Here is a 55,963-nt window from a genome sequence, read left to right as displayed (position 1 = left end):
CTTCCCTGCAGTAGCTTCCCACTTTTGCACAACATGTGTTCATTTGTGATGTTTCTCGCTCACATTTCGTGTTACGTCCATTGGTAGAAGGAAGCCCTTTATAATGTTCATTCTGTAACCATACAACAACATTTTATTTCCTGCGTATTTGTTGTACAGATATAGAGAATTGAAAACTAGCATGTCAATGACATGAAGGAATAGTTTTTTCGGCCAGCTGATGGTCTTTCATTCACATAAATAATATGGTAACATCTGATCTTGTTTATCAGTCCCAGATATACACGCATTGTACCTAATAATAGGCAAAGGTTTCGTGACTATTTGCTGGAGTGCATGCGTCACTTGCTCCATAACGTTTAGGTGTCCTGTGGAAATGCAGGAAACCTCTCGTTGATCCTCCCATTTTCCAATCATAGCTCCATTAGAATACCGCGCAATTCTCTCTCCTCTCCGAAGTTTTGTCTATACAGCGTCTTTGGGGGTATATTTCCTATTTAATTTCAGAGTACCTGTAGAAAGTGTTTTTAGGTTCAACAGAGTTGTAGCTAAATGAAAACTGTTACAATAATTGTCCAAGTAAATGTGATGACCAACGTGCAGCTTTTCTGCCATCAATTGCAAAACGACCTTTTCAGCGTGACCTTTTCCACCCGTATCTCCACTACTTCCTGTGTACACAGTGCACTTGTTTATGAAACCGTCTGGATTGTTGAGCATGTATACCTTAATGCCGTATTTATTACGTTTACTTTTTATGTATTGTGTAAATGACAATCCTCCCCTCCAAAGAATCATTGATTCGTCTATTGATAAATCTCTTCCCGGGTAATACACTTGAGACATTCTCATATTAAAATAATCCAATATAGGTCGTATCTTATATAAATGATCGTCTGGTTTCGGGTTTTCTAGAAGTGGATTTTTTCCAAAATGCAGAGAGCGTAATATGATCAAATACCGGTCTCTGATTATACTCATCGCTATTCCTCTATTCTCAAACAGCGGTTCTTTCTTCCAGTAGTCTTGTAATCGCGGATATTTAATGTTTCTCATATGTAACGAAACACCCAGGAAAACTAGTAATTCGCCTATACTTAGAGATTTCCATTTACAGATCCTAGATCCCTCTTTTGTATTTTCGCTCATCAATATGTTGACTGCGTTATTGTTGGTTTCGTCAACCACAAGTTGCAACAATTTGTCTGTTACCAATAATCTGAAGAAATCCATAGGAGAATTGCCAGTAGGATGATTTTGCAAAACGTCTTCCTTCGTAAGTGGGTGATACTGTATATTATGTGGTTCTTTATGCCAGGACTCACCTTGATTATCTCTGTGTGACAGGTCGGGATCTTTTTCGTCGTCGATTTCCACACAATTGTCGTGATCCGTATCGTCAGATTCGTAACTGTCATGAAACAGATTCGAAAGCTGTTCTTCCACGCTATCATCACTCTGCAATTCTTCTGCAGCCTCTAAATGACAGTCTCTGTGGTATGCCTCGTCCTCACTACACAGAAAATCACTGTCGTCTAGTACACTAAGTAACTGTTCCTCTGTCAATTTAACACCTTTCCTGATCCTTTTCACATTGGAAGGTCCAGGTGTCTGTTCATTAGCCACCATTGCGAACAATGTATGTTCGATAACTGACTACACAAAAAAAAGTTTACACGCTTTGATGCTAGCTTCGACGCTGCAACTAGACTGAGTTATCCGACAGTGAGCGCGGACGCTTATAAGCGTCAGCTTCACTATCCCGTGGCTTGTTTTGACACTTATAAGCGTTAGCCGCAGCAAAAGTGTTAAGTTAAGGCCTTCAGCCACCGTGTTGTCCATGGTGAGAGGTAACATATGAAAATTGGTATTCTCAGCACACTCTGGACACTGTGGATCGTGTAATATTGAAATCCTTCATGATTTCTGAAATGGAATGCCCCATTTGTCTAGCTCCAACCACCATTCCGCATTCAGAGTCTGTTAATTCCCATCGTGCGACCGTAGTCACACCGGAGACACTTTCTCATGAACCACTTGAGTACAAATGACAGCTTTACATTGTCCTTTTATAGCTATGTATGTGGTACCATTGCCACCTTTATGTATGCATATCATTATCGCATGACTTTTCTCACTTTAGCATCCTAGGCACTGTGGAAGACCATCCGTCTCAGTAAACAGAAATGTATCCTCCACCTGAGGCACAGGGCTTTGCGTGACTATCCATAGCTGTCAGTGAACACAGATTGTTGCACCAGTTATGGCTAGGTGGCAATGAGTTCACTGTCTCCCACCACATGGGACTCAGAGCCACTGCAGTGAGGATGCTGAAGTGCTCCACTTCTATGGGGTACTTTTGGAACAACCTGAGGTAGAGTAAGACAAAGTCGTACCAGAAGTACACTTTGCCACACACAGTAAAAGTGTTTGCAGAAAATAGACGTGGATATAATCTGTAAACTTGTTCATCAAAATTTAAAAAAATCTAAATATATATTAAGAACATGACACTGGATTGCATTTAGCTTGTAATGCAATAGTACTGAGCTGGAAAAGAATGAAAAATGAAATTAATGCAGTGATAAACTGATAAAGAAATTCAGTTTGACATGTTTTCTACTCACATTTATACTGTGTAGCCAAAAATATCCAAAGATACATTGTTGTATAAATGAGAATAATCAGTTTTTGAAAATATATAATTGGATGGATAAAAAATATACTCACCAAGCCATGGCAGAAGTAAACACATCAGCACAATACTGGCCTAACCCACATTTTTGGAAAAATGAGATATTTGCACAGGACATCACTTTACCCCCTACCATCATGTCCTACAATCACCAGACAAGTATTTGGACACCATGGACAATGTGGCAGTGTCAGATGTTGTTTGTGCGCCATGCAGTGCCATACGAAATGGGGCGCAATAGTGGCCAATGCCACATAGGCCACTATCGCGCCATGTATGCATAGCGAGTAGGCTGGTGGGACAGTGTACCATACGTCATACATCATGTAATCGCCAGCGGAGGACACAGCTGCAGTATATACTCACAGTATTGTGATCGACACACCACTGAACTGTCATTAGTGTTTGCATACTACAGAACGACATGTGCAGTAGCCCTGGTGATGATGTCGAAGCCGCATTGCGAGGTAAGGATGGTGTTATGTTCCCTCATTGGACTCATATGATGTGATATGGACACTGGTGCAGGTAAGGAACATTTCCATTTCAGACCTAATTGGATCGGACACTACTACCGATGCCTCAGACATGGAATGTGCACCTGGCCGATTCAGCCAGCATGCACGTGGTACAGCGGATGAGTTATGTGCCATATTATCAGAGCCCAATCTACACAGAGCATTGAAGGATACCACACCCACAATGTCAACCGTGGATGTATCGAAGGGGGATTGTAGTACTGGTACAGTAATTGCACCGCAACGAGGAAGAAAACTGGTGCAGAATGCACACCTATGGGCACGGAACATTTGAAAAGAAAAGTGATTGAAAGGGGAAGAATACATTAACGTGAAGGGAAATGTAGTGCCAAAGAAATGTCCCACCCTCGGAGCATGCACGTGTCAGGGGGAATGTGATCGACATTTTTCACCTGAACATCAGCAACATCTATTTGACCCATTCTATGCATTAAGTAGTTTTAACTTGCAGCCGGCATACATTTTTGCCATGGTGAAAGTAGTCTCTACAGCACACGTGTATTCTTCTGGTGCTACAAAGTCGTGACAAGTAACAACAAGGCAATGCCATTTCCAGAATGAAGAGGAAGTGGAGGTGAAGGTGTGTAAAACGTTCTTTAAGAACATTTCGCAGATATCAGACAGTAGGATTACACGGGTTCTTTCACACAAAGTGCAGCACCAGACCACACCCATCAATAAGCAAGACACATGCCCTGCTAAAAACAAAACACCAATAGCAAAGACAGTTGTGGTAGAAAACTTCATAAAACAGTTTCCAGCATATCAGAGCCATTATGCACGAATGAATGAAACAGTCGATCGGAAGTATTTGTCACCAGACCTGAGCATGGGGAAGTTATACCATTTATATAAAGCCGTGCATGATCTGGTCACGTACTACATGTTTGGTCAGATATTTAATACAAGATTTAATCTGTCTTTCATTCCCCTGTAACTGATTCCTGCCATAAATGCGACCTCAATAACATAAACATGCTGTAGCCGACACTGCGGCAGAGAAGGGTAAATGGGAATGTGAAAGAGAGTTGCATCAACGAAAGGCCGAGAGCGTGCGGACGAGAATATATCGCGATGCAGCAGAAGGGAGGCATCAGGACAACAATACGACCGTGATCGGCTTTGATTTGATGAGGACTCTACCAACATCGTTACTCAAAACAGGTATCTGTTACTACAAGTGGCAATTGTGGACATACTGCCTTGGAATACACGACCTGTGTACCAAGAAAGCTACCATGTATGTATGGAGTGAGGGCGAAGCATCCCAAGGACCACAAGAAATTGGATTGTATTTCGTGCATTACATTAAACATAACGTCGAAACAAAGCGACTGATTATGTACTCAGATCAATGTGGCAGGCAAAATCGGAATATAAAGATGGTGTTACTATGTCAATTCCTGGTGCTGCATGCAGATTTCACACCAGAAGTAATCCACCATAAATTCCTAGTCAGTGGGCATTCATACCTACCACATGACCAGGACCTCGGTATCATCACGAAGAACAGGAAATTTCACCCAAACATATACACACCCTCTCACTGGATGAATGTCATTATCACTGCTTGAAAATAAAGTGTCAACACAAAATAACAGGGTGCAATGGTTGCATATTCAGTGGCTTCAGCATAAAGCATCCTCTCCCCATATCATGTTTTATAAGTACTCCAATGAGCCAGATGTCCCATTTGACGTTGTCAGTTTTTCTAAGCAAGGATTGAAAGTAATTGAGACTCTGGACGTACTATATCCCAATGGACATGCTATTAGTGCATTGAAAAAGACCAATTTAATGACCTTGTTGCAATTCGTACTCCCTCCTGGTGTACCATGGTTATTACTGTTCTTTGAAGATATCTGCACAGCCGTGTGGCAACACAGTCCCTAAAAATGATGATAAGGATGATGAACATTAACACCTGATGTGTATCTTGTCCAGTGTTTGACTTCAGTGTGTAAAGCAGTAATGGTCTATCCCACATGTTCAGTGTATTATGGTCAAATGCACCAAAACAATAGTGGCCTTACCCACACAAAAAAATGGTCTAAAAACACTATTACAGTTAACTCCACATATAGCCAATTACCGGACACCATACCACATTATATATGCCACAATCATTGCTATATGCACAATCACTACGTTACACATCAATTCTGCAAACATCAACATCTTCCAGTGGCCATTCCCACAAACCAGTGTGCTGTGGGTTAGGCCACTATAGCGCTGATAGCCTCATATATGTTTAGGAAATGTGCAAGCTTTGGGAGTCAGTGGCTCCTTCTTCTGGCTGAAGGGAAGGAAGAGGGATAAAAGAAAAGGGCTGGCAGGGTTTAGGGAATGGAGAGAAAAGTTGCTCAGAACTACAGGTCAGGGTACACTTACTGGGTGGGATGAGGAGGACAGATTTTCCTTCTTAGGACTTGACATCTTTCAATATGAAGTTTCATTTATTTTCTGACCATTGATATGTGTTTCAAGAGCTTATTATTTGCTGTGAGAAACAAATAAATTTGTTTTTGAGAGGTTTAGCGACAGGCTAATTGCTGTGAACTATTGGTATATATCCTGTGTGCTTGTTTCAGTTGTACACTGCACTGAAAATTTCACAGCCTTTGATCAAGGTACTAGTGTCATCAGCAAACATTACTGTATTTGCAATGTTACTTACTGACGCTGGTAGGTCATTAACATACAGTAAGAAAATCAGCGGTGCTAGGACTGAGCCATGGAAAACATCATACTTAATAATTCCCCAATCTTATTTTATTGTTTCGCCTGCACCTGTTGGGACAACTCTTTTTCATGTTATGTAAGTAGGAGTCTGGCCAAGCTACTGGTTGGTTTTTGATGCCATTGTATTGTAGTTTTTTTTACTAATATGTTGTGTTTTACACAGCTGAAAGCCTTAGCTAGAGCACATAAAATTCCTATAAGGGTATCTTCTATGGTTCAGTTCATCCTTTTTGTTAGACTGAATATTGCTTCCTCTGTGGAGATCCCTTCATGAAAGCCAAACTGGGAGGTGGTCAGTGAACCATTTTGAGTTGTACACTACGCCCTCAAATATTTCTGAAAGAAATTGCAACAGAGGGGTTGCTCAGTAGTTAGATATTACATGTCTCTCACCAACTTTATGTATTGGCATCACTGTAGCATGTTTTAATTTATTAGGGAATACCTCAATTTTCACAGACTGGTTACATAAGTAGCACATTATATTGCTGATTAAGCCACCACACAATTTTAGTGCCATGGTTGATAGTCCATCGTACCTTGAACAGATGGTGCTTTTTTTTAGGGAAGTGACGATTCTTATAATTTCATTGGGTGCTGTGGATTTGAAGTGCACTGTCAATGTTGATGTACATTGGATAAGATTAAACAATGGAAAATCCAGGGTGGAATGTAATAATATTATGAGAAGGAAAGTTGCTACTCACCGTATAGCAGAGATGCTGAGTCGCAGATAGGCACAACAAAAAGATTCTCATAATTAAAGCTTATAAAGGCCCATGGCCGAAAGCTTTAATTGTGAGAGTCTTTTTGTTGTGCCTATCTGCGGCTCAGCATCTCTGCTATATGGTGAGTAGCAACTTTCCTTCTCATAATATTGTTGGATAAGATTAAGCAGTTTTGTGGCTTCTGAGGGAGGCTGAGTGTTGTATGTTCATTTATCTTCGGCTACACAAAGGAAAAATTTATTTGATTCCGGTCTTCCCTTTTCAGATTACTGAGATCTGTCCCATTTTCTATTAACTGTGCTACCCCTGATTCTTCTGATATTTTGTTTCTGCTTGTTTCCAATTTTATGATTTACCATATGGATTTTGTTTTATTTTTTGAGCTCTTAATTTGATGTGCATGTTGAATGTGTTTAGCCTTCCTAATTACGCAGTTTAAGATTTTACAATATCTCTTCCAGTGTATTTTCACTGCTTTGTGTCTACTATTCGTCTGTTCTATGTAAAGTTTCTTTTTTCTGACACATGATAGTCTAATCCCAGATTTTAGCCAGTCTTCCTGCTTGCTTACATTTGATTTAGATTTTGTTTGTCTTTGTGGGGAGCTGACTTCAACGTGTTTCAGAAGTAGCTTTAAAAATGAGTGAAATTTCATATCCATAGTGTCTTCATAGTAGACTTCTTCCCGTAGTTCCTGTTGCAGAGTATTTTTAAACATGTTGGTGGCATCATTGTTTAGTATTCTGACATGCCTAACTTGGATGTGTACATTAACTATTGTTATGTCGCTGAGTTATAGGACTGCTATTTGATCATCATGATCGGATAGGCTATTTACTACAGCCTGTATTTTTACATTGTATTAATGTGTGCGAGTCCAGGAAAACATTGTCAACTGCATCTTGCTGTAGTCATCTACCATTGTTGCGAAAGAGATCACTGGGGTATAAGTCAAAGAAAGACATTAATGGTTCTAACTGTCTAGGGTTTCTGTTTGGTCAATGTTAAAATCCCCACACAAAATAATTTTACTGTTTCTCTTGTAAAGTTTTATAAGGATAGTTTCTAACTGAGCAAGGCATTTTGAGATATTTCCTACTGGTGCCCTATAGATAGTTATAAATGTGATAGATTGCTTTTCTAGTTTGACAGCATACTCTTCAAAATCTTCTTCATTGCAGTATTGATATACACGTACCTGTAATCTAGGAGTGTTGTGAATAAAAATTTCAACACCTCCTTTTCTTAAGTTGGTTCTGCAATACTTAGATCAAATTTTGTAATTTTCTAAGTCTAATCTGCTCAGTTTCAGCAGCTCTTAGATGAGGCTCTGTTAAGCAAAGCACATGAACAGCTGTTTCATCTAAATCTGTTGTATTCTGAGTTGAAAGAAGCAGCTCTTTCTTTTTATTTACCAGGCGTCTTATATTCTGATGGAATATTTGTAAGCAGTGATGATCATAAGAGCCCTTACTTTCATTGTTGGTATCTGACAGGTTGTCATCAACTAGAACTACTTTTAGACTGTCTCTTTCATTTTTCCTAAAAAAGATCTATGTTGAATGTTAGAAAATATTGGCATCGGATGGATGCCGTCTTGATTTTATCTAATGCTATTGGTGGCGATATGTGTAATAATTTTTTTTTGCTCTATTTAGATGCAAGCTATGCTGTGTGTGATGGTGCTGGCTTATTGGTATTGCATCAGTCATTTCAATGTGTGATTGGCCTGGTTGTCACAAAGCTCTGCTGAGCTCCTCATTGACATGTTTCATGGAATGTTTCATCAATGGCTTATCAAAATGCTGGAAGAGCAAAACTACCTACACATTGGTGTATGTCGTTTCACCAGCCATGTTAGACATATCTTCCTCAACTCTGTAGTTGTAATTGTAGCCCAAACTGTTCCCAGCACCACCCAGGTCAACCAAGAGCACAGGAAGACAGTATTACCATCAAATTGAATGAAAACTTTATGAACAAAAAGTCAGAAGTTGAAAATATTTTTAATAATCATTTTCTAAATGTTGTGGATTTAGTAGGATCCACGTGTTCATTAGAAGATGCTAATGGAAGAGGCCATACCAATGTAATTTGATACAATTTAAATCTCACCCACTTCTCCCTCTGAAATTAGGAAAATAATAAACTTGCTTAAAAGCAAAAACTCACATGGAATTGATGGAATTTCCAGCAAAATACTAAAAGCTTGTTCTCAACAGATAAGTAAGATTCTCAGCCACATGTGTAATAGCTCTCTGGAACAGGGCATTTTCCCTGATACACTGAAATATGCTATTGTTATGCCTTTGCATAAAAAAGGGGATAGATCTGATGTCAACAATTACCGTCCAATCTCCCTTCTAACAGCTTTATCCAAAATTTTTGAGAAAGTAATGTATTCAAGAGTAGCTTCACATATCTGTAAAAATCAAGTACTAACAAAATTTCAGTTTGGTTTCCAGAAAGGTTTTTCAACAGAAAATGCCATATATGCTTTCACCAATCAAATTTTGAATGATATGAATAACCGAACACCACCCATTGGGTTTTTTTTGTGATCTCTCAAAGGCTTTTGATTGTGTAAATCATGAAATTCTGCTAGACAAGCTCAAGTATTGTGGCATGAGTGGGACAGTGCACAAATGGTTTAATTTGTACCTAACTGGAAGAGTGCGGAAAGTTGAAATATGCAGTTCTCATAATATGAAAAGATCAGCACACTCCTCAAACTGGGGAACTATCAAGAATGGGATTCCACAAGGGTCGGTCTTGGGTCCTTTGTTGTTCTTAATATATATTAATGACTTGCCATTCTATATTCATGTTCTGAATGACAACTCCTTCTACTCCATAGAGGAATTTTTAGATTAACTTAATTTATGTTGTTAAATTAACTTAATTATGTCATGTATTGGAAAATTTGACTCGTTCCACATCATTACAAAATATCGTATTCATGATCCATGTAAATAGTATTAATCTAATCTACTCTATCTATCATTATTGTTATATAGCCTTGTTAGTCAAGATCCTCCCTCAAGGAGCCTGCATCACTTGTAATATGACTGAGTCAAGCTTTTGACTTAGATCAGTAACTACCACGACTACTGCCAAGTGCAAGGACAGTTTTGGTTACATTGACTACTTGCTTGCCTTGCACTTTTGTTCACAAATTTATGAGGCAGCATCAGATCATCCTCAATATTCTGTGATTCTTCATGACGCTTCCTCTCAGTGCTAAGTTCCTGAAAGTAATTATTACCTTTGGACCACTTCACAACAATGTTGTTCATTTTATCACAATGTATATGAGGTACTGCCCTATTTGTTTCTGGTATAGTGGATGGTTTAGCTAACTGTTTAGTATGAGATAGTTTAGTTGGAGATTTGTACTTAAGATCATCACATTTCCATTTCAGAGCAAAGTTCTCATTATCCTTCACCTAGGGATCTGCCTTCCCACAGCAAAAATGAAGTCTTCTGTTGCACTGCCTACACCTAATTCCAGATTTTACAGCTTTCCAGTTTTTGTTACAAAGTCCAGTTCCCAAAACAATATTTCCAATCGGTGCACTGTCCACACTCTTCTTTTGTATGTGACACATGGCATCCAGTTTCTCTTCACTATCTTCTTATTGCCTAGGCATCACTTCATATTTATGCTTTAGATAGAAGACCTCATCAATTAATACAGCAATGATCTCGTTGATGCCATCTTTGTTTGGCTAAGTTGTAACATTTCATGCATACCAGGATACCAAGATTTTCTGCTTTGGGTCAGCCCTACTTTGGTATGTTATCTTACATTTGCCCTGATTAAGATAATGTTGCCTACCAAAGAACTGCTCCACCTTTAATATCGCTTCAGTGTCATCCTGAAAATACCCATCCCAAAGCTGGTATCTCATGCAAGAAAAGATGAAGAAGTCATTGGGTGCTAGGTCACGTGTATGAGGGCTATTCAAAAAGTAAGGTGACTTTTTAAATTGTGAGGGCAACATATATTCAATTATCAATCTTTTTGTTTTTGTTTTGTTATATTGATACACATATCCTGAACATATGTTCAGTTTCAAGTATACAGGTGCAGCATACTTTGTTAGACCTGTTTTAGTGTGCTCGGCAATTTTCAATTATTGTAATAAAAAGAGCAAAGCATCCACGTTAAATTTTGTATGAAAATGGAATGAATTGCTCTGAAACACTTGAGATGTTAACAATGGCATATGGTGAGTGCTCCAAGCAAAAAAAAAAAAAAAAAAAAAAAAAAAGTTTACAAGTAGTAGAAGCTCTTCCAAGATGGCCGAGAAGATGCCAAATTGGCAATGACAAGCCTCGCTCTGGATGCCCCAACACATCAACAACAGATGATAACATGGAAGTTGTGAAGAAAATTGTTTTGGGTAATCATTGAATTACCATAAAAGAAGTTGCTGAGGATGTTGGCATATTGGTCGGCTCGTGTCATGCAATTTTTTTGGATGTTTTGGGCATGAGACGTGTGCCAGCAAAATTTGTTCCAAAACTTCTCAATTTTGATCAGAAGAACCGTCGCAGGTGCATTGCCCAGGAGCTCTTGAATGATATCAGTGATGATCCTGATTTGCTCCAAAGGGTCATAACTGGTGACAACACTTGGGTTTACATTTATGACGTCAAAACCAAAGCTCAATCATTCCAATGGAAGCATCCCAGAGAGACAAGACTGAAAAAAGCATGCCAAGTTCAATTAAATGTCAAAGTTTTGCTCATTGCTTTTTTCAATTACCTTGGCGCAGTTCATCGTGAATTTTTTCCTCAAGATCGTACTGTCAACCTTGATGTTATGCGCCATTTGCAAGAAGCAATACCCTAAAAACGTCCGAAATTGTGGAAAAACAATTCATGGCTTTTGTATCATAACAATGCACCTGCTCATTCATTGTTGCTTGTTTTTGGCCAAAAACAACATGACAATCATGCTTCAGCCACCATATTCACTGGATTTGGCCCTCTATGACTTTTTCCTGTTCCCAAAACTGAAAAGACCTGTGAAAGGACAAAGATTTTCAACAATTGATGAAATAAAAACTGCATCACTGGAAGTACTCAAGGCTGTACCAAAAAGTGCTTCGATGTTTGGAAAAAGCTTTGGCACAAGTGTATTGTATCTGAGGGGGATTACTTTGAAGGGAACGACATGAATAGTGATGAATAAATATATATTTTTTCATAAAAATATAAAGTCACCTTGCTTTTTGAATGCACCTTCTATGTGAAGCATGGTACACTACAAATTTCGTTTCCCAAAGCATCTGTATGCAGCCACTGTTTATTGGAAATAACTTGCTGCAATGAATGTTTTCTGTTTAGGTTGTTAAAGACATTTTTATTTAGTACATACTATAATCAAACCTGATATCAATTCATCAGAGTTACTTTCTAAAAATGTTTGCAGAACACCAACAGACACAGGTACGTTTATGTTCTCCAAGGTCTCACCTAGTCATGTCCTAAGCATTGTAAAACGGATGAAATCTTCAGACAGTGTAGATATATACGACATATCCTGTAATTTACTAAAGAAAGTAATAGACTATATTGTGTACCTCTTAACATTCTGTATAAATAAATGCATATCTGAAGGATATTTTCCCGAAGAACTCAAAGTGGCTAGGGTAATTCCAATATATAAAAAGGGAGATATGGACTCACCTTGCAGTTACAGACCAATCTCCATAGTCCCAGCTTTTTCTAAAATACTGGAATGTGTAATTTACCAACAGCTATCTGTCTATTTTGAAAAATTAGGAATAATTAGTGAATCTCAATATGGTTTTAGGAAAAAGTTGTCTACTGTGGATGCTATAGACTTTGTAGTCAAATACTTACATCAAGTGTTTGAGGATAAGGGCTATGCTCAACTCACATTTTGTGATCTAAGCAAAGCTTTTGACTGTGTAAAGCATAAGCCACTCCTAGAAAAACTGGAATTCTATGGCATTAGACATAACAGCCTCAAATTAATAAAATCATATCTTCAGAATCGTAAGCAAGTTGTTTGTGTAGGGAGAGAAATGTCGAGTATAGAGCAAGTCAAGGTAGGTGTTCCGCAGGGATCTGTGCTGGGCCCCTTTTTGATCCTGATAACGATAAATGATCTGCCGTCATTTATCAAGTCCACCACTGTGTTGTATGCAGATGATACAACATTTCTTCATGCTAGTGAGGATTTCAATAGCCTTAAAACTTGTGCAGCAAAGATAATTGACCAAGCATCCTATTGGTTCAAGGCAAATGGATTCCTGCTGAATGAAAACAAAACACAGCAGATGGTCTGTAGTCTTAGAGACAAGCTTCTGTCAGACGATCCAAGTTATGTCAAATTTTTGGGGGTATACATTGATGATAAATTATCTTGGGGTCAACATGTACAATATATTAGTGGTAAATTGTCTAGAGTTATTTACCTGTTAAGGCGACTTATGGATTGTGTTCCTGAAAAATATGTTAGAACATCCTATTTTTCATTCTTTCAGAGTATAATAACATATGGAATTATTTTGTGGGGGGAACTCTAGCTGTGTACATGACGTATTAATACTGCAAAAAAAAGCTATTAGGATAATTACTGGTTCTGCATATAAGGCACACTGTAAACCATTGTTCTGTGAACAGAAAATCATGACTGTTATAAACTTGTACATATACTATGTTCTAATTTATACGAAGAAGAAATTACCAGAAACAAAAACCAGAGAAAATGTACACAGCCACAATACAAGAAGGAATAGGTGCCTCTATATTCCTTACCACAGGTTGTCAAAGTCACTCAACAGCTACGAAATCATGGGGTACAAATTATTTAATAAACTTCCTCAATCTGTTCAAGAATTACCTGAACAATTATTCAAACAAACAATTCATGACTGGCTAGTCCTCCACCCATTCTATGACATAAGAGAATTTATCAACTGTAATACAATACTATAATGTTAACAAGAAACCTGTTGTTTCTTTCAAACTATTAATTGTATTTTAGTATGTATATGACATTGTCTATTGCTGCAATGGCCGAATGACAATAAAATTATTATTATTATTATTATTATTATTGTTTTGGCATATCCATCTTCAGATACAGAACGTATAATGGTATCTGAAATAACTAAAAATCTTTTGAGTAGTCTAGACAGGAAGCATTCAGTGAAGTGCAGTATGAACCCAAACTTGTACCTGGAATCTTTATTAATAAAAAGTGTTCTGGCAAGTTCTCATGCAGCAGATGAACTCCCTTGAAGAGACTTCCTCCATGTTTTCTGCCTGATAGTCACTCGAAATCTTGTACAGAGACCCTAGTAACATCTTCCTATGCCACTTGAATTACTTTTGTGTCACTAACCTATCCCTGTAGTCCTACTGGGGAAAGGGGACCACAGTCTAAAGCGAAATCCAGACTACATGTGATTCCTTGCAAGAACTTTACATCATTATGTGGCAAAACCTAGGTTAAAGACAAATTGAGAAATATGGGTAGCCTATTCTTCAAAAAATTATCCCTAATGATTAGAAATAAAAACAGTACCTTTAGGATGGAGGAATTGCTAATGAAAGATTCTTTCTCTTCTGTTGACGAGCACCTGACAGCAAATTTATATTAAATGTAAGACCTCATTCTCTTCCCCAGATAATTTAAATCTTAAGAAGACCATGTACCATGTTTATATTATGTACACAGTTATCAGTAGTCCATATAATTTCTTTTTATTTTTGGATCTTGCTCTAAGCACACCGATTAATGCTCTAAGCATACTGGTAACATTCTAGTTGCCCCATATCTTGTACAACTATTTCACTATAAGATTCATAGACAAAATAAAGAAACAATATGCATGTATGTATATGTAACATTATATATCGATTTAAATAGATTGAGGTCTGTAATACTCAGCAGAATGTTTACAAATATCTGGAACATTATTAGATGCAAGATAAAGTAATATGGCCTGATTGGAAGGAAAAATCAGATGTTATAGCAGAAAAGGCAAAATTTTAAGCATCACACAAAAAGAAGGGACTAGAGAATATGCTGTCGCAATACAACCCACAACACGTAAATCAGCAGAAGAAAAATTACATAAAAGTACTACATCAGAATATTCAATGCACTGGTAACTAAACTAGAACTAAACTCCTAAATGAAACACAACCAGACATAGTACGAATCAGTGGAAATGGGCTAACTGAAAGTCAAATAGCTAACCTAACAATAAAGGTCAATATCTTATCCAGTTACATCCCTAAATATAAACATGGTGGGGTTTCTGCATACATTAAAAGAGGAAAGCCTTTAATGACTGTAAACAGTAAAGGTGTGAGAGTACCCATAGCTCTAGAGAAAAAGACTTTGAAGTTACTGGTGTAGTGACAAGTACTTTTAAAGTGTTTAGTGTGTATAGATCACCAGGTAACAACTTTAGCAGCTTTCTGAAAAAAATTGCAAACTTACTATGAATGAATATGAAGAAAAACGTTATTTGTGGAGACTTCAATATTGACATGTGAAAAGAATCAAAAACAAAACAAGATTTTGAAGTACTGTTAATGCAGTGTAACATGGAACCAACAACTATCTGCACCAACAACAGTGACTTCTCAAAGTCAGAGAGTTACAGACTACATAATTACTAACATTAGTAGGTGTAACTATCTACATCTACACTCTGCAAACCACTGTGAGATGTATGGTAGAGGGTACGTCCCGTTGCACCAATTATTGGGGTTTCTTCCTGTTCCATTCACATATGGAGTGCAGGAAGAATGATTGTTTGGATGCCTCTGTGCATGCAAAAATTATTTTAATCTTATCCTCACAATCCCTATCTGAGCGATACATGGGGGGCTGTAGTATATTCCTAGAGCCATCATTTAAAGCCAGTTCTTGAGACATCGTTAATAGATTTTCTTGGGATAGTTTATGTCTACCTTCAAGAGTCTTCCAGTTCAGTTCCTTCAGTATCTCTGTGACACTCTTCCCCAGATCAAACAAACCTGTGACTATTTGTGTTGCCCTTCTCTATATATGTTCAATACCCCCTGTTAGTCCTACCTGGTACGGGTTTCACGTACTTGGACAATATTCAGGAACCAGTCACACGAGTGGTTTGTAAGCAATCTCCTTTGTAGACTGATTGCACTTCCCCAGTATTCTACTAATAAACTGAAGTCTACCGTCCACTTTACACATGACTGAACATGTGTGGTCATCCCATTTCATATTCCTACAAAGTGTTACATCCAGGTATTTGTGTGAGTTGGCCAATTCCAATAGTGACTCATAGATATTATAGTAATAGGATACTACATTTTTTTGTTTTGTGAAGAGTAAAATTTTACATTTTTGAATATTCAGAGTAAGTTGCCAATATCTCCACCACGTTGAAATCTTATCAAGATCTGACTGAATATTTATGCAGCTTCTTTCAGATTGCACATCATTATAGATAACTGCATCATCTGCAAAAAGGCTGATTTTACTGTTAATATTGTCCGCAAGGTCATTAATATAAAAAACATTGAGGGCCTCAATGCACTTCCCTGAGGCACACCAAAAATTACTTCTACATCTGCCAATGACTCTCCATTAAAGATAACATGCTGTGTCTTCCCTACCAAAAAGTCCTCAATCCAGTCACAAATCTCACTATATACTCCCCTATGATCATACTTTCGAGAATAAGCATAGGTGCAGCACTTTTTGGAAATCAAGAAACTCTGCATCTACCTGGTTCCTTTGATCCAAATCTTTCAGCATGTCATGCAAAAAAAGTGTGAGTTGGTTTTTACATGATAGATGTTTTCAAAATCCATGCAGGTTGGCATTCTGTTCAGGATATTTCATTATATTTGAGCTCGGAATGTATTCTAAGATTCTACAACAAATTGATGTCAAGGATATTGGTCAGTAGTTTTGTGGATCACTTCTACTACCCTTCCTGTAGGTGGGTGTGACCTGTGCCTTTTTCCAAGAACTGGGTACAGATATTTGTTCGAGGAATCTACAATAGAATGTAGTTAGAAGAGGGGCTAACTCAGCCACGAATTCAGTATAGAATCTGACAGGGATTCCATCGGGGCGTGGAGTTTTGCCCAATTTTAATAGTTTCAGCTGTTTCTGAACATCACTGCCACTAATACTTATATCATTAACCTTTTCAGTGGTATGAGGATTAAATTGAGGCAATTCTCTGGGGTTTTCCTTTGTAAAGGAACATTTGAAAACAGAGTTAAGCATTTCAGCTTTTTCTTTGCTACCCTTGATTTCAATTCCTGTCTCTTTCACTAGGGACTGGACACTAACTTTGGTGCTGCTAATGGCCTTTATATACGACCAGAATTTGTTTGGGTTCTATGAGTTGCATGTAGTACAAACAGAAATGTTTCATTGTCATGGACGGCTGATCTGCTACTGCAGAAGTAATGGCATAACATCCGAATCAAAACCAACAAACAAAGAATTCGGGGTCATTAATGAGCAAAAATCAACATCTTTAGAACAGTATTAAGTAGAGAAATCTGGAATGAAACTCTACAGGTGCAGAATGTAAGTGAGAAGTATGGTTCATTTATTACAATAATTAACTACCATTTTAATGCATCATTCCCTAGAGTAAAGAGATAAGAAAACCTCCAGCATCAAACTCAGTGGATTAAGAGAGAAATAATAGAGCTGTGTAGGAAGCTCCAGACTCTGAGATGGATGGGTGAAGCTGAAAACTACAAAATATTACAAAACAAGTGCAGAAAAATAATAAAAGAGACAAAAGCAAGAGCAATTAACACCACCATAATGAACTAAAAAAGGCAATAATAAATGAAGGCCCCTTGGAATGCGGTTAATAGTGAAAGAAAGGAAAAAGATGGACCAAACAAAGAAATAGAAATCAGATCAATGAAAATAGACAATACAGTGATTGTTCAAAGAGATTTCAGAATTGCAGCTGGTCATCGTAAACTTCATTCCATGATGTTCTGGCTGGACAACTGCCAGCCATCTTCAGGTGAGCAGAATGAGGACTGATGAAGACGTTCTCTGCTCCGTATTATATAGTGCGCTGATGGTACTGCCACACATGTGTTGAAGTCATAGAGACAGAAGAGTGATGGCTTGGTGGGATATTCTGTTTATCGTAATCCCACTCACACTGATTTGTACTTGCATTCTTCAAGTTGCCACCACCCATCCCAAACCATGAGTGTTCTTAAAACCCTTGTTCACAGGACACATACAGTGTAGGATGCAGAGAATTTGCCTAAGGAACTTGCACATTTAAGGATGGTGCTCAGAGACAATGGATACTGAACCTGGCAAATTAATAGGGCCTTCTCAACTAAAGCCAGGAACTGGGAAGGGGATAAAGAAGAGAACACACCAACCAAGTCCCTAGCTTTTCTTCCCTTCGTTGGAAATGTCTCCTTCAAAATAGTGAGGATTCTTAATAATTTTCATGTGAAAGTGGTTTTTCATCCACCTTCTAAGATTTCAGATCTGTTCAGATTGGTGAAGGATGATTTGTTAGTGCAGGAGGCAGGAATTTGTAAAATACTGTGTCAATGTGGTATGGCCTATATAGGACAGACAACACTTACAGTGGAAGAGTGTTGTACAGAACATCAATGTTGCACTCGCCTACTTCAACCCAATAAGTCTGCAGTAGCAGAACATTGTATTTCCAACAGACATCCAGTGGAGTATGACAAATCTTCGATTTTTGCTACAGCAACAACCTTTTGGGACTCCATTATCAAAGAATCCATTGAAATACACATTGCGGAAAATCTAATGAACCGTGACACTGGTTACAAACTGAATAACACATGAACCCCGTCATCGTAATTTACTTGAGACGAAGACACCAGAAGACTTCAATAGCTGCGGCCACTGACAATACTAATGGCAGCTGAGTCTTGCAGATCCACCAGCGAGGGCACTGCTGCTGAGCGGTGTGGTCCTTCTGTCTCCGAGACTTCAACACATGCGTGGCAGTACCATCAGTGCACTATATAAGACAGAGCAGAGAACGTCTTCGTCAGTCCTCATTTGGCTCACCTAAAGATGGCTGGCAGTTATCCAGCCAAAACATCATGGAATGAATTTTACGACGACTGGCTGCAATCCCAAATTTTTTTTGAATAGTTGATTTGCTGTGAAAATTTTAAATTTTACAACATGGGAATTAGATATGTTAGAGAAATAGCAAACATACTCAATAATAACCATATAAATGTGGTAGAGAATTTAAAATTGGAAAGAAATAGTTCAGAAAAGAGGTTTACTAAGGTATCAAAAAATTGGGCAGAACCATGTTTTTGAAACCAGTCTTTGAACACAAACTGAGGACAAATGTACAGAAACTGCAGTCCTAGATATCAGCTCGTGGTGATGAAACACTGAATCACATATTAATGCTAGTAAGTGAGCAAATAATTACACCATTGCTAGATATAGTGAACAGCACTTGCAGAGATGGGATTTTTCCAGAAAAACTGATGATAGCAAGATAGCAGAGTGGAGTAGTGATCAATAAAGGGGATGAGGATGACTCCAAAAATTACAGGCCACCTTCACTGATATTAGGTTTCTCAGGAATCCTGTAAATGCTTGTGTATAATCCGTTAGTTGGTTGTGTGGACAAACATAACACTTTCTACCATTACAACATGGTTTTGGAAATGGTAAATCCACAGAAACAGCAACTCTGAGTCTGACAGAATATATTATACAGTTCTTAGATGGAAAAAAGTTGTATCTGAAACATTTCTGGATCTCTCCAAAACATTCAACACCAGTGACCATGAAATACTGATTTGAAAATTGGATAACTATGACATTTGAGGGCAAGCATGGGAGCGGATAGACTCATGCTCATTCAACAGGAAATAATCAGTTAGCACTGCTCCAGGAACCAGCATCGCTTTCATTTCATGAAATGTGTTGTCCAATTATCACAGTAAGTGCACATATGGCAGTGCACTGCTTGTTGAGTTCTATTGTTGTTATAAACAGCCCTACCATTGTTACCAGGCTTGGGCGGCCAAACTCCATCGGCTCAGTCACAAATGACAGTTTGTAATGGATGCTCACCAGGATTTCTATGCTGATTCTATGGTCTGTGCTGCTATCATTCAGTTGGCTCTGGACAGGTAAGTGCATCAACACTACAGTGCAAGAATCCATCTTTGGCTGAAGTGATGAATATTGCTCAATCTTTTGATGTATCTCGTGCTGCTGGTGATCAGATTGAGGATTGGTGTTGGTGCAGTGATTCCTGTTCCTGGTCATCACATATCAGTTAGTTCCCAGGAGGAGGATGACATGGCAGCTGTACGAACATGGCCTCCACACTGTGCCGGACAGCAACATGTCAAACAACAACCGTAGCAGCAGCAGTGCTCGGTGCTCCCATCTTGTCCATACTGTTTTGTGCAACAATACACGGCTGCATGCCCTAAGTGCTGGGTGACTTGCAACAACTGTAGGAAAAAGTACCTACAGCATCTGTGTGTCATTCCCAGCCTTCTCCTGCAGATATGGATGTTAATTGTATGCCTCCAATGTTAACAAATAACAAAAAAACTGTTTATTGAAGTGCAGGTGGTGGACAAGGAGGTCAAACTTCATGTGGACTCTGGTGCAGCTTTGATATTGCTAACCTCACTAACCTGTGTGTACTTGGGATATCCAGCATTGCCTCCAGTTACTCAACGTTTGGTGAGTTGCAACAAGCAATATATTCCAGTTTTGAGGCAATTTACAGCTTGAACAGTGTATAAATCTGTGATTCAGTCCTTATCTTTTCTGGTACTGGATGATGTTGGTGCTGACAATTTGTTTGGTCTGGATGCTTTCAATGTTTTTGGTTTTTCCATTGTGGATCCGGTGCATCTCGTTTCCTGTCAGGTCTCTTACCAGCAGTTAGATCATCTGTGTTCTAAGTTCTCATCTCTTTTTTTGTGTGTTAGGTGTGCCATTAATTTTATTGTCTGCATTATCATGCAAACTACAGTGTAGCCATGCTTTACCCGTGTGCACCTTATTCCCATGGCTTTGCACATACAAGTGAAATCAGAATTGGGCAGGCAGACATTGTTGTGAGTCATACAGCATATTACATCAAATGAACAGTCCACTGCCCTTGTGATTGTTAAAAAACTGAACTGTCAGCTTTGCCTCTATGGTGACTTTAAACTTTCCGTTAATGCTCAATTTATAATTGACACCTACCCTTTGCCCCATCAGGACAAGTCGTTGGTCAGACTTACAGGGGTCCAGTTTTTCTCTAAAACTGATTTATCTGGAGCCTATTTACGGTTTCCGTTGGATGAGGCTCCTTGTGGTTAATATCCTCTTTGGCTTGTACCCATATCAGCATCTCCTGTTTGGTGTGGCAAGTGCCCGCATGATATTTTAGCATTTTCTGGAACAACTGATGATGTCTGTTCTGTTGTTCATCAACTGTCTTGATGATATCACTGTGATGGATTCATCCATGGAAGAGTATTTATGCAACTTACACTCCTTGTTCAAGATCCTGCAAGTGCAGGGTTGAAATGCAACTTGACCAAGTCCCAGTTTTATCACCTGTCCTTTACGTATTTGGGGTTTGAGGTTTCTCAGGGAGATGTAAAGCCTTTACATCATGATGTTGTCACTATCACAGCTCTGCCTTGCCCTTCAAATGTCAAAGAACTCCAAACATTTTTAAGGAAAATTGCCACTATCACAAATTCATTCCAGGTGTGGCCCATCCTCTCCACAAATTGCTCTAGAAGGACTCTCTTTGTCAGTGGATGCCAGCCTGCGAGTGCACGTTCATGCTTTTGAAAGGTAAATTATATTCTGCTCCTTGTTTGGCTACCTTCCATCATGGCCACCACTTTGTCTTGGCTACAGATGGCCTCCAGTATGACCTTGGGCCATTCTCACACATCACTGTGGGGATGGTTCGAACATCCAATAGCTTATGCCTCAAAAATGCTCAACTCCACTCAGCAGTGCTTCTCCCAAGTTGAAAAGGAAGTGTTTGCTATCATCTACACCCTCAAAAAGTTTCATGTCTTCTTGTATGGGTCTAAGTTCCAACTCATTACTGAGCACACACCCAACTATGAGACACATTTTTGACAGACCGTGCAGCATGCCAATGCCAGTGCACTGCCTCAGCTTCTGATGTGGCCGGATCCTAGTTTTGATCAGATGAGCTCCTTTTTCTCACTTAGATGTTGAGGTGCAACGTACAGTGAAAGATTCATTATTCACAATGTTAATAACGGCTGTTATGTTGGGTCTGAGTGGGGTACTGTCAAGTGGAGGGTGCCCCAGGGATCAGTGTTGGGGCCACTCCTTATTTATATGAATTATATGCCCTGTAGTATTAAGGGTAACTCTAAAATATTTCTGTTTGCTGATGACACTAGCTTGGTAGTAAAGGATGTTGTGTACAACACTGGCTTGGTTTCAAAAAGTGCGGTACATGACCGAAGTTCTTGGCTTGTAGAAAATGAACTAACACTAAATCACAGTAAGACTCAGTTTTTACAATTTCTAACACACAATTCAACAAAACCTAACGTTTTAATTTCACAGAACAGGTATATTATTAGTGAAATTTAACAGTTCAAATTCCTAGGTGTTCAGATAGATATTAAGCTGTTATGGAAAGCCCACACTCAGGATCTTGTTCAAAGACTTAATACTGCCATTTTTACTATTCGAACGGTATCAGAAGTGAGTGATCGTTCGACATGAAAATTAGTCTACTCTGGTCATTTTCATTCACTTATGTCTTCTGGTATTATATTTTGGGGTAACTCTTCCCATTCTAAAATGATATTTTTGGCTCAGAAATGGGAGGTTCGGGCAACAAGTGGTGTAAGTTCACGAACCTCTTGCCAACCCCTTTTCACAAGTCTGGGTATATTGACATTGGCCTCTCAATATATATATACATATTCCTTACTGTCATTTCTTGTTAACAATATTAACTTATTCCCAAGAATAATCAGCTTTCACTCAGTTAATACTTGGCAGAAATCAAACCTGCATTTGGATTGGACTTCCTTAACTCTTGTGCAGAAAGGTGTGCAGTATACTGCTGCATTCATTTTCAATAAGCGACCACTCAAATTAAAAAATCTTAGCAGTGATCCACACACTTTCAAATCAAAACTGAAGAGTTTCCTGATGGGTTACTCCTTCTATTTTGTCGAGGAGTTCCTCGAAAACTAAAGCTGATTCTTATTGTATTTTTGATTGCATTTACTTAAACTTATGGACGGACTTTCTTTGGGTTCATGAAGATTTATTTTTATCTGTTATTACTTTTATGTTGTAATTTCAAGTACTGACACGTTCCATAAACTTGGAGATTTGCTCCTCAATTTGGTCCTATGGAACTTGATGTGTAAATAAATAAATCAAATTCACATGTTATTGGCTCCCAGATCACAGCTACTGTTACTGCTGATCTTGTTTCACCTAGTTCAGCATGGTTGGCCAGACAGGCCTCTGGGCAGGGCTTCTGATCCTCTGCGCAACTGTTTTGCCCTCTGTCACCACCTTTTGGTGTTTTATGGTGTTGTTCCTTTAGTTGGGGATGGGCTGTCGCCCAGGGTTGTGATCCCAGCTGACCTATGGTGGGATGTGCTTTGGCTCCTATATCTGAGACAAGTCATTGGCCTGCTAACACCTGTTTTGGTCTGGAACTGACAGTGACATTGTGTATCTTGTCGCGGCCTGTTCTCAATGTGCTACAGGTAGCACCATGGGTGCGGCATGCGCCCATCCTCAGATTGTGTTCTACAGCTTAGTGCACCATTTCTATGTTTGTCATTTACTTGAAAGTGGATGAAAAAAGCTTTTTTTTCTTTTTGGCTGCACTAGTGTTTGTGTCTAGCATTATGACATTTTTGTTTTGTTTTTGACTTGTCCTATTTTACATATTACACACCCATGTACTGTACACCATGGAATCCTACCATATCAAATAAAATTCAGTTCAATTCAGTATGGATGTATTAGCATGTATGGTGCACACATCAAAAAAGTTTTGCATCACCTTGGTTCTGAGAGTTCCAGAACCTGTACAGAAAATTGGAATAGAGATCAACATAAACATCATTTGTGCCCTTTCTATTGCTCATGAAAACTACACACTGCATGTTGTACCACCATACAGCAAGACCTTCAAGAATGGTGGTCTAGATTGCTGTACACTCCAGTACCTCTAATGCGCAGTAGCACGTCCTGTTGCATTGATGCATGCCTGTATTCATCGTGGCATACTATCCACAAGTTCATCAAGGCATTGCTGATTCAGATTGTCCCACTCCTCAACGGCGATCCAGTGTAGATCCCTCAGAGTGGTTGGTAGGTCACATCGTCCATAAACAGCCCTTTTCAGTATATCCCAGGCATGTTCGATAGGGTTCATGTCTGGAGAACATGCTTGCCACCCTAGTTGAGCGATGTCATTATTCAGAGGGAAGTCATTCATAAGGTATGCATGAAAGGGGAGGGGGGGGCATGAAGATGAATGCCTCGCCAATATGCTGCCTGTATGGTTGCACTATTGGTCTGAGAATGGCATTGACGTATTGTACAGCTGCTATGGCACATTCCAGGACCACCAGCAGCGTTCCCAAAACAGCACGGAACCTCCGCCTTGCTGCACTCGCTGGACATTGTGTCTAAGGCGTTCAGCCTGACCGGGTTGCCTATAAACACATCTCCAACGATTGTCTGATTGAAGGCATATGTGATACTCATCGGTGAAGAGAAGGTTATGCCAATCCTGAGCGGCCCATTTGGAATGTTGTTGGGCCCATTTGTACTTGCCTGGTGTTGTGGTTGCAAAAATGGACCTCACCATGGATGTTGGGAGTGAAGCTGCACATCATGCAGCCTATTGCACACAGTTTGAGTCATAACACAACGTCCTGTGGCTGCACGAAAAGCATTACTCAACAATGTGGCATTGCTGTCAGGGTTCCTCTTGGCCATAATCCCTAGGTAGCAGTCATCCACTGCAGTAGCCTTTGGATGGCCTGAGCGAGGCATGTCATTGACAGTTCCTGTCTCTCTGTATCCCCTCTGTGTCTGAACATCATCACTTTGGTTCACTCCGAGACGCCTGGACACTGCCCTTGTTGAGAGCCCTTCCTGGCACAAAGTAACAATGTGGATGTGATCGAACCATGGTACTAACTGTCTAGGCATAGTTGAACTGCAGACAACACAAGCCGTGTGCCTCCTTCCTGGTGGAATGACTGGAACTGATCGGCTGTTGGACTCCCTCTAATAGGCACTGCTCATGCATGGTTGTTTACATCATTGGGCAGGTTTAGTGACATCTCTGAACAGCCAAAGAGACTGTGTCTGTGATACAATATCCACAGTCATTGTCTACTTCAGGAGTTCTGAGTGATGCAAAACTTTTTTTGATGTGTGTGTATACCTTTGTGTATTAACATAGCCACAATGTGTTTTGTCATTTCTTTATCACACAGCTGCTGTTAATTTTGCCACAACATATGTGCTGAATTTTAATGTCTATTTTCATTTATTTACCTGCTTAGGGTAAATGATACTTTGTGTTTGCAAACACTAGACATTTTCTGTTGTTGGAAACATTATATTTTTATGAAAAAATGCTTTTTTCTGTATTTAACATTTTGTTCTCATCAGTCCCATGTCTTTGTGGAAACACAGTATAAGATTTCTGGAATTAAGTAAATCAATAAAAGTCACATTTCAATCTGCCTATAAGGTTGTAACGAGGCTGCTTTTCGCTGTCCCATGATTTTTATAGATGTGTCATCACTACTATGTAAAATTGTTATAACATCACAACTACCTACAAAAATGCTACAGAAGAGAAAGTTGTAGAAGACATCTACTACTAAATGTTGTACATGATGTGGTTTTTTCCACAACAGTGCACGAATCTTTAAAGTTTGAGAAGTTTTCTCTTTGTTGTATTTGATCTGACTGAAGCTCGAGGACTGAGTGCAGTAAAATTACACTGCTTAAAGATGTATGAGGGCTAAATGCATAGATATTTGCACAAATGGCTCTAAACTCAACATATTTTCCTACTTAGACAAGACTGTGGACAAGACAAAGTGGATCTGAGAAATGTGTAAGTGCTATTTTCAGCCAATAAATAATTCCAGACAAATTACAGAGGTTTGACAGAATACATTGTTCAAAATACTAAGTTGAATAGACTTGTGAAAGTATGTAGTACTGCGAAGATCAATAATAAACAACTAGATATGCTATCAAATACATCTTTATTAATTACACATACAGTACAAAACAAAACATGTCCTCATGACAACTTACGACACTAACAATTACTGCACATTGATTTCAGAACTCACCTTACACTATGGTGTGGAGGCTTGAGACTAATTATGATGTGCTGTTACATACAGCATATACTGAATAACCAGTGGTATAAGATGTGCAGTAATGTTGCTGGTTAATATTTCAAACTCAAGACAGAGTTAACACACCAGACTCTTCAGGTATTCCATCAATATGGGGTATCTGTAAGATTCAAACACAGGCAGTTTCTCAGAATGGAGGATAAAGAGCTAATAGTGCCAGGCCATCATTATATGATCTAAGAGCTGCACTAGAAACAACTGAGGTGGGTCGGTATTTATAGGCAAGTACTGTCAAATAAGTGAGCAACAAAAGACCATGTAATGTCTATGATGATCAGTAACAGATAAATTATAACTGGTCAGCATAATATATGTGGCATTTTAAATGTACAGTGACACATACATAAGTGAGCAGCTGCTTGCAGTGTTCTTCTATTACCTTGGTGTAATCTGCTTGGAATACTTCTCTGGTGTGCTAACCTAATTGAATGTGATTTTCACATTTCATATTGGGTGCAATGTCACTGTAAATGCAGCCTGAAGCTGAAACACTTCCACCATCTATAGTGGCTCTGTAATTTTGCTCTCCGACTAGAATATGTTTTATGTGCATGTGAATGGAGGAGCTAGGAAGGTGTTCTAGTCAACTGTGGATAATCCATTAGATAAGGGTGTGTCTAAACCTTCTTCTCAATGTCCAGCAGGGATAGCATCAGTGATCCTTATATTCTTGAACTGGTGACTACGATGGAGTTGTCTATGATGTTCAGCTGAAATACAGGGCTTAAGAATGACATATGAAGAGAGGTCCTGTCCATGTTGGTCTTCAACAGTTTGTGTCACATTCTGCAAGCTTACAAGATAGTAAATGCTAGTAGAGTTCAAGGCATGGTGACATTGCAGTGGAACAAATAGGCAAGTCATTCCACAGAAGCATCAAAGATCTCCACCTTCATCATAGGCCACTAACATGCAGAAGCTGCAAGGCTAAAATACAACAGCAGACATATGAACCCAAATGTGCAGACCCAGATTATAGTGTACATGGTAGCACTGGATGAGGTCTTGATCTGTCACATGTTCCAGATTAGGAATAGTGTGATAAGAGTACTCAGGGAGGATTTCCACAAACTTTCAGTCTCCCAGCATAATACCATGTGTACTACTCAAAAACAGCAAGCTCTGATGTGGAATCTTGCAGTGCATCTGCATCTTGAACTATTGGACTGTGGATGGAAAAAGAGCATTAATAATGTGGTGACCACTGTTTTTTATGTAGAATCCAGGGAAATGATGTGACAAACTATAGCTGACAAGTATGAGAGGTTCTAAATTACGAAGACTTGCATCAACAACCTTATCCAGCTAGGACAAACAAAGATACCAAAAGGAAAATCTGACAATGTATTCACCACAGCAAACCACATTTATGCCTTGGAAAACTGAAGCCCAAGTGCTCCTCTGATGACACTTTTGATTGACATCAGTCCCTTTCCAAGAAGCATGAAGTGTGGCTATAGCTTTTATTCTGGTCGTTTCCCAATGACAATTGCGAAGAAGCACCAGCACTCAAGTGGGCAGAGATTGAGGAATGATCAGTCCCTTCCACTGATCCACACTTTGTACATCAGTTTTGGGTGATGGCAGTGACTCTGTCTAGCAGCAATAGGGTAACTCCAGTGCTGTGAGTTGGACTATCTTGTTTGATAGAAACTAAATAACACTGAATCTAACTGAGGAATCTGAATAAGGTAATTGACATTCTTGGTTTGAACAAATTTATACTTGCAACTAACATCACATACGTCAACAAGCCACATTTAATATCACAGTGACCTTAATACAACTGTATTGGTAGTTTCACACTCTAATTAAATTTCAGATGAGTTGTATTTGATGTGAAATATTCACCATGTTGCAGATTCAGCATTTTTGCAAGGATCTACCAATAACATTTTGTGTCGCTGCCCTTCTCCCCATTGTTTCCATCAGGTGTGGATCCACCAAATGTTCAGTTCTTAAGAGGGGGGGCACATTTTTTCACCGTCCCTCTCTGACCCCTCCCACAAAAGACATAATGTTCCGTCGCCTCTTATAACACGTTGTAATACATTCTTGGGTGACATAATTGGTCAATTGGTTAAGTTGCCTGCAGTAAAGAGGGAATCCAGCTTCAAATCTGAATCTGGCACAAATTTCCATTTATTGTGACAGTCAGTCAGTCACAGTCAGCACGGACTGAGTGATGGAAATTATGGAATGAAAATATTTGTAGTAAGGATACTACCACTGTCTTCAAAGTCATATGAATGCAAATAAAAAGCTTTGATGATAAAAGTACCATAAAACCTGGATTACAAACCACCTGAAAAACGTAATTTGATTCAGTAGGCCTCTGATTACTTTGCTTTTTCCTGTAGAACTTTATGCAAGAGAATACTGGGAAAATATAGAACACAGGCAGTGAACTTGTCACTGTGAAGCATGTTGAAAATTTTGTAGCTATCTAGTTAGTTTAATGTTTCATACTCCATTTTCATAATTTGTATGAAAATGTTATGTAACAAAACAGGTTTAAATGCTAGCTGATATGATTTTTTTGTGTGTATTCATGATTGGTAGCCATTTGGAGAATAGTAAATAGCATAATATTTAAAGTTAATAGGAAGAGTGAACATACTAATCTTTTAGAATACTCGAACATCTGCTGGCCTAGCTGTGTGTCAGACATTTTATGTTGTGTAGTGCATGTAATATGCATGGTGCACACCTTTCTGAAACGTGTGAAACTTCAATGATACCTAATGAAGGATTCTTTTCTTCTAGTGTTACAGATTTAAAGTCATGATGTACTACTCTCATCACTCACTCTCTTTATTTGTAAGTGTTTTCGCAGTCATAACATGGTGCCCACTAGGTCCTACGCTTACATAGATAGTTAGTTCACCATGTTCATCAATGACGAAAGACGAATAAGTGTAAGCAATGGATTGTGCTTTCCAAAATGATAATGTTCCAAATTATATGAATGAAAATTACAAAGCATGTTTATACTGCAATGAAATAACGCTGCCACCAGATTTGAATATTATTATATTATTGAATCAGTGTGGTCTGTATCTCAAAAAGGTCAGTAGCAGTGGTAGTGGCGGTGGTAGTGCTAACAGCAGTAGTCACCAATGGAAATTCGTGCGTTACTTCAAATGGCCCGCCCAACTTTGACGGGATCCGTAAGGCCGGTATTACACTATCAAATTTCTTTGTCAAAGATTTGATCAAAGATGTGATCCAATATTCCGTCCAATATACTTGACAAAGATCTTTGACGTAGCGTTAGAGGGGGTATTACACTGTCATCAAATTTTTCGTCAAAGTTGAAGATGGCTGACAACAACTTGTTATTAACCGCAGCAGTTCTACGTACTCCAATTGCATTGTGTGCACATGCGGAAAAGAAGTGGGGGAAAAAATGGAACCATACATACGAGGTTGACAGCCTTAAAAGTCCTGGGATTACAACTTGATAATAAATTCAGTTGGGAGGAGCACACCACAGAACTGCACAAACGCCTTAACAAATCTGTATTTGCAATTCAAGTGTTAGCAGACATAGGCAACATAAAAATGAAAAAGCTTGCATACTTTCATTCCATAATGTCATATGGGATAATATTTTGGGGTAAATCTTGAAGTCAAACAAGTTTTCACGGTCCAAAAGCGTGTAATACGTATTATTTGTGGAGTAAATTCACGGACCTCCTGCAGAAACCTCTTCAAAGAACTGGGTACTTCAGATTCTTGCATTGGTACTGGGGGAAAATAAGAAAGAAAATGAAACTGTTGGCGGGCCAGAAGTACAGTGAGACTGTCGTTTGGACGTACGAGATTTGCAGGTTAGCTTTTTTTGTTTTGTATTTCATGCCTAGATACTTCCATAGAGATATTGTTGCATGTGGATCATTATATGTAATGATTATTACAATACATGCAACGATATGTTTGTACAGTTATCGAGGCATGAGAAACAAACAAAAAAAAAACTATAACTCTCGTAGGCCCAAATGACAAGAGTCTCACTATACTTCCGGCTCGCAGGTTAACTACTGCCTCTCAGTATATTTACTTCTTAATAAAATTTGTCGTAATTAATATATCTCTTTTTCTAACAAACAACTCAGTTCATACATACAATACCAGGAACAAAAATGATCTGCACAAGGACTTAAAAACACTTACTTTAGTTCAAAAAGGGGTCCACTACTCAGGAACACTCATCTTCAATAATTTGCCAGGAAACAAAAAATTTAGTTAGAAATAAAGATCAGTTTAAAAGGAGCCTGAAAGACTTACTACTGGCCAACTCCTTCTACTCCCTTGGCGAAATTTTTAATAGAAACAAATGATGTATTGTATTTATTCATACTATTAGTATTTTTATTTCAGCTTAAAAAAAATCGACATGTTCCACATCCACGAGGATCTCCTCAGCACGGATCTATGGAACGAAAAACTAATCTAATCTGGGTGAAGCCGTGGGTTTTACGACGACATGATAAAAGCATTCAACAAAACTTGTTATGTGAGCTTACAGTGGAAGACGTCAAGTCGTACATCAATTACTTAAGAATGGATGTGCATACATTTCTGTATGTGCTCAATGAAGTGTATCCTCACATCACAAAGCACAATTTTCACTTAAGAACTGCTACATCTTCAGAAGACAGGCTCACTATAACACTCCGATTCCTTGCTACAGGAGAGGGTTATGTTATGTTAGGTTAGGTTAGGTTAGGTTAGGTCAGGTTAGGTCTCCAATCTTCTTAATCTATTTTTGTATTCAGGGTGCCTCACGTTGTAAAGCGCCTCATAAGCTTCAGACATCTCTATTAATTCTGTAGTTGTCGGCACACACCAATTGTATTTACCGGCAATGGTTATAAAAACACTACAGACGACAGAACGCTGCAGCGATACTAGCGCTCCGCGTGGTAACATATCGCATTGCAGTGAACAGAAGACAAGCGATTTCTTTGATCAAATATACGGCCTCGGCCTAGATTTGATCAAATATTGGACGACATTTGTCAAAGATCCCTATTACACTATCAAAAATCTTTGACAAAGATATTGGACAAAGAAATTTGATAGTGTAATACCGGCCTAACCAAGACTATACCAACGATGTATGTACAAAAACCAAAGATATACCACTTCGGGGTAGACACGATTATTATCGTAGTTGAGAATATTATCTTAGTTGTTTACACTCGTGATTATCAACTATAGCGCCGGGAAGAATTTGTTTTCGCCAGAGCTGTGTTTATTTATGCGAGTGGGAGAAGGAAATGTAATATATTAACAAATTATTATAAAAGAAAAACAAATGGCAAGTATTCGTTATGGTACCACATTATCATATTTTTCGTAGCCATATGAAAATATGATGTTTTAGTTTTCACAGCGCGAAACGAAGTTAGTACATGTTATTAGTTGTTACGCATTTATGTGTATTGTTTTGTGTAATAGAGGCAACAGGATTCGTGATAGCGGTAATGTGAATGTTCTGCTCGACATTTTTTGTTAAGGACGCATAATAATGGACCTTAGTAGCCCAATTTTTTGATCTTCGGTAAAGGTAGCGCAGTGTCTGACGTACTACACTCACGCTCAGCCAGTTGGATTTCTTTGATTTGTAGACTAATGGCGATATGGTTTTTACAGTAAGACCATAGCTAATTCTTCTGCCCTTGTCAACCGAGATTGTGCTCCGCCACAAAGCAGACCTACCTAGCTGTTAACAGAGCGCTAATTTCTTCTACTGACTTTATTTTTGCGGATTACATATGAGATGTGCCCATACAGTTATCAAATGTTTACACGACACTGAAGTTTTACATAGATTTTATTGCTTAATGTTTTAATCCTCATTTCTCATGCGTCCTCCACTTTCTGATTTCATCAGGCCTATCTAAGTGGATTGAAGCTGTTGCTTGTAGGTGATAAGGAATTCACTCTTTAACTCCACTATATTACTCAAGACATTGCATATGCTCTGGGAGATCGTGGATTTCATTTATGTGACTTCTCTCTGTACTAAAGTTAAACTCTCAAAGTCTTTCTAGAGATTTTCTTTCGTCCTAGAAGTACCATTTATTATGAAACTTTTTTTCCCAGACACGGTGACATTTTATGTTGCAGTCACAACCAACTATGTGTATGAAATAAGAGTAAGTTCACTATATGTCAATCACTGATCTCCTCCGAGTGCAGAGGCACAGTGGTTAAGCACACTGGACCCGCATTCAGGAGGATAATGGTTCAAACCCGCACCCTGATTAACGTTTTCTGTGATTTCCTTAAATCGCCCCAAACAAATGCTGGGATGGTTCCTTTGGAAGGGTACAGCCTATTTCCCTCCACATCCTTCTCTAATCTGAGCATATGCTACCTCTAATGGCTCGTTATTGATGGGATGTTAAACGCTAATCTCCTCCTCCTCCTCCTCCTCCTCCTGCTTCTCCTCCACTGATGAAACGACATTTTTCCAAAAGATTACAGAACAATTGTCAAAATGCTAAGCTTTTTAAAGAGAAATCTGCAAGATTTTTGGCACAAGGTAGGATTCTTGTAACATTCTTCTGTATTCCTAAACTGGTGTCTCCGCCAATTAACTTTCCCCAAATAGTAATTCTGTATCTAAGTAGTGACTAGAAATATATGTGGAGTGTTCATTGATTTCTTCCTTTTTAATGACCTGTAGTTGTTGTCATGGATATTGCAAATATAACAGGATTGAGATGCTTCATTAAGTCTTGGGCAATGGATTTATAGATGAGGTAATGAATGATCTGTTAATAGTCCCTAAACTGAGCTCAGTAAAAGAAATGTTTCTTTTATTTCATTGTTTGAATAGGTAAGTTAGACAGTCTGGTATCGTATCAGAAGTGTTGCACTGTGTTATTAGTCTCTTCATGGTATAACACTTCACTATTTACCTTGACACAGTTGATATCAGATATTTCAGGGGCTGCTCATTCTGTAAGAGGACTATTACTGCTTTTTAGTTTTGTACTTCTGACATCTGCAAGGAGGCCAAAATTTTGCATAATGTAAATTGAAGTAATCTGCTGTGTTGACTCCTTCATAATGTTATATAACCATCATAATGAGGGTACTGTGGCTCACAATATCAAAAGCTGATGTTTGTATGCTCAAATGAATTCATTTTTTAAATATTAAGTGTATTATGAAGAAGACTTTGTTTCCAGCAAGTAAATAAATATTCAGAACATAATCAAAAATGTAACAGAAAAAAGAAATCAGAAAAGTGAAATGTCAGTAAAGGCAGAAGATGAATACAGTGTCCCAAAGTTGCAGACACATCTTTGTCATTAGCTGGTAAGTTGGTTTGTACACTTCCTTGGTAGATAGCTTACAGTTTCTAAGGAAAGCCTACCTAAACAAGTCTGGTAAAAATCAAGTTAGTCCTCTATCTCCAGAAGTAGTTTTCATTATAATCAACTCCTTTAAGAATAAATTTTCAAGCAGTCAAATAACACAATGTTTTTCAGCCGAACTTAGTGACATGTTGAGTTACTTAAGAAATGAATCTTTTCTCAGTAGTGCTTTCTCATGAAGAGTTAAACATGCTGTTGTCATGCAGGTCCACAATAAAGAATACAAGATATTAGTAAAGGATTACCAGTGCCCCTCACCATGCCAGTTCTTTTGTAAAGGCGTGTAGTGCAGAAAAACCCAATAAACCAAGAATCCTTATCTTTTGGAGTAATTTCTGATTTGTAAACTACACTACTGGCCATTAGAATTGCTACACCAAGAAGAAATGCAGATGATAAATGGGTATTCATTGGACACATATATTATACTAGAACTGACATGTGATTACATTTTCACACAGTTTGGGTGCATAGATCCTGAGAAATTAGTACCCAGAACAACCACCTCTGGCCGTAATAACGGCCTTGATACGCTTGGGCATTGAGTCAGAGCTTGGATGGCATGCACAGGTACAGTTGCCCATGCAGCTTCAACACGATACCACAGTTCATCAAGAGTAGTGACTGGCGTATTGTGACGAGCCAGTTGCTTGGTCACCATTGACCAGACGTTTGCAGTTGGTGAGAGATATGGAGAATGTGCTGGACAGGGCAGCAGTTGAACATTTTCTGTATCCAGAAAGACCCGTACAGGACCTGCAACATGCGGTCGTGCGTTATTCTGCTGAATTGGAGAGTTTTGAAGGGATTGAATGAAGGGTAGAGCCATGGGTCGTAACACATGTGAAATGTAATGTCCACTGTTCAATGTGCCGTCAGTGCGAACAAGAGGTTACAGAGACGTGTAATCAATGGCACCCCATACCATCCCGCCAGGTGATATGCCAGTATGGTGATGACGAATACACCCTTCCAATGTGCGTTCACCGCGATGTTGACAAACACGGATGCGACCATCATGATGCTGTAAACAGAACCTGGATTCATCTGAAGAAAAGACTTTTGCCATTTATTCACCCATGTTCGTCATTGAGTACACCATCGCAGGCACTCCTGTCTGTGAGGCTGCATCAAGGGTAACCGCAGCCATGGTCTCCGAGCTGATAGTCCATGCTGCAGCAAATGTCGTTGAAATGTTCGTGCAGATGGTTGTTGTCTTGAAAACGTACCCATCTATTGACTCAGGGATCGAGACGTGGTTGCACAATCCGTTACAGCCATGCAGATAAGATGCCTATCATCTCGACTGCTAGTGATAAGAGGCCGTTGGGATCCAGCACGGCGTTCCGTTTTACCCTCATGAACTCACCGATTCCATGTTCTGCTAACAGTCATTGGATCTCGACCAACCGAGCAGCAATGTCGTGATACGATAAACCCCAATCGCGATAGGCTACAATCTGACCTTTATCAAAGTCGGAAACGTGTTGGCACGCATATCTCCTCTTGAGACGAGGCATCACAACAACGTTTCACCAGGCAACACCGGTCAACTGCCGTTTGTGTATGAGAAATCGGTTGGAAACTTTCCTCATGTTAGTACGTTGTAGGTGTCGCCACCGGCGCCAACCTTGTGTGAATGCTCTGAAAAGCTAATCATTTGCATATCACAGCATCTTCTTTCTGTTGGTTAAATTTCATGTCTGTAGCATGTCATCTTCATGGTGTAGCAATTTTAATGGCCAGTAGTGTATAATGTCCTCGCACAAAAGTTAAATATAATGGAACAGTAGACTCAGTTGGTCATGATTTTTATCATGTGTGCAGATACCAGTGTGTATAGGGTCCATGTCAGTCACTTAGGTATAAGCATTTAAGCGTTTGACATATTTAGACATACTCTTCCATGGTTCTATTTTGAATACTCTACTGTTTCAAATATACATAAATGATATTCCAACTGCTCTGTCAGAATATGAAACTTTTGTCATTTAATATGAAGGTTGTGCCCTTTTTGCTGATTATACAAGTATGGGAATAAAAATAAATCCCCTTACCGAAATTGCAGCTAGTAAAATATTTGGAAAATCAGCAGTTGGTTCAAGACAAAAGGGACTGAATTTTGACAAGCCATGGTGCATAAAATGCAGGTTTTTCACAGAACTAACTCCACAAGCCAGAAAAATAGCTTACTCCTAGAATGAGATACAAGAAGTAAAACATGTTACACTTTTGACACTTCAGATAGGTTATAGACTTAATTGAGAATCATTATCAAATTGTTCAAAGCAAGGGGAATGAATTTTGACAAGCATCAGTACATAAAATGTAGTTCTTACAAAGAACTATACAAGCTTTGAAAATAGTGGGGTCAGCTGAAAGTTGTGATTCCACCCATCCACTTTGACCGTTGATGTAAGTGTGTTGTACTCTGTTGTGGTGTGGTGTTTTTGATTTGGTTTATTTTTGTAGATATGGCATGTTGTAGTATTTAATGCTCCTCACTTGTGTTGTATGTTTCCGTTGCTTGTTAGGTAATTTAGTGAGTCATTTAAAGTTGGGACCTGGATGTATCAAAAGGATAAAATGTGCATTTGCATTGGAGGAGTTAGTGCCAGTTTGCTAATCAGTTAGTCTGACTTTGGGTAGTGTGGCTACTGGATTCATATGCGTGTTTGGAATTAGTAATGCCCCGTGTATTTTATGGTTGGAGATATAATATTGTTTATTTCTTTTTGTCAGTCATGGCATGAACATAAATTTATAAGGGTTGTGTTGTTTGGGGGAGGAGACCATCGGTCTTATTGGATTAGGGAAGGACGGGGAAGGAAGTCGGCCGTGCCCTTTCAAAGGAACCATCCCCGCTTTTGCCTGGAACGATTTAGCAAAATCACGGAAAACCTAAATCAGGATGGCCGGACGCGGGATTGAACCGACGTCCTCCCAAATGCGAGTCCAGTGTGCTAGCCACTGCGCTACCTTGCTCGGTTATACATTTATGAGAAGGCCAATGGGCAAAGATATGTTCTCTATGATCAAGTTCCTACAGTTATTTGGAATGATTGTGAACAGTTTTGTTTTCTTTTGTTTTTTGGTGTTTGAGGGATTTTTTTTTTTTTTTTGGGGGGGGGGGTTGGTTGGGGGGTGTACATGTGTGTACGTGTGTATTTGACTAACCCAGGTATATGTAATGGTGCCTGTAGTTGATAAGTATTTTAATATGTACGGTATGTGTGTTCATGTTTATAATTGTTTGTGTATGCCAAAATTGGTGGTGATGCAAATTTTCATGAATTTCAGGGTTTTTCTTGATAGTATTTGGTAATTGTGTTGGATTATGGTAGGTAGGTATTGTGGGTAAACTGTGGTTGATTAGGTTACATTTTTTATATTTGTTGTGTACATGAGTTTTGGTTTGGAACTTCCTGGCTCATTGTACTGTGGACTTCATTTTAGATAGACAGGATAAGTGAAGGTTTGGATGATGTGTAATGGAGTTGAAGATTTGAATGTGTTGTGTTTTGGTGCTACTGGCTTCATTTTAACTGCCATATAGGCTAGTGAAATTTGTGGTTTTGGAGCTATTTGTGTGTCCATGGTATGGAGGGCTTCTTGTGAACTATACAACAAATGAAATTTGCGGTACTTGGTTTTTAAGTTGTGAGGGGGTTACTGCTATTGTGGTCTTCATCTGATCTATGTAGGTGATCCAAAATTTATGATGCCAGTGGTGTTCCTTAAAAAGAGAGAGAGAATTTTATGTTCTTGATCTTTGGGTTAATATTTGTTTTGGAAAGGTATTATTCTCATCATCATATATTTAGTTATGGGTCAAAGGAGACACGTGGGCTCACAACTTTCATTTTTGCCAAATAGTGTATATACAAGGAAAAGGTGTTAAGTTTTGAGACTGCTGATAGATTACCTTAATTGGAAAACCTCCTGCAGAGAAGCAGTGATGTGCTGTAATTCAGCTATGTTCGCAGTACCCGTGGTTATTGCTATAGCTGATTTAAACAGTGGATGAACTAGTTTGTAATGCTCGTTTCCATTACTTACAAGTTATGGAATCATCTTTTATGGGATAGTATTTTTGGAATACCAAAGTGTAAATGTAACACAAGGGTCGAAACATCTTCTACAAAGACTTCAGGTTGTTAACATTAGTGCAGAAAGGAATCGGGTAAATGGGTACACATGTAGGCCTGCTGAGTATCTTGCCAAAACACATTGAATGGCAAGGAAGTAGTGTGGTAGACTTTAACACTTAAAGAACTTCTTGGCAACCCCTCCTACTCCATTAAAGAGTATCATCAGAAACCTTCTTAAAATTTATTTTATGAGCATTAACACTGTAATACAATGACATTTTGTAATGTTATGTCGTTTTATTGTATTACACTTCGATCAAGTCTACATCTTCGAATTCTTCACACATCCCAGAGACCCTTCCACATCTGATCCAGGGAATAAGACTAACGTAATGTACCATAATTGATTGCCATACATTATTTATTAATCTGAAAGTTGCTTGTTCATGGGGCAGAATTTTAAAAAATACCAACTGTTTGCTACTTAATGTGTTTGATGGTGAGCTTCCAGATGTTCAGCCATTTTATGCATAAAATCCAGAAGTGCACTATCAGTAAAATTTGCAAAGAAAACCTGAGAGATTGCTTACAATATTTTCAACAGTGAGTTTTTATAAGTTATGAGATTGATCAGTAGTCCTTTACTGTTGCTGTATCTCCCTTGTGTGAGATTGTTTGACGACAGCATACTTAAGTCCATCTGAGTTCCTAGTCTCCCTGATTTGTTTTTACTTTTTTTTCTTGGAATATATACATTCCAATATACATTAAATTTTTAATTTACATCTGGCAGATTGTGTGCTTCTTTCCTGTCTATATTTCACAAATTCTTCCAAAGTGAAATTTCTTTTTAATTTATTGGGCTTGCGGCTGTCCACTTCTCATTATTTGTGTAGCAGCAGTAGTAGTAGTAGTTTATTCATCTGTGGATCACTTTTGCAGGGATATTGCACATTCCATGAAATTACAGTTGCAGAAAGAAAAAAAAAAGTAAAAATCATAAGTAGGCTAACAGAAAGTAAACTTGTACAGATTTTACTAAAAATCGTTTTATTTAAAAGAAAGCGACAGATATTTCAGGCTTCTTTACAAAATAAGTTGTTGTTTTATCACAAAAGTTTTCCATTATCTTTGTTGCTTTATGTAATGTATCAAATTTAATTTTGTTTCCGTCCTGGAGTTTCCAATGTTTAATTGTGTTTTAGCATACTAAAATAAAGTCACATGTAATTGTGAGGCTTTGTGTGTGTATAAAAAAGAATAGGAAAGCTTCGTGCAAAATGGGTTTATCATGACTTGGCTGACAAAAAATTAAGTATGTAATCTGAAATTTTCTGAAAGCTACACAGAGCTGATACTTTTGGGATTCTAGCTTAATAATGTGTTGTTGCGGCAAAATTTTCTGTAAACTGGTGTGAACTTGCGTGTCTCCACTCATTGATGTTTGAATATATCCTAATATAATTATATATTCTATAATATCAGTTATCCTCAGAAATTCAAACAGATATGTAATGCAATATTATAGATATATTTCACTTATGCCAGGATTCACACCCTACTTGGAATGAATATTCTGACACTTACAGATTTTATGCCCATGTAATTGTTGTTACTCGTGATAAGCATCTTGTCTGGATTGTACTCAACAAAATTCTTACTGTACGTTATAAGGATCAAGAGGAAAACAGAACATAAGTTATCTCAGTTTTGACTATTGACATAATGTTAATGGCTGCTGTGATGTAATGCATGGATTCACAGTTTTGCTGTGAGCTGGTGAAGCCGACGAATGTGAAAGCAAAAATACGTGGTTGTGACGGACTGATCTGTAGCTTAGCCTGAGGTCTAGGTTAGTTTGGAAGGTGACAGTTTGGCTGTGAGTTGGTAAATCAATGAATGTGAAAGTAATAAAAAAGCCTGATTGTGGTGACAGACTGACATGTAGCTTTCTGTTTGAAAAAATCACCACTGCTATCACATTATAGCCACCATATTATTTATGATGTTTGTCGTATGTTTCTGATGACTTGTATCAAATATTCCTCTTTATACCATTATGAACTGTATGAACTTTTCTGATGATGATTTTCTCAGACCTCGCTAGGCCCACCAATTACATGCCCCATAAAATATTAGCTTTCAACCTCTCCAACTTTCATTTATAATTGCCAGTGTTGTTAGTTACAGTTCTGTTTGTTACTGTAAATTTCTAGAAGCTTCTACAAACTTGTTTTCATTCTACTTGAATAATTTTGCATGTAAAACTGGACTCTACAACAATATTGACATTTCTATTATTATTTTCATCTCCCTTCCACCCTATAGTCCTAATAGTAACTTACACCATACCCCAAAAACATTATTTTGTGTGTAGGAAGCCGTGTGTGTGTATAGTTTGAATTATTTGTGTACCGACTTTAAACTAAAATGTGTGTAATATTTCACAGTGCAAAGATGGATTTTAAACTAAGATAGACTCTTCGTATTTCTATTTTATTGATGAAATTCTGCTTCAGCTTATTTTGCACTTAAATGCCCACTGCACTGGTTTGTTATGTTTCAGAAGTACTAGCATATAGATAAATGACATACTTCCAGTCTTTGTTAATATGTTGAATAATGTTTTAGGACAGTACAGCATAAGCTGCAAGATAATATGTTCTGTGAAGTAGCTGTAGTAAAAAATAAGTTGTGCATTTATAACCAGTGCATTTACTTGAGAATGGTGGTTTTGGTGCGAAAATAAAAATTACTGAAGTAGCCAGGATACAAGAAAGGTTTTCATTGAGACTTTTCATTCCTTTCTAGGTTGCTGAAAATAAGTATTATTCTGGCACAAACGAGCTGGCAACTAATTTGAAGACACAGTTTAAAAACTTGATGTATATAAAAATAAATGAAAAAGTATACCTGATTAGCCACAGATAACAGCCAAAGATTCAGCAAATGACTTTTTAAAAATTCCTTACTATGAAACTTTGGCTTGCTAACAGTGTGTGCAACTGAACAAAAAACAAAGTATAGTATTATTTAAGAAGACCACACTCCACATTTTTAATACTATGATCTCTCCATTTAGAGTGTTGTTTTAAAAACAAGCAAACACTGAAGATGCTTCAATAATGGTATCATATAAGAGAAAATTGTATATTATTGCATAATGTATCTCATGCCCATTGCTTAATCAGCGTACCCATATGCACAAGTTGATCTCTGCTAGTGCTGCGTGTACTGCATTACAAATGTGACCACAAGGATTGATGCTCATCTGCTTGACAGGAGATTCCTTTTTCTCATTCTACCAAAGTATTCTACCCATGAATGGATGACAAGTGATCTAGTGTTGTACCTTTTGCTTTTGTTTGAATTGCAGCATTGTTGCTTATCATGGCTGGGTTGGAAACTGAAAGTTTGCATTTTACCCAGCTACAGCCAGTGTGGCAGACCCTATTCTGTGCGAAAATTGCCCACGTGTGGAGTATACAATATCTAAGGACATTCACTGACCTTGGCTAGTAACATGTGCAGTTGAACTTCATAAGCTGCTTTGTCTTGGTTCAGATATCCTCTGTGATGTTCAAGTTGCATGTCTTTACATACTAAACATATAGTTTGATTTTACCTTGCTCAAGATGCAAAGCCATAATACATTTACGGGTATAGATCAGTGAACAATCTTGCTGAAATTAGATTGCATACTCTCACACAGGGTAAAATACATGCTCCACAATACTGTATGTGGCATACTAATAGGCATTGAGGGTATGATTAACATGATGAATTATTTTTATACAATAGGTTATTTCCTGAATAAAAACAGTAGCTGGGGTTGCAGCTCTCTAAAGTATAACAGCATATTAATTTAATGTCACTTACAAATACAGGTATTATTATTATTATTATTATTATTATTAGTAGTAGTAGGTAATATTATTTGTAATTTAAGTCACATAAAGGCAGACAGGATTTTTACTGATGCATTACCAATTTGGTACAACCATTCTCTCACTCTCCCATAGGAGACCTATATGTGGAAGTAAGTTTTTCGAAATCTGTACTAGGGTGCAAATTGATGATATTTATGTGCATAAGGCATTGCCAAATGTGGAAGTTATGTTAAGTGGAAAAGGCAGGTTATTGACTGCCGAACTGTAAATAGCAAAGAGTCAAAAATTTGTTAGTTGAACTTGTTGTAAGTGTGTGTATGATTGCTTACTAAATAGTGTAAATTATTATAAAATACGTGAGTAGCTTCACAGAATACCTTTCCACATAGGTAATGTCGGATAAGCTATATTACTTTTTTTATCACATGAAGTATGAACAGGCAATTCATACGTTATGTTTTTTCATGTTGCATATAGGGTTTGCTTTCAATTCTTCGGAAGCTCAAGTCCTCTCCTGAGAAGGAACTCCGCTTATTGTTGTTAGGCCTTGATAATGCTGGGAAAACAACACTACTCAAAAAACTTGCATCTGAAGATATATCACACATCACTCCAACACAAGGTTTCAACATAAAGAGCGTTCAGTCAGAAGGCTTCAAGTTAAATGTTTGGGACATTGGTGGACAACGAAAGATTAGGCCATATTGGCGAAACTACTTTGAAAATACAGATGTTTTGGTGAGTAATATATTTAGATATTTATACATAAACTATGAAATATAAATGTGCATGTGCAGACTTACAAGTGTATGTACATTCACAATATGCAATTGACTTCAGCCTAAAATTTCGGCTAAATTTTCGTCGGCAAATTATCCTTACCAGTGCAGTGTTCCTTCCAGATGTACACCCTCCTATTGTAAGAAAACGCACATACTTGGGAGTTAATCAATGAAAGTCCTGAACATTTAATGAAATATATTTATCATAGCAGAGTACTGACACATAGCTGTATGATTTCTCTGCAGGCTGTCATTCTTTATGGAAGTCATCCAGCATTTACACTGCACACAAATTCCTGTGTATTGATCCACGATTTTTACATAAGAAAGGAATATCTGTCCTTACAGTGTCTCATTGAGTGGCTTAGACGTATAACAGATGGTGGAATTGAGATTTGCTTAGTATAGTGAACAATGAACAGTAACATAATATATATCTTTTGTGATTATGATTCTTACAGTGTTAACTTAAGGCTAAAGGTAAGTGTTGGCATTCTGTAGATCAACAAATTATGCTAGTAGATTTCTTGATTTTTCTTTGTTCTTATTTCCATTACCAAGCATGAAATCAGAATTGTATAGTACTTACTTCTTGTGTATTTAGCTCTTCCATAAGAAGAGTGCTTCATTCTAAGAGAGACTTTGTGAGGTGGAATGGTGAATTACCTATTCACACCATATTATTATTATTATTATTATTATTCAAGCCTTCTTCGTGTGTGCTTTTATTTCCCCTCTTCCAAATCATTATGACAGTTTGCTGTCGTCAATTGGTCTTTCGAGTCTCAACTTCTCAATGCCTCTGAAAGTAGCTGTCGTTATTCGGAGTCAGACTACCTCTCTGGACCGTGATGATATGTAGCAAAAGCTTTTGAAGTGGAATGTAGCTCGGGGGAAAACTCAAATATGGTACATGAAGTTGGACCAGTCCCTGGGCTCACATACATCATTCATTGGTATTTCCAGTTTTGAGGATGTGGTTCTTACTTTTGTAAATACCCCCTCTCCTGAAAAGGAACAGGACTGCTACCCACATATAAATTATTACTGTCCTTGCTGGTACCTCAGGCATCAAAATTTCTACAGAGTCATTTCATGATGAGTACCAAGTTTTCGGCCATATCCTTCAAATCTCGTGCAGAGGAATCATCCCAGGGGAATGATGATGTGGGATAGTGGAATGCTGTGTTCCTGTCATGTGTGATTCATTTTTGGGGAAGGTAGTTCTTGATGCCAGTGGTGGTGATTAGTATAGATGGGTCCTGTTGCAGAAATCGTCAGTTAGATTTCCAGTGACCACTTCCGATTTCCACTTATCCTTGTGAGACCATATGAGAAGCTGCATAAATGAAATAAGCAAAAAATTGTTACATAAACTGACAGTCTATTACATGAGATCCCGTTTTGATCAAGGTTGGGAGGGTAATAGTGATCTGCAAATGCCTCAGCAAGATTGATGCACAAGTGCGATTTTCTGAGAACGGATTGATGATTGTGGTATGGATCTGTTGGGGTTCTGGATTTTCTTAGGTTGTGCATGTGAGTTTTTAGGCCTGACAGTTTGAGCAGGTTAGCAAGATGAGATTTGACAGCTGAGAACCAATGGTGGTGTTTGCTGGAGGCTTTTGTAGCCAGTGTGAGAAGAGTTATTCCAGAGCAGAAGTATGAGGCAAAACAAGTAGCATTGTGTTTGTTGGAGGACAAAGACTTCATTTTGGGAGATGGGCTGCAGTAATTTTGAGGCAGAGCAAGAATATCTTATCAAGAGAATGGAGTTAGTTCATAGATTGCATGCGCTTTATTGATGATGTGAATTTGTAGCTCTAGATTAATGAGAACTTTGAACTGATGGAACTCAATTGGATCATCCACTTATGTAGTGTGCTGCCTAACATGAGCAGTTGATTGTTACAGCTGGTTTACAACCATGATATATGAGTTCTTCTCCATAACATTAGTTTCTCTAAACTGTGCAGACAGAAACTTTGCCTCCAACAGATCTGTGTCTGCTCACACAATGTTGACCTTGCTCCTGTCATCAGCCTGCCTTTACTCCCACTCCTGTTCTTACCTTATTTGAACATGACCAAATAATTTTCTACAAGTAGTTATCCTCAGAAATTGAAGTATTGGTAATAGTTTTAAAGTTTCTGTTCCTTCTGTTCCTACCTTTTGTAACTGTTATGAGGCATACATGAAAGGTAAGAAGTGTCCAGTACCAAAGTAGATATATTCATTAGAAATAGCTCTTATTGGTAGTTTTAGTTACGTACAAAGCTAATGTGTATGTCTGCATGATCGTCATTCACTTCTTAACACTTTCCATGTGTTGTAATAGCGTCTGCATCAAAGTCCCTATGTGGGAATTAAGCTTGTTGTCAATGGTGGTCTTGATATCATCATCTTCAAACCATTGTCCACTGAGCAATTGTGTGAGGTGCAGAAAGAGGTAATAGTTGCTAGCCACAAGGCTGGGGCTGTAGAATGAATGATCAAAAATTACCCAATGGAAATCTGTGTTACAATGGTACAGGCAGTGAAGCAGTATGTGACTGCACATTATCATGGAGGAGGATTATTGTGGACAACAGTTTCCAGTGCTGCTGATTTAGGATGGAGATGCAGTTTAGCGAGTATTTTGCCACAAAACGCAAGCTGTAATGTCGACATCAATTATATCACCGTTTTTTGTCCACTTACTGCACAACTTTAGGGATCTGGATGTTATGCCTACCATTCTGCTGTTTATCATTCGCATTTATATGGCGATTTTTAAAGTCTTGCCACCACTATCTAACCTTTCCGCCATTCCAAATTGGAGGTCCCTAAACTAGGTACAACTCGTGAATAATTTGAACAGCTGTAGATCCTTTTGGACACAAGTAGTGACTTACAGCACCAATTATTTTCGAGGCCATTGTTTTCTGCGTTCATCCACAGTCAAATGAATACTGAATCATTACAGTGAATTCTGACTCTTTGTAAACAATCAGTAGATGGTGCTGAATTGTGCAGTTTTGTTCCATGTTGCCAGCATATAAATTTAAAGAAATGACCTTCACTTTTGAATAAACCTCACAGTTCCTTCCTCAGGGACAAAAAGTGGATAGATATGTGAAGTTTGGGACTGAAGTTTGTTGCATAGACTAGAGGTTGAGAGGGACCCACCTGTTGTTAGGACAAGAGGAGACAAAGGTGAATGAAGAGGGGTGTCCAAAAAAGTAGCTGGTCAAATATAGTATGTTGGTAAGCACTATGTCAGCTTCAGTCCAGAGATGACAGAACAGAATGTGAATTGAAGATGGACTGAAGCGAAGAGGAATGAGTAGGAGAATCCAAAGTACTGTGAAGAATTAAAAAGGAAAATAAAAAAATCAAAAAGGGGGGAGGGGGAGAGAGAGAGAGAGAGAGATATGAAGATGTTAAAAAACCTCAGAGGCACCCTGTTTGCCACTTGGGTGTCAAATGGTTCAGACCATTACATTGCCAAGGCTATGACTTTCTTGAGTTAAGCCTTGAAATATGATCATCCATCCCACTTTTGTTTTTAGCTGCCAGTCTTACCTCCATAACACTCTTGTCAACCGATATGACATTCCCACAACATTATCTCTCTACCCCAAATTTCATACTGCTACTATTGTTCCAACCAGTCCCACTGTAAGACCTGCTCCAGGCATCCACCCTCTACCACTTAAACTCCAACCCCATCCCAGGTAAATTGTGTAACATCAAAGGCAGGATAATACATGAAACTAAACATTCCGTGTACCAACTAATGCGTTCACAACATGGCTTTTTATTTGGTAATATTTACCAGTAAACAGTGAGTACATGAATGGACGCAGAGCAACTATCTGCCTTTTTGTATGTCCGTCCTTGTGCCTGGAGGTGTGGGGAAGTATGGCTGTTCCCTATTTCAAGAAAATGAAACACCTACAGCCGCCGTTATGACGTCATTTATTGTGTAGCTACCAGTTTCAGCACTTCAATGCAACATTCTTGGCCTACGTTGATGCTGAAGGGGTTTTCACAATTGAACACCTGGTTTACGCAGACTACTACAGACATCACAGTTACAGGTAGTCCGCGTAAACCAGTTGTTGGCCACTGATGCATCGTATATATGAATCGTGATAACCCCTTCGACGTCAACTAAAGCCAGAAGATAGTGCATTCAAGTGCCAAAACTGGTAGCTACACAAAAAATGGCACCATAAGGACAACTGTAGATGTTTCATTTTCTTACTGTCTGCCTTGGCTGCTGAGCATGCTCTTCAGCAGCGGTTCTCAACCTTTTCAACTTTGTGAAGAACAACTAAAGATAATAAGAAGAGGGTGTGACATAGTTCGTTAACTCCATCAGTGGATTCACATCCGCAAGTCAATATGGTAAGCTGATTGGAGAATGTCCAGGTGACATTCATGAATACAAAAAAAAAACTGTAAAAGTTCTGAGGTGTCTCGTAACAACACCAGGAGGTATTGCATGAACAATTGTAGACTTCATATGGCTATTATGGCTGACTGCAGCCAGGATTGAGGTGCCCATTAATATCAGGTGATGCATGAGAGGGGTGTTTGCGATTGGGATTTCAGTTCCAGGTGTACTGAGGAATATAACCACTCCTTATCTCTAAGTGAGCTTCTCCATGCTCAAATTGTATGCAAAAACATTCAAAGAGACTTCTCCTTTAGAAGTTTTACTAAATTTGACTAACCAGCATTCAGGGTTATTGAAAAAGATTGACCCAATTTAATTGATTTGTATTTCATTATGTGTAAATTGTACACGAACAGTGCACATACCAGTCAAAAGAGGAAGTTTTAGAAAAAAGAAAAAAGCCCACAAACCACAGGTTATAAATATTCAATGCCGCCCTCCCCCCCTCCTCCTTTGCTGCCGGGCAAATATCTAAGCGGTAACCAGACTCGTCCACCATGCGAAGAAGAATGTCTCATGTTACTGTGTTCACCAGCAACAGTGACACGGTTCCATGGGTTGGCTAGTGTTGTTGGTAAAGGTGGGACATAAACAGCTCCTTGACAGTATAAATGTGTGAGCCTCCATCTTTTTAAGCATCACCACAAAATTTAGTATGCTATTCTTTGTCATTCTCAGGGAGGGCGTACCCCAGTTGTAAGCAATAGGGCTTGTACAGTATTGTAAACACTGTTTTACAACTCACTATACAGTTGGTTGATGTATTCCTAGTTCCATACTAGCTCTATTGATTGACTTACACGGACTATGAACAAAACTGTCTTGTATTCAGCTGATGTTATACTCTGAGACACCCTTGTCAGCCAGGACTTTTTCCTTTGCAGAGCTTTGTTGAAATTGCTTAAATCAATGGCTTATGCATTTCCTAGTTGGTGGTTCAGTACCGAATCGGAGAAAAAAATGCCCACTCCACTGCAGCTGTCAACTCACTTCTTGCAAACTTAAGAACACAGAAAACTTCCTGCGGCATTATAGCCTCTTGTTCACAGCTACCTATTGCCACGAATACCCTAGTTTACACAACTATCACAGCTCTTGCAGGCATTTACGCAGCTAGTGGTTAACAAAACAAATCTTTGACCTTGCTCTTTCCTTTGGTATGTAGACTGTTCATGTTCTTTTCATGTGATGTGAAATGCAAATTAATTAAACTGTGTCTGTCTTTTGGAATAGCCTCGTATTTTCTAACAACTGGAAAGAAGACATCTTAATAGCAATTTTAAAATCAGTAGTGAACCTTACTTCTCCCAGTAGTTATTGTAGATCCATTCTCTCTGGCTTTGTAGTAAAGATCCAGGAGTGCACAATTAGTTGACATCTAGTTCCCTCTTGCACAAAATAGATAGAGTACTGTGGCATTGCTTTATTAAAATATTAAGATTTTGTTTATCACTTGACTGCTTTGTTACTTGGTAAAAACACATACCATTATTAATACCTTTCTACTCTCCAGATATATGTCATTGACAGTGCCGATCGTAAACGCCTAGAAGAAACTGGACAGGAATTAGAAGAGCTGCTGATGGAAGAAAAGCTTTGTGGTGTACCATTACTTGTCTATGCCAATAAGCAAGATCTCCTCCATGCATTACCAGCATCAGAAATTGCTGAAGGCTTAGGACTGCATACTATTAAAGATCGTCCTTGGCAGATTCAAGCTTGCTCTGCCACTACTGGCGAGGGGATAAAGGTGTGCATATGGTGTTTTTCCATCTCTTTGTGCTCGAGGCCAGTATCTGCGTCTTTCAGTCAATATTCTATTTACTGAGCAAGGAATTGCAGCAACCACTTATTAATGTTATAAAATTTATTTTATTACCCTTTACAGGTTTCAGGTGTTTTCGTGTCTGTGTATGGAAAGTGCACATCTAGATTGTTACTATGAACAAATAGCAGGTCTGATATTTGTTCTCAGCTCTCACATTTTCAGCACCTTTTTCAGAAGTGTGGCTGCCAAAATTTTAATAAAATGCATCATAATCACGGTCTGCACATCTTTTACAAGTGAGATTTCTATGGAGTAACTTTTGTCTGATTGGAACAGGGTGCCACAACCAGTTTTGTTTCACATTATCAACTTGCACAACGTTTACTGACAGGTTGCATTCAATTTTGCGCAGTATTAAGTTGTTTGTAAATAAACTTAATTTTAGAAACAACAAGCTACAAAACAGCTTTATACATTCACAAAGTATTATGTTGTTCATAGATAAACTTAATTTTATAAATTAGAGAATACAAAACAGATGCATACATATGATTAGTAAACAAGTAAATTGCATAATATTTCAGTAACTGTACATATGGAAAGTGTGGCGGCGTAGAGCATTTTCAAAGTTCCACTCACTTTGTGGTGAATCTCTTCCCAAATGCATGCCTCCTTAAAGTTACTGAATCGCAGTTCTCAGCCAGAAAAGGCTATAGGAAAAAAGCAGCTTTACACCTTGTAACCACAAGTCGCACTAAAAATCGTTTTGTCAGTGGAAGGAATAGTTAAATGAAACTTTTTATGTGCGTAACATTTCACTCTATTACAGTAAGCTTGCATACACCAGTTACTACCAAGCCTTATTCTAAGCTGTACAAAGTCTGAAAAGCACACATAATTCATAACTGTAGCCAGTTTATGGTAATTATTAATGATATTTCCCAGAAAGTTTACAAACAGATAGTTTCTTTTAGAATAGCTCACTCAAAGGTTGCTATAATCAGTCTCATGTAACAAAATGTTCATGTTCGCAAGTGAGCAACACACATGAATTTAATTATTTAAAATGTCATCAAAAGCTTCTGAATTTCACTCTGTGCATTAAATCAAACTCTCTTCAACACTTGACAGCACTTCTCAAACATTTTGGTACCACAATGTCACAATATTAATAATTTTCATCAGAGCACATATCAGTAGGTCTGATCACAATGAGATTCAAGCCCCGACTCTACTCATCTCTCTCCACAAAAGAAGTTTATAGTTCCCCAAAATACACAAGAATATGCTTATTTCTGATTGGCAGAGAAACGGTGCAGCCACTCGGAAAGCAGCTTCAATTCCACTCAGTCCTGCACATATATACAGAACTGATCAAAATGTGTCACTGAATCAGGACAGTAAATTACCATAAATAAAGTTCGAAAACCCACAAATATAAAATTAACTCCCTTTTAAGAATACTACTATACCATCATCATAATCTCATTTCCCCAGTACCATAATCTGACAAAATAATTTATAACAAATTCCTCGGTACGATTGAGTAACACAAACATTGTTCTCGAACATTCCTCACATGACCAATTACTTCAGTGTACAGCATAATAACTTTACATAAAACATTATTTCACATTCACATCTTCATTCACTCTCATAACTAAGCACAATAATAGTACTAATTAATAGACAATTTGAAAATTAAACAAACAGAATTGCAAATAAAAATGACAGTATTTTGACTGCAGCTCAGAGAATGTCAGTCAGCTTGTGACCTGTACCAGATTGCATAGAAACTACATACTCAAGCATCTGACTCCACCAGTCCTGCGCATGACTCGTACTGCATGTCTGTCCACTGTTGTAATGTCCCATCTAAATAGGTAAGGTACTATGCCTCAAAAGAAAGAAGAAAATGCCAGTGTTGAGAACAAGTATTAACCTGGGCATATAGTATTGATGCAGAGCAGGAAGCTAGGTCAGCACACAGTAGGGCAGGGCAGCACAGTACGACACAGCACATACTGGGGCACAGACAGCCAATACAGCTACCGTAGGCCCTTACGTGCAACATGTACGGGCAGCTGCTGGTCTGTAAAGGAGCCTCACTATACAGTTGTAATTTGCACTCATTGGTTTTTTGTTCTAGGGCAGGGGAAGCTAAGAATTTGGCTAGTGCCAAAGTGCTCAGACTAGCTTCACATTTTTCCCACTACCAAATCACACTGTCTGAGCACAAGAAGGGGGAAGAGAGGAAAACTGTGAACACACCACATTTAAATGGCAGCTGCATATGACTTGGTTTTATATTTCACATTTCTCAACAATATAGATCACAAACAAAATAAATTTTTAATATTATTTAATTATTTTTGGCATGCTGAAGACATAATTAATTTTTATGTTGTACAAACTGTCGACATATGGACAGACGAAGACAATTTCACAAATTTTTGCAATCAAGCTGCCACATTATGGTGACTGATGTAGTTTCACAATTGAAAAAAAGTCTTTCGCCCAAATATCGTGACTTCAAATACTGAAACGTGGAAATTTTACATAAGGATAGTAATGTAGACATGCTGGACAATTTTAACATAAAAATATTTGTTATTAAAACTGGAATTACCTTACAGGTCAATCATTTATATCTGCATATGCACAGGGGCACTTTCAACTGAAATGGCAAGTGGTCTAAAAAACAACTCGAAAAAAAAGATGTAAGATTGTCCTCAAAACCTTTAGAAAACCATCCTTGTACCTCTTTCAGAGCCACAATGAATTCTTCAAACGCCGGCCGCTGTGACCGAATGGTTCCAGGCGCTTCAGTCTGGAACTGCGCAACGGTCACAGATTTGAATCCTGCCTCAGGCGTGGATGTGTGTGATGTCCTTAAGTTAGTTAGGTTTAAGTAGCTGTAAGTCTAGGGGACTGATGACCTCAGATGTTAAGACCCATAGTGCTTAGAGCCAAGTCTTCAAACCACACATTTTCTTTAATGCAAGTGAGCTTAGGGAACTGGACTGTCTTTGCCAGAATCTGCCCCCCCAACAATGTGATTTTCTTTTTTAAATGTATCACCATCAAATCGAAAAGAAATTACCTTGCAATGTTTTACTGTAGTCAGTGTGAGGTCAATCCACTTAAAATCTGCAAGCCATTCCAGATGTTCTAATTTTCGTTAATGCATTCCTTTTTCCTTCATTAATTCAATAATATCCAGTTTTAAATCGAAAAATTGTTCAAGGCATGCCCCTTAACTTAACCAACATACTTTACAGTAATATATGAAGACTCCAAACTCTTTATTCATTTCCATTGAAATCAAATGACAATGAAATAATGCGTGTGACTTCAGAAATTTTACTGTTCATACCGCCAATTTCTTCACGCCCTCCAGGCATGCAAATTTAGCACAAAGTACTTTTTGATGTTCAAAACAATGAATATATCTGTTGATCATTGTAATTTTCACATTTTCATCATAAATTAAATCTTGAAATTCTTTCTGCATGATATTGTAATGTCATTTCATAGCAAATGCGCAAACCTGTCTCTTACGCAAATTGAGGATTCTCCTCCCTCTCCTTTGTCATTCCCATTTATTTTAAAGGATTGCAATGATAGATCATTATGCTGCCTCTTTTTGTGCAAACAACCACTGGACATGTGAATGTCCTTCTTGCCATGAGCAAATAGTGAACTCGGAGTGTTGTGCCAAGCAAACAATACAACACCGCAATGCTGAATGAAATGTCACACTTTTCTGTGTACTTATGAGAAGGACCGAGCAAAGCAGTGTGACAGCTTTGGGCTTGGCCCACACATGGTGTGAAGTTTGGCACGCTGTGGCTGGCCCTGTTCTAGAGGGTATGAGTCTTTTCCATTGTTTAAGGATTTAATGCGATCTTTCACAAAGCCGCAAGTTTTGAAGACCAGGGCAACAACATTTTCAATTATAGATTGTTGCGAACATGACAAATGGTTGAGTGTGCTTTTGGATTGCTGGCAAATCAGTTTAGATTATTCAGGAGTCAAAGTTAAAGTAGACACTGTAGACAACTTGGTAAAGGGTGCATGTGTACTTCTCAACTGCATGTCATTAAATTTGCTGTTATCAGAAGGAGAAAGAGACAATGAAGAACTTCGAGAAAAGCCTAAAATCCAGCTGTGCCCATTGCAGCACACACGGACTGTAGCTAGGATGCATGCCTTTGTAGCAAAAAACAGCTTTAAAAATTATTTCATCAGCCCTGTACGAATCGTGTTGTGGCTTGTTGCAAGTAGCAGAAAAGGACAGTATTAATTTAAATTTCTTTTAATGTTATTTACCAGCACTGTTTGATTTATTGTGGCCATTATTAAGTTACAAGGAAACACAGCTGTTATAAGTGAGTAGTGTATTTCTTTCGCTTGTTTAGTCTTTGAGTGTTTTCTTCGTGGAACCAAGATGACTCGTGTCATACAGAAGAGGTTCTTTACACCCTAGTCCTATCAATTCATCCAACGTCATAGCAGCTAGCTGTAGAGCAAGTCAACTGCACTATTCAAGAGACAGGAAACTGCAGCACTGCCACAACCCTAGCACAGTCAGTGTTGGTGCTCAGGATTATATGGTAGGACACTCCACCGTTAGAAAGCACATACTGCAGAGAACTAGGTCACTCTGTTCTCCACTGTCTGTGCCACCTACGGCCAGGTGTACACCCAGCCTTAGACATATGTTTTTTATGAAATAACTTGAATGTGCGCCTTCCGTAGATTGACATGAAAATATGCAGACACATAAATTTTATAGCATGAATAAGGGCTGGTTGCTTCAGTTCATTGCTCATAAATATATGACACGTTCATGGTTTTCTGAAATCAGTTTTAGAAAAAAAATCATGTGATACTGTATTTACTTTTGTTTAAACTCCAGTTTAATTTGTATTGGTTACCAAGCATTTTTATCACCAGGAACTATGTTTTTGCACTTACTCTCCTTTTTTCTTTTCAGGATGGAATGGATTGGGTGTGTAAGAACATCAAAAGGAAATAATTTTGCCAGTTAAAATGTATCCGTCAGGTACACTGATACTCAGTTTTAATATTGAGTCAGTACAACAGCCACATGAGAATGAGTCTTCAGTGCAATTGAGATCTCACTTTTGATTAATTGTTTTAGTGTTCCAAGAGTTGTGGACCATTAAAGGTTTTAGGTGCCTTCTTTTAGTTGTAAGCCAGTTGTTGGTACCTGTAATGAATTTTATTTTTGTGTTTTTCAGCAAGGGTTAAAGAAATGGCATTATGTAGTGTTATGTGCTGAGATATAAAAGAGCGCATTGTTGTAATGGGAAGTTTTAATTTAATTTTGATAGAAACTGTAGATCTGTTTTCAAAATGATTGTACCGGGGGGGTGTCAGTTATGTAACGAAAATATTGAAATGCTTAAAATATGTAAATCGACCAACATTAGACATGCGATGAATAGTTGACTTCACTCTTCAAATTTTTGTGCTTAGTATTATACTTGAACAAATCTTATGTTGCAATGCACTATGTGTGAGTTCAGTAAAGCTGAGAAATAATTTCATACTATGTGAAAGTTGAATAATGTGCTAGTTTCAAAAGGAACCATAATTTTAATCTAGTGTACCACTCCTCTCATGACATTATAATAGTCCTCCTTGTAATTACAGTTCCATATTCAGTGGATGTAATGCAGATTTCCTTGTCTGCCATTTTAAATTGGAGGTTCTCATTAATTGTGTAAGATAGCTCGTGATGCTTTCAAGTTTTAAACTCGGAATACACTTAACTGACTAGGTGCCTCACAATAAGAGAGGAAAAAAAATCAAACTTCAAAGCATATCCATTACATTGATTATTTAAAATTTTAGTGAGATAATTCTTGAAAGTCAGAGCACATGATTAATGAATTATTCGTCACAAAATACATTTATGTAGTTTAACAATTAGGTCAAATGTCTTCAATCAAAGAGCAAGTGATAAAATTATTGAGCATTATAGTTTTATCCAGAGATATTTTTAATGAATCTATATCATTATGACTTGCACATATTAGAGTTTTTAAGAAGTTTTAATTTTTATGAATGTTTCCATTTTATGTGAAGAATCTCAGTTTACAGTCTTCTGTAAACTAGTATTACATGACAAATGCTTATTGCTGAAATATTGTCAGTGCCTTGCATCTTTTTCCTGAATGAAATTTGCTTTACAATGCAGTTGTTAGAGCACGAAACTATCTAGTCATCCGTCCAAAACTGCTTGTGATATTGTTTTTTATTTTCTCATGAGTAAAAATGTAAAGTAGCTCTATGATCTCATATGATATACAAATATTTATATATGAACATGTGATGTAATAAAGCGGTTTTGCTGAATATCTGTTCTCATTATCATTATTATTCTTACATAATTTTTGGTGAACGCCAGGGTAATATCAGTAGTGATGAAGTTGTGAAAGTCCTGAGCATCTTTATATGTAACAATTAGGAGGGCTGGTAGTATACTTTCCTTACCTGAGACTGTTGTTAGTGAACATATAGTATGAAAAGGTATGTTCAGAACAGAGATAAATCCAGTTTCAGTGGTGCAACAAGAGTGATTGCTTACATGCCTCTGTAGCTTTTTTAATTTGTACAATCTCATTTTCATGATCCCAATATGAGTGATGCATAGAGGGCTGAATAACTTTTCTAGATTCTTAAAACCTGTTCTTGAAAGTTTGTAAACTGGCTTTTACAAGATAATTTATGTCTTATAACCAAGAGTCTTCCAATTCACATTTTTTTAATGTTTCTGTGACCTCCTTCTGTAAGTCATACAAACGTGTGACCATTCGTGGCACCATTCGTGGCACTGTTCTGTGTTTACATTCAGTAGGTGCTATTGGTCCTACAGGTAATTGGTCTCGGTCTATCGTGCTCTGGGTAATACTCTAAGATGAGATGCACAAATGATTTTTAGGTAGTCTCCCTTGTAGAATGACTGCATTTTCCAGCTGTCTTGCCAATGAATCAAAATCTGCCACCTTGCTTACCTAAAGCTGAGCTCTGTGACTTATCAGAATTTTAGTCAAAGGATACAAATTTTTTTGTTTTGTGAAGTGCATAACTTTAAATTTCTGTACATCTAAAGCAATTTGCCACTCTTGGACCACTTTGATCTGACTGAATATTTCTGCAGTACTTCATTATAGATAACAGCATCATTGACAAAACGTCTGAGGTTACTATGAATATAGTCTGCCGGATCATTAACATACAACATGAACTACAAGAGTCTCAACACAATTCCATAGGGCTTGCATGAAGTTAGTTTTACTTCTGTCAACAACTCTCAATACGAGATAACATACTGCGCCCTTCATACCCAATCAACTCAAGC

The 55,963-nt window shown here is 38.2% G+C and overlaps 1 protein-coding gene across 1 annotated transcript; it reads left to right on the top strand.

The window, feature by feature from the left end:
* Nucleotides 1-31,377: 31,377 nt before the first annotated feature.
* On the top strand, nt 31,378-54,892 carry LOC124788349 (ADP-ribosylation factor-like protein 3). The gene is made up of 4 exons (XM_047255609.1): nt 31,378-31,524; nt 42,054-42,314; nt 48,316-48,552; nt 53,570-54,892. Exons 1-4 carry the CDS (start codon nt 31,522-31,524, stop codon nt 53,609-53,611), a joined length of 543 nt encoding a protein of 180 aa, XP_047111565.1. The 5' UTR covers nt 31,378-31,521; the 3' UTR covers nt 53,612-54,892.
* The last annotated feature ends 1,071 nt before the right edge of the window (nt 54,893-55,963 follow it).

Source organism: Schistocerca piceifrons, chromosome 3 (genome assembly GCF_021461385.2).
Source record: "Schistocerca piceifrons isolate TAMUIC-IGC-003096 chromosome 3, iqSchPice1.1, whole genome shotgun sequence".
NCBI lineage: Eukaryota > Metazoa > Arthropoda > Insecta > Orthoptera > Acrididae > Schistocerca > Schistocerca piceifrons.
Note: the sequence above shows the minus strand (reverse complement) of the source record. Positions and strands in the feature narration are given on the sequence as shown.

What these genes read in the sequence shown, in the direction of transcription:
- LOC124788349 (XM_047255609.1), top strand. An exon ending in TTGAAAATACAGATGTTTTG is followed by an intron (nt 42,315 to 48,315) that starts GTGAGTAATATA and finishes TCTACTCTCCAG; the next exon opens with ATATATGTCATTGACAGTGC. An exon ending in CTACTGGCGAGGGGATAAAG is followed by an intron (nt 48,553 to 53,569) that starts GTGTGCATATGG and finishes TTTTCTTTTCAG; the next exon opens with GATGGAATGGATTGGGTGTG.